Here is a 72089-nt window from a genome sequence, read left to right as displayed (position 1 = left end):
AAATTCCTTGGCCAAATTACTTGTGATTCAATAAGGAATTTTTGAGTGCTCAAATTGTTCAATCTATCTCTTTCAAGAGAGATTTCTTCTTTTCTTCTTCTTCATTCTGAAAAGGGATTAAGAGACCGAGGGTCTCTTGTTGTGAAAGAATTCTAAACACAAAGGAAAGGTTGTCCTTGTGTGTTTAGAACTTGTAAAAGGAATTTACAAGATAGTGGAACTCTCAAGCGGGTTGCTTGGGGACTGGACGTAGGCACAAGGGTGTGGCCGAACCAGTATAAATCTGAGTTTGCATTTTCTCTTCCCTTAAACTCCTTTACTTATTATTGTTTTATATTCATATTCAAATTGTTCTATTTGAATCAATATTTAAGAAATTCATTATTAAGGGAATTTATAACTTGAATAGAAAGTTAAATAAAATTTTTAATTGGGGAAATAAGTTGTAATATCTTAATTCAATCCCCCCTTCTTAAGATATCTGAGGCCACTTGTCCAACACTTGGTTGGCGAACATTGTCATGGTAAAGAAAAGTAAAAACAAATGATGCATGTGCATTGATTTATGACTTGAACAAATCTTGTCCTAAATATCCATACTTTTTACCTAGCATTGACTGACTAGTAGATGGAGCCTCTGGATATGGGTTTCTCAGCTTCATGGACATATACTCAGGATAAAACCAAATCTCAATGGATCCCAAGATGAGGAAAAAACTGCATTCACCATTGAGGTTGGAAACTTTTGTTACAAGGTCATGCCATTTTGGATTGAAGAATTCTGGGGCAACATATCAGCGACTAATGGATATGTAGAAGCAAGATATTTTGATTTTTTGATGATGCCAAAGGATCAAGTGCTTCTCAAGTTTTATTCAAGACAAGAATCCAAGAAAATCAAGATATATGATCAAGTTGATCTCTAGAATCTTAGGAAGAAGTTTCCAAATTGAAAAAGCAAAAGGTTTGGCCAAAGAATTTTATCTAAATCATTTTAAATTGAGATTTACTCTTTGGTAATCGATTACCAGAGGATGTAATCGATTACCAGTGGCCAATATGCTTTCTGAAAAGGTTTTAAAAGGTTTTAAATATTTTAGAAAGCATATAATCGATTACACATGGCTTGTAATCGATTACCAGAGGTTTGGAACGTTTTAAAATAGCCATAAGAAATTTGAATTTAAATTTCAAAGTTGTGTAATCGATTACAGTAAGTTGGTAATCGATTACCAGTGTTTAAATATTCAAATTTCAAATGAGAAGAGTCATAACTCTTCAGAAGTAACTGTGTAATCGATTACACCATTATTGTAATCGATTACCAGTGAGGATTTTCGAATATAACTCCCAACAGTCACATATTTTCAAATGTTTTTGAATGGCCATCAAAAGCCTATATATAAGTGACTTGGGATACAAAAATTCTAGAGAGTTTTTATTGCCCAAAAAGTTTTATCCTCTCAAAAGATTAAAAGAGTTTTTCTGAACTGAAATGTCTTATCCTCTCAAAAAGGATTCTTTGGTCAAACACTTTTATATTCAATAAGGAATCTTGATTGATCTTCAATTGTAATATCTTTCTCTTTCAAGAGAGATTTCTTCTTCTCTTCTTACTCTGAAAATGGATTAAGAGACCGAGGGTCTCTTGTTGTAAAGGATTCTTGAACATAAGGGAAGGGTTGTCCCTGTGTGGTTTAGACTTTGTAAAATGAGTTTTACAAAGAGAGTGGAAAATCTCAAGTGGGTTGCTTGAGGACTGGACGTAGGCACGGGAAGTGGCCGAACCAGTATAAATCAAGTTTGAATTTTTTTTTCCCTTAAACTTCTTTTATTTATTTCTATTTATCTTTTGCTTTAAAGAAGATTATTTTGAATTGTCTTTTGAGTAATTCATGTTAAGGGTGCATTGTCAATCCAAAAAGAGAGAGTGAAATTTTAATTGGGGAATAGTCTTTGTATCTTAATTCAACCCCCCCCCCCTTCTTAAGATAGCTGAGGCCATTTGTCTAACAGGATAGAGTCTTTGATGGAAAATTGGGTAAAAACATAGAAGTATATGTGGACAACATGGTGATCAAGTCAGAAAACTCTGAAGGGCACTATCGGAAGTTGCAGGATATGTTTGACACTCTATGAGAGCATAATGTTCGATTGAACTTGAAAGAATGTTCATTTGGTGTGCAGGAGGGGAAGATCTTAGGATTCATGCTGACAATTAGAGGAATTGAGGCTAACCCTGATAAGTGCAAGGCTATCATGGAAATGAAAAGTCCAAAGACAGTTAAGGACATGCAACAACTAACGGGAAAGATCATGCCATTATCTTGGTTCTTGTCAAAGTTGATAAAGAAAGAACTCCTCGTGTTCATGTGCTTTTGAAAAATGAGTGTTTCTAGTGGACAACAAACTACGAGGATGTCGTCAAATAGTTCAAGGAATCTCACTACCCCATAATCTTGATAAAGTTGGAACTAGGTGGGCCAATACTCGTGTACCTATCTATTGCCGACCAAGCAATCAATGCTATGCTGGTTCAAGAGTTTGGTCAAGAGCAAAAAACCTATTTATTTTGTGGGTAAGGCATTGTAGGGAGTTAAGTTAAGGTACCAAAAGATAGAGAATGCAACATTATCCAAAGTGGTCACAACCAGGAAACTTTGACCATATTTCTAGAGCCATTCCTATTGGATCAAGTGGCCTCGGAATAAATAAGAAGGGGGGGTTGAATTAATTATTACTAGACCTTTACTAATAAAAAATTTACCCTTCTTAGGATTTTACTATGTTGTTAAGTAAATGAAGAATAGAAAAGAAACATAACCAAAAGTAAAAGCGGGAATTAAAGTGCACAGCGAAAATTAAAAGAGTAGGGAAGAAGGAGACAAACACACAAGAGTTTTTATATTGTTTCGGCAACAACCTGTGCCTACATCTAGTCCCCAAGGGACCTGCGGTCCTTGAGATTTCTTTTCAATCTTGTAAAAATCCTTTTACAAGCAAAGATCCTCAAGGGATGTACCCTCCCTTGTTCTCTTTGAACAACCTAGTGGATGTACCCTCCACTAGAACTGATCCAGAAGAGATGTACCCTCTCTTGTTCTCAGTCAACAACCCAAGTAGATGTACCCTCTACTTGTACCACAAAGGATGTACCCTCCAATATGTTAAGACAAAGTTCTCAGGTGGTTAGTCCTTCGAAACTTTATGAAGGGGGAAACAAAAGAATTCTCAGGCGGTTAGTCCTTTGAAAAATTTTGTTTATGGGAAAGGGAAGAATCAAAAGAATTCTCAGACTGTGTCGTTTTGAATTCTTTGACAAGGGAAAAGGGAGACACAAAAGAATTCAAACGGTTAGTCCTTCGTTCTTTTGGAAAAGGGAGAAGAGAGACACAAAAATAATTCAGGCGGTTAGTCCTTGGCGAATTCTTTTTGGCAAAGGGAGAAGAGAATGGAAAAGATGAATAACACAAGTTTTTGAACAAAGAAATTTTCTTGGAAGAGAAAGTTTTTAACAAAAACTTTTAGAAAGATGAAAAGAAGATGAAACCAGAAAGTTCTGAAAGAAATGAAAGAAGATGTTGAAAGATAGATTGAAAGATAGAATGATTGAAAGAGATGATGGATATGAATGAGATTGTTGTAATGTTTCATGCCAAGGTCACATATTTATAGTTTCTTGATGACTCAAGTCAAAACTTGTAACTCTTGGCAATTCCTTTAAAACTAATCACTTAAAAAGATATGACTTTTGAAAGAATCTTCAGAAACAAGTCACTTGAAGAAATGTGAAGAAAAAGGGGATGAAGGCAATTGGATACTCTCAGTAGATGGATCATCCAATCTAGTTGGCAACAAGACATGCATTATTTTGGAAGGACCTGATGGACTCATGTTAGAAGAATCCTTAAAGTTTGACTTCAAAGCCGATAACAAACAAGCAAAGTATGGGACTCTGTTAGCTAGGATAAGACTTACATTGGATGTGGGAGCAAAAAACCTGAAGCCCATAAATGACTCCATCATAGTAACGGAGTAGATTAACAATGATTGACAAACCATGGATCTTCAACTATTGAAATACCAAAACATTGCTAATGAAAGAAAAGAAAAATTTGACTCCTTTGAGTTGGTCCATGTGTCGAGACAGCGAAATAGTCGAGTGGACTTGTTGGCAAAGCTAGTTATCACAAAGAAACCAGGGAACAACAAGTCGGTCATCCAGGAGAACATTAGTCACCCAAGCATCGATGACTCGGAGGTATGTACAAACATAGAGGTAAAATTCTGGATGACTCCCATAAAAGCTTATATGGAGGAAAATGTGTTGTCGAAAGAGCCTGGTGAAGCTAAAAAGATCCAAAATGATGTGAGTAGATACTCTATTCTCGATGGTCGATTATTTTAGAGGGGATTCTCGTACCCTTTACTCAAATGCCTAAAAACATAAGAGGCAGAATATGTCATCAGAGAAGTACATGAAGAAGTTTGTGGTACTCACATTAGAGAGAAAACCCTTAGGAACCAAAGTTGCCAGAACACAATATTACTGGCTGACACTAAAAGGGGACTACATGGAATTTGTGAAAAAATGTCACAAGTGTCAAAGATACATCAACCTACATAAGGTGCCACCAGTAAACCTACACTTGGTATCGAGCCCCTAGTCGTTCCATATGTGGGGAATGGATATTCTAGATCTTTTTCCTCTTGCTCCAGAACAAGTCAAGTTTTTTATAGTAGTCGTGGATTATTTTACCAAATGGGTAAAAGTGGAACCCGTCACAACTATCTCAACTGATAGGGTGAAAAAGTTCTACTGAAAAAACATCATATGCAGATTTGGGATCCCCACAACAATTGTCTCAGACAACTAAACATAGTTTGTGACAACTCAAATGTTGTACATTTGTTCTCAATTGAAGATAAAGAAAATATTCACATTGGTGGAGCATCCCCAGACCAACGAGCAAGCAGAAGCGGCTAACAAAGTCATGCTAAGAGGAATAAGGAGACACTTAAAGGAAGCTAAAGGGAGAAGGGTCGATGAGCTCCCTCAAGTTTTGTGGTCTTATCATATCACTCCATAATCTTCAACCAGAGAAACCCCACTCTGACTTTCATTTGGAACTAATGTCTTGATACTGGTAGAGATCAGGGAAACATCTCACAAGGTCAACTTGTTTCAACAAGAAAGGAATGAAGAAAGTTGTAAGATGCAACTTGACTTATTACAAAAAAGAAAGAGAAGTGGCCCATGTGCGTGAACAAGCCATTAAACAAAGGGTTGTCAAACATTACAATTGTTGAGTGGTCCTAAGAAGCTTCACGAAAGGCAACCTAGTACTTAGAAGGCTATTAAAAGATGCTTCCACAAACAAGTTGTCAACAGATTGGGAAGGCCCTTTCAGGGTGTGCTAGGAAGTCGACAAAGGAGTCTACAAGCTAGGGTAACTCAAAGGAAAACAAGCACCTGCAACTTGGAACTTGGCAAACCTTGATCAATACTATAGTTAGGAAGCATAACGAGATCCATCATGACTTTTATATTTCAATTGTTTTCAGGTTAATTTTTTGTTTTTTGGCCCAAAGAGATAGATGTATGGATCAAAAGAGTGTTACTTTCTTGTAGCACTGATTTTGCAGGGACATACTTAACTAATGAAGAAGCATTTCATATTGAAACAAGGGCCAACTAATGATAAAAAGATCCATGCAAAAGTTACAAAAAACTCTTGGGAACCCTTTAAAAAAGATCCATGAGTGTAGGTTGGCATTACGGCCTCCTTGTGTACCAACGATCAAAAGACTTGCACAAAAGGTATAGACAACTCCCAGGCACCCCTTTAAAAAAGATCCACGAGTGTAGGTCAGCATTATGGTCTCCCTAGACACCAACAATAAAAATACTCGTGTGAAAGTTATAAACAACTCCAGGCACCACCTTTAAAAAAGATTGGTGAGTGTAGGTTGACATTTCGGCCTCTTCGGGCACCAATGATAAAAAGACCCACGTGAAAGTTATAAACAACTCTTGGGCGCCCCTTTAAAAAAGACCTGGGTATAGGTCGGCATTATGGCCTCCCCAAGCACCAATGATAAAAAGACTCGCACATAGGTTATAAGCAACTCCCGTGCACCCCTTTAAAAAAAGGCTTGTGAGTGTAAGTCAGCATTATGGCCTCCTTAGGCACCAATAACAAGAAAACCCATATGACAGTTACAAACAACTCTCGAGCACCCCTTTAAAAAAAGACCTGCGAGTATAGGTCGGCCTCCCTGTGCGCCAATGACCAAAAGATCCACACGAAAATTATAAACAACTATCGGGCACCCTCTTTAAAAAATATCTATGAATGCAGGTCTGCATTTTGGCCTCCCTGGGCACCAACGATAAAAGTACCCGCAAGTGTAGGTCAACATTGCGGCCTCCCTAGGCATTAATTCATCTTCAAATTCTACAAAGTTGCACACGATTACAAAAGAGACTGATTTCATCTTGCAAGCAATAAATCATTTATGAATTGATTTCTACAAAGAGATAGACTTCATCTTATAAGTGACAATTAATCTACGAGTCAATTTTAGTGAAGGTCGACTTTATCTCTTAGCAAGAAAGACCGACTTCATCTTTTAAACAATAAGCCATTTTTAATTAGGTCTCATAATCACCTTCCAATATCATTCCTTATGAATATAAATGTCATAAATAGAAACACTACACTAGTGAAAATTCAAAGGGAAATACAACTTTATTTGAAAATACTAGACATAGATACATTACCCAACTAAATTAAAAATTGATCAAGCCTACAAGAGTTTAATGTTTAGGAACCATACAATAAGACAAAAAAGGATGAGCGAGATGGATAATCCTATTAAATCCGGGAGAGCTATAAGAACTACAACTGCTATCTTCGATCAAGCCTACAAGAGAAGGCGGGCACACGACAACAACGATGATGTGGTTGAACTTAGTCAGCCAATCTATAAGGCCAGTCGAACAAGTGAAGGAGCAAGAACAATGCATTGGAGGAGGAAAAGGAGATAGAGCCATATATGAAGTGTCCCCTCTTGACCTAACTTCCTATGTCTGCGTATGACATGCCCGAGTTTTGGCACCCCTACCTACTTTTTTTAGATGAAGACTTCCTCAAGACCTCAAAGTCACCTCTACTTTTTCCTCTCAACTCAGTTTGGATAACATTGTACCTTTCTATGCAAAGCTGCAAACCTCCATTACTACATTTCAGAACCATTCAGATTACCAGAGAGTTTGTAGAAAGAAGAATAACAATGTCATCTTGACCATACCACACTAGAAAGTACCAAGATGTCAATAGGCGGAGCCATTAAACGTGCCTATTAAGACAACACCAACATCAAGAAAATCCCTTAGCTCATGAAGAACCGCCAGCAACCCAAGGATTGAAATAAGGTTATGGACGCCCAACACCCGACATGACTGCCCTTAGCCTCTTAATGCAATTGTGTAGGGAGGTCGTCATTAGTATTAGCCACTCAACCGGTTAAAGGACGACGAAGTATGCCTAACCTTGAGAGGATAAAATTGGAAACCACCTCCGTTCTATCATATCACGCACAACAATTTGAGCAAAACTATTGAAGAGAAAAATTAAAGATGAGAAAAATGGCAATAAACAAAGCAGGCTTTAAACCATGCAACATTTGCCTATTTATAGGCCTCAACAATACCCACTTACCTGAATAAAGACGCGAACAACCACGCCTAATAACTGACGATCCACATTTATAGGAAATAAATACGCATTTATGATAACAGTTAATCCTCAAAAACACAAAAAAGAAGGGTGGCAAAAACATATCCCAAAAACTCAACAATTATGGAAAGCGATCACACGATGTATGACCACGTAAATGATATAGTGCTGACATATGATGGACAAGAAGCTCATAACAACAACCATAAAATGCGACACATACCAAATAGAATATAAATAGGAGAAGTAACTGACAAAGTCATATCAGCGATCTGTTTGAAGTACGGTAAAAGAGCAACCGAAAGGCATTTAAATATAAGGACTTAGATTAGCAATTTGGCGAAAAATAACACATAATTAACATTAATCATCCATATCTGACTATTATATATGTTGACACAATACAAAATGAACTAAAACATTACAAAATGGTTAAAACATCACAAACAAGGATAACAAGACAATGTTGATAAAATGAAAAGACAAGCAAAGGGAGTCAGAGTCTGAGGAGGAACCTTTTCTTCAATCATTATGAGGAGTTGGAAGGGGGAGTCTCTTCCTCGACCTTATGTTCGCCAATAAATTTGTTAAAAATCTTGACTCAAGAGACATCCAGGTTGGGATGAAGGACTTAGATTTGCGGCATGGCTCGCTCGAATCCCATTTCAAATTGCTCATAAGCCATCACATCAACGTCGGCTCCTCATTGCCTTAACATGGCTATCAATGACTCCACCTCTTTACTAGACTCTTTAGCTTGCAACTCGAAGCCAGTCAGATCCTTTACTTGAGTCTCCAACGTCTTTTCATCCTCAAGAAGAAGAAGCTAGGATTTGGCGTCCTCTAAGTCCTTCTTGATAATTGCCTTGGACACCAAAGCTTCCTCCAACTTCTTATTTAGGGCAATGATCATTCCTTCCTTCTTGATCAACTCAAACTTCATCAAACCTACATCTTTCTTGGCTTGATCCAAAAACCCAACCAATTCTCATTTATGATCCTCCTGAGACCCATACTCTTTCTCAATCCCATGCGACATGTGTGTTAACGTGGTGTTGAAGTACTCTAAACCTTTGCAGGCACCACCAGGACCTACCTTCTTCATCCATTCCTCGTCCCCAAGAGCGGTCAAATAATCATCTATGACTTGCTCTCAAGGAAATCTCTTACTAAACATTAACTTCATCTCTTGATCGAGTGACACTTGGTACAAAATGTCCAAGGCTTCAGTAAGAGGTGGTGCAGTTGGAACAATAGGTAGGGGTGTTCAAAACCAAACCAAATCGTTTGTAAACCGTCAAACTGATCCAAAAAAAATCACAAAAACAACAATATTAAAAAATCACATATTTTTTGTGGTTTGGCTTAATTTTTATACCTTGTTATAAAAAATTGAACCAAATAGAATAAACTGTATATTATAATTATATTGGTTTTTATTGTGTAAATTAATAATAAGTATTAAATAATTTATTACTTTCTCTTTTGCTTTATAACCAAGACGCATATTTTACTTTCATATATTAAAAATGATGTACTAATATTGTTAAAAAATAGTATTAAATATCAAGTGAAGCACACATTACTATTATGTTACAAAAAAGAACTGGTAATATCATTTTATATTAATGTTAAATAGAAGTTGACATTATAATTTTTAACTAAAATATGTTAAACAAAATTTAATTTAAAATAAAATTCATTTTTAAAATAATATAGCACAATAATTATGCAAGTTTAGTTGATAGATTTTAAATTATGTTAATAGGATAAAAAAATTGCCAAACCGAACCAAACCAAATCGCAAAATTTTGGTTTGGTTTGGTTTGGTTTGGATTTGATATTATATTTAAATCGAACCACACATCTTTATTTTATGTTTGGTTGATATGAATTTTTGTCTAAACATAAAACCAAACTGCACCGCAAATACTCCTAACAGCAAGGAAGGGAATCCGAGTTTGAAATAAGAGTTGAAGTCGGCTGGTCATTGTTGATAGTCAAATCAACATCCACAGAGCCTCTATTTGTATCTTTTTGAGACTTTTTGGATGGTTGGTTTTTGGAAAGAGTACTGGCTATTGCAAAAATAGGGTTTAGGGGGACCCTTAAAGGAGGGTCAGGAGCTCCTTCCATGAAAGATTTACCTGACTCCATTTGCAACTTCGTCTTCCACTTGTAACCTTGGCAGAGGTGATCCTTATTGATTGGAATGGGGTTTCTTATAGCAAAAACCTGTGAGTCATAAAGAAACGAGGGAACACGTAAACAAAATAGTTCAAATATACCAAAAACAACATATACATAAATAATTCCTTAGGCTGACTTCATCACTGCAAAGTTTCAGCAAGACACTACAAGGAAGTTTGAAAGGATGAAAAGTGTTAAGCAAAGAAATTAATTCCTTCTCTAAGGACTCCATAAAAATACTCTTGGACAGTAATCCTAACAAAGGGATTCTGATTCCAATACAAGGGGAAAGTTGGTATCCCAAAGTCATCAGTTAAAAGTCTAGGGCACCATTTCCCTCCTCGCACTCTAAAAAACCTATTCCTTAAATGATTCACACTATCTAAGTAGGCTACAAGGATTGCCTCACGAGATTGACTGCTTAAAGAAACCCATCCAACTATAGGATTTTTTTCGCAATACAAAATAATGAAAAAATGTATTGACAGTCGAAACCTTATTCAGTCCCTCACAAAGGAGTTCAAAAAGAATGAACAAATGCCCACCCATTAGGATGAAGCTGGGAAGGGGCACAATTGATTGTGCTCAATACGGAACATTGAAAATTAGAAAAAGGGAAGACAACACCAAACTTCCTAACAAACAATTTGTACATATATGTATACTCGCCTACCCCCAATGGCGAATAACATACCTTCTCTTCTTCGTTGCATGCCTCTACTACTACTAAGTCAATACCTCCTACCCTGTATACCATTGACCTTAGGACATCGACCATATTGGGATTAAGATATATGGATGGTGTAGACAATGCCTTTTAATCTGCCCAACCATAGTTTGTATTGGTAGAAACGTCTATACTAATGTCCTCGGCCCCGACATCGTCATTATCCTCATTCCCCACCTCATTATCAGATAAATCTTGACTATCTTCAAATTACACTATAGTCAGGTCACATTCCCTCTCAATACCAAGAGTGTCTTCGTCAGACTCTTTGATAACATCCTCCATGCTCACATTGTCAGCACTGTCCTCCTCCACGACATCAACGGAATCGACATCCAATTCACAAGAAGCATTCGTTGAATTCGTACTAAATGCCAAAAGTAAAGGGTCGATACATTCTGAGGAAGGCACCTGATTCACAAGAACCATCTCGTCTGGGTGAGTGCATTGGTCATCACCTTCATTTCCTAAAATAGACACCTTGGCTTAGGCGACAAATAACTATCGTATTCTCAACATGGGGAACAACAAGGAAGAAAAGAAAAATGGGGTAAACCAGAATGCTTAAAAAAAAACCCTAAAAAACTAAGCCCAAAGGAAAACTCAAAACACTATGCAAAAAGCTAAGAACCAAAATGACAATAAGAGTGAGAAAAGTAGTACCTGTTATAGATTTCTTCATTTTTTCTAAACTAAGTTTGCCGAAGTTGGGTGAAGTGCGGATTCTCAGTCTTCTTCAAGAAGTTTCTGAAAACGACCAAAACAAAGGTAATGGAAAGAGAAAATGACGACCATCATTTTATAGGAAAGGAGGGCCATGGGCCAAGCATCATAGGCCCATCAGGGAGTAAATCTAACGATTTTAACATATTTGGATGAACCAATCTAATGAGTGGGGAAGACACATTAAGATGAGTTAATGCTAATAATTTGTTTCTGTGCAAATGTCACATACAAAGCTCACGCATAACAAAAGGACACGCCTCGCCGCCAACATAAATCACGAGGAAGCCCAAACAAAATGACATGACGTATCTCGAGAAAGAGATATTAGTCCACTATGTGTCCTTGAAGGACGATTGACCCAGAATTAAGTGCCTATGTCGTTGGGCTCAATGTTTGAGGGATTGTACACCATTCAGGATGGATATCCCAATAAAACTGACAGGATAACATTAGACGACTCATCCTTAAGTATCTATGCCATTATGCTCGATGCTCGAGGGGATGTACACCATCTGAGACGGATATCCCGGTAAAACTGATAGGAGAACATTTGGACGACTCATCCTTAAGCATCTATGCCATTAGGCTCGATGCTTGAGGGGTTATACATTGTCCAAGACAAATATCCCGATAAAGTTGATAGGAGAGCATTGGAAGACTCATCCTTAAGCATCTACGTCATTAGGCTCAACGCTTGAGGTGTTGTACATCACCCGAGATAGATATTTCGAGATATTGATCATGATGGGAAGAGTGACTAGCTCTTTTATGCACTTATGCCATAAGACCCCATGAACAAGAAGCTAGGCACCATATGAGGCAAGGCTCGTAGTGACCGACTAGTCACAATATTGTCGGTTAAATGAGGTGATACCCGACCCTCGTTATTTTTGTATCTCTTTTCTCTAGTAATTCAAACAAAATTTATTATTTTTTTACATCATAAAATAGTTTTTATAAGTGTTAAAAAATTTATTATACATAAAAATATATGATTGAATAAGAGTGATTATATTTAAATTAACTCAATTAATATTATAAAAATATTATTAGTATTATTATTGTTGTTGTTGTTGTATATCATTATAATTATATACTCCTTCTCTTCCTACTATATTTATGATACTAATTACTTAATTCATCAAGATTGGCAATATTATAAAAAAGAGGATCTTATAAATAAGATCAGAAAGATGAAGACTAATATATTTTTTATCTATAAAAATAAAAAATAAGTACAACACACCCTTCTCAACCAATCAAGTTAGGTTCCAAGTTATATGATTAACAGGTTAAGCACATATAATTGCTACTATGATGAAGTAACTAAAATGCTTAATAGTAATAATAAATTTTAAAACAAAAAAGTTATACACTGACAGTGTAAAATAACTTTACAATGTTATTCAATTAGAAACCATCATTTATGATAAGTTTGTTGACTTTTACAAAAATATTTTAAAATAATTTTACATGGTTATCCAATTAGAAACCATCGTTTATTTTTGGACGAAAAGATATCTATAACATTTCATTCATCACCAATAGGTCAATACAAAATATCACATGATTGTAAAAATAAAGACTAGATAAGGATGGTGCCACCCTAGTGAGCTCATGAGATCACATATGGATGACAAAACGGTCCGGGTTACGCTATCAATTTGGTAGGGCGGGATGAAGAATCCAACCCGTCAACCCATTGTGGCCTACCCCACCTAACTTGCTAGCCCAATAGGCTGAGTGTGAGGCTGGGTGAGTTGGCCTACCAGCCCGTCATACATATTTTTCTTAAAATGTAAATACCAGTAAGTGTTTAGGGTTTGGGTTGTCACTTTGTATTTTTTTTTAATTTTATAGTGTTGCTCAAAAATCAAAATACATATTTGTTATTGTTTTTATATTATTTTATAAATTCAAGGAAATTTTATATTAAAATCAAATTTAGAAAAACAATTGATATGTTTTATGTTTTTTTAATTAAATTTGTTCCTTTTTAAGAAAAAAACTAAATTTGTTCATTTGGATTAATTTTATAAAATAAAATATATTTTTTTCATTTCTGACGGGCCGGCCAACCAACCCACCACCAAGCGGGACGGGACAAAATCTTTACATCTCAACTCTCATTTATCCAATTTTGCGCTTTTGATTTTGTCCACAACACCTTTGCAATCTATTTCAAAAATCACATTACTAAGCAATCATCGTTTATGTAGTAGTATAAAATTATTTTATATTATTAATAGATAATTATTAAACTCATAATTTTATATCACAAATAATTAATAATATAATGGAATTATTGACCTATTTAACTCAGGATTGGTACAATAGTGTAAAACTAATTGCGTTCATATGTGGAGAAACAATTTTCTCCCTATGCAGAATTAATTTTTTTCTTTGGACCAAGGATAATCCCATATGTAAGCGGGATTAGTCTCTCCTAGTGGGTTCTCTTGTGATTTCTCAACAAAAAAAAATTATTATTTAATATTAATTGACCGTGCTTTAAAAATAATTAAAATTAACCACATACTAATAATTAATAAAACAATAAATTTTAATAAATAATAAATAAAAATATACAATCACATTCACTGTTCATTAATTTTTAAGTACATGTTAGCTATGTTTAGACGTTTACTCCATGTGCATCATCCTCTGCAACCTTCATCTTCAACGCTAGAAAACAAAATTAAAAACTAAAAGAATAAAAAAGAAGAAGAGAGAAAGTGTCTCTCCAGTATCCACTCTTGGCGTTTACAAGAATCGTTTTATATTTGATCATCCTCTTTCCCTCTCTCTCTCTCTCTCAACCCCGATTCCAGAATATTCCGAACGCCATGTTTCATCGCCGTCCAGATCCAGGTATTTCCATCACCACTTCACTCTCAAACTCCACTCTTTTTCTTCATCAATGTCGTTTCGTTTCATTATATCAACGCTTTTCACAAATTTCAATTTACAAGTTACAACATATGGTTATTATTTTCGGATATTCCCGATTTAGTGTAAGGTTTTCGCAATCTATCGTTGTGGCCACTGAGCATGTTAATTGATATGCACGACGACTGCGAGAGTTCATGTAGAAATTGAATTGATATTTCAGGCAATTTTTTTTTTTAATTTCCTCTTTCCATTTATCGTTCAACGAGATTTTGTCGCGTTATTATTATTATTATTATTATTATTATTATTATTATTATTATTATTATTATTATTATTATTATTAGTGCATTCGGTGTGGAGCCAAACCGAGATGTCGTGTGTTGAATGTGTTTGAAGACACATGGCGGCGGCTACAGGGTTACTTAATAAGCCCCTGTTGGTGGATTTTTTTATGAATTGGTCCATATCTCTTAAATTGAGCATTTGCTGCGAAATTTGAAGATTCAATTATTCAACGTTCCAGAAGAGTTCTTTGTTTCCATTTATATATAGCACCTGGAATTGGCTTTGGAGTTCTTATACTTGGTTTTGAATTCTGGATTTTGGATTGTGTTCTGCTCAGTTTTGTTAAGGAGAAAGTGTGCTTAGGAATTTCTGGTATTATTTATTATTAGCGTGCTTGGTTCCACATTCCAGACGCCCCAGACGTGGTTTTTGGCGTCTAGTAAGAAGCTAATAGTTATAACTTTCACATCTCAGACGAGGTTGTTGACGTTTAATAAGAAGCTAATTAATTATAGCTTTCACGTCCCAGTCGTGATTTCTTGCTTCTCAACAGGTTTGCAAACACACTATATAGCATCTGGAATTGGATTTGGAGTTCTTGTTATTTGTTGTGCTTTTGATTTTGGATTGTTTTCTACTTGGTTTTGTTGAGGAGATAAGTGGGGTTGGGAGTTTTTGTTATTATTCATTGTTATTGTTTTGGTGTTTTAGAGAATTGAGTTGATGGGGGGTAACAATTCCAAGGAGGATAGCAATTGGAGGCAGAATTCACCTGTGCGTTCAAGTTCTTCTGCGTCTTCTTGGGGTTCATATCCTGACCCCAACTCGGGTTATGGTCAGGGGGGTTACACTTATGAGCAGCAACAGCCTTCTTATCCTACACAGCAACAATATTATGCCCAGCCGCCACCTCCACTGCCACAAAACTATGGCTATGAACCTCAGCCTCATGCTAGTGGCAGAGTGGCCAGCCATAGAAATGAAAAGCGGTTAGACAGGAAGTACTCGAGAATTGCAGATAACTACAATTCCATAGACGAGGTAAGATATGCTTTGCTTGTTGGTGATGTACATGTACTGTTGTGTTTAACTTTAGCTTGTCATGGGATTAAGTCATGGTTATTTTTATCTGGCTGGGCATTGAAATGTTTTTCTTCATTTGGCTTTGTTTTGTGTACTTTCATTTTTTTAATAAACATAATTTGGCAGCTAAGAATCCAAAATATTTACTTTTTATTTTTTAAAAAATATTTTGGCATTTGGTATTGGGAATCTTTCATTCTGAATTAAATTACTTTCCTGAGAATAAGATTGTTAGGAATAAGATTCTTGGGGAATTTTTTAACATATGTTTGGTTATTAATTTATTATTCAACTTTCTTTGGAATCATTTGTTTATGATTACGGCTAATTACCACAGAAAAGTTTAGTAACTTTACAAATAATTATCACAGGAAAGTTTTATTGTCACCTCTGAAAGTGGGAAAATTTTATTTCCACTTATTTATAACTTAACATTCCCAAGAATGCAACGTTAGGAGTTTAGAAGAAAATAATAGTCACAATGACAGTGCAATTGCAATTGAATGTTATATTGAATTTTAAGGTTGATGATCTTTTCTTCAGAAAGATTCATTACGATCTCAAGAATCAGGACAGGAAATTTTAAAGCAGCCCACCTTGTGCTAGCTCATAAAATTACCAGTGAATGGCGGCCAGCTCATCTTGCTTCCATATTCTGCCATTTAACTATGAAAAATTGAATTCACTGAAGTGAAAGAGAAAGACTTTGCATGCTTATATTTTTCTGATGAATTTAGAGCTATAAGTGAGTATAAAACTTTTTAAGTGTATTTTCATGTGATCAGGCATGACTTAGCTGATCATAATATTGTCTTGCAATTTTCATGTTTCTGTCACTGATGGTCCTTCTTATTCATCTTTTTATTTTAGGAAATTTGTTGATGCTTTGTCATCATTTGAATTCTTACATTCTCAAATTTGTCATTACAGGTGACTGAGGCTCTTGCTCATGCGGGCCTTGAGTCTTCAAATCTTATTCTTGGTATTGATTTCACTAAGAGCAATGAGTGGACAGGTTAGGCCTTAAAAATATACATTTAGTTCTTTAGATAAAAAGTACAATTTATGCAGTGTTGCTGTGAAATATATGCTGAACTTGATGCTGCTTTCAGGAAAGCATTCCTTTAACAGAAAAAGTTTGCATCACATTGGGAATGGTCCAAACCCCTATGAACAAGCAATATCAATTATTGGGAAAACCTTGGCTGCATTTGATGAGGATAACTTGATTCCTTGTTTTGGATTCGGGGATGGTATCTTTCTCAAAGTTCTCAACTTATTTTTTATAGAAGTTTTATTGTTGTTTAAATGTGGTAATGGGAATTACTGTGATATCATGGCAGCATCAACACATGATCAAGATGTCTTCAGTTTCTATCCAGATGAACGATTTTGCAATGGATTTGAAGAAGTGTTGAGTCAGTATAGGGAAATTGTTCCTAATATTCGACTTGCAGGTTATATTTCTACTACTTGTCTGGTTCTTCTTTTGCAAATTCTACTTATTTCTGTTGTAGATATTGTAATACTGAGCTAATTTGGACTGATGGTTTTATGCCAGGTCCTACTTCATTTGCACCAATTGTTGAAATGGCCATGACAATAGTTGAGCAGAGTGGAGGCCAGTACCATGTTTTGGTGATAGTTGCAGACGGCCAGGTACTCTATTTATATCCAGAATGTATCGAGTTGTCTTAAATTGAGCAATTTTCAGATCTTTGTGATGATGTCTCCATTTACCTTTCATCTTTTCAATTTTCTGGATTTAGCTCAGGAAATGACTTGGTTTGCAAAACTAAATTGTATTGTGCTTTCCCCTTCGTTCTTGTTTCTATTATTTCAGAGACAAAAGTAGTTGGGACTAAGAATCCAAAATCAACCAAAAGATCTTTTCTTGACTCAATTTGCCTTCAAAACATCAGGATTTTAACGGACAGGAAATATATATTTGTCATACATAAAGCTCCACTCTTCCTGTAATTTCATGTAGTTAAAGTCACGTTTGCTACAATGCAATTTGAAGTAGATTGTCCAACTTACTTTTGCTATAATGATACTTTGCTTAGTATAAGCCAACCTGCATTGATATGCTGCAGGTAACAAGAAGCATTGACACTGAGCGTGGGAGGCTAAGTCCACAGGAGCAGAGGACTGTGGATGCCATTGTTGAGGCCAGGTGATTATCCTGTAGGTTTTGTTCAACAATGTTTTTTCTATTCAAATATCTTTTCTTATATACCTGCTTTGTCACAGTAAATTTCCTCTTTCAATCATATTGGTTGGTGTTGGGGATGGTCCTTGGGACATGATGAAGGAGTTTGATGACAATATTCCAGCTCGGGCCTTTGATAATTTTCAGGTAATCGATGAGGAGAAAACATAATGTTGATTAACAACTGTTCAAATGTTTCAATTAGTGGGAATTGATTGACTGTATTAATGTGGGTTTCTTTGTGCTTCTTTAGTTTGTGAATTTCACGGAAATTATGTCAAAGAATATTCCTCCTTCTCGAAAAGAAGCAGCATTTGCACTTGCAGCACTGATGGAAATTCCTTCTCAGTATAAGGCAGCAATAGAGCTTAATCTCTTGGGGTAAACTTTTGGTTTGTTACCATTTTTTTACCTAAAAAAAGACTTCAGTTCAATTTCTGACAATTTTGGTTGCTCCTTGCATTTATTACTATTTAATAGTAGTCGAAACGCCAATGCTCCTCAGAGAGTTGCCCTCCCAACACCATCATATGGTTCAGCATCTATGGGCACTTCAAAACCATATGGTTCAGCATCTTTCGGCGCTTCAAAACCTTATGGTTCAGCATCTTTTGATGCCCCAAAACCTTTTGGCAGTTCAAAACCTTCTCATCCTGCTAACTTTGAGCAGAGTGCCCCTTCTTATTATGACAACAGGGACCTAGTTGGCACAGCTCCTCCTGCCCCAAGTTCCACATATGACAATCAGGTACTATCCCTACAAAAAGTACAAAGTACTTCCGAATTCTGATAGAAATATGTGATGTTCCTTATCAGGTCTTTTTTGGAGCAAATACAAATGGAATAGCCTAATAGGGCATCGCTCGAAATTACATGAATATACATTAATGTTTCTTTTTCCTTATTCCAGTCTAGCTTTTCTTTGGCGTTATCTTTTCATGGCTTAGTTAAGAAATTAGATTACTCAAAGCATCTACCTGGTCTAATGGGGAGAGATTAATGGCATCAATTACCTGCTTAATTTTGTTGCATTTTTTCATCATGAATCTAGGTTGTAGTTGCACAAATGTCTAGTGACTGAAATGGTACTTGTCATGAATCCAGGTTGTAGTTGTATATTTTTATTGTCTTGTTGCCGCGTTGCATTTTATGTCCCACGTAGGGATTGGATATGCAATGGTTTTGTTATGAATTTATTAATCAAATTTGTCATACTATACAATTAACAAATTGAATTGGTCTTTTGCAGCTTTGCCCCATATGTCTGACCAATTCAAAAGACATGGCCTTCGGATGTGGACATCAGGTAAAACAATATTTCAATTTCGTCCCATATTTTTTAAGTAAAATAAGGGAATGCTTATGACATCTTTGTATATGTTACATGACAGACATGTTGTGAATGTGGACAAGATCTTCAGTCGTGTCCCATCTGTAGAAGCCCCATTAACACCAGAATTAAGCTTTACTAGGAGGCATCTTCCGTTGTGAATTAACTATTTTGTGGTGTAAGCTAAATTCTTTGATTTTTTTTAATTTTTATCTTCTCTGGTTGTATACAACGTTAGATCAGCTCTGTTTCTATTGATGAAAAATGGTGCAATAAAAAAAATCCAAACCAATTAAATTATTTGGTTTTATTTGGTTTGGACTTGTAGAAAAAGAAATCTTCAAACCCCAACCTAACTAAAGTGAACAAGAATTTGTTTGGTTTGTTTCTTGGGTTGTGCAAACGAAAAGAAATTGTAAATTCAATCATTTTAGTATCCAGAGTAAATTGGAGAAAGAAAAGCTGTATTTCAGCACATGTAATCAACTAATTCTTATGATAAAATCACAAATCCTAAGTTATACGAACACAGCAGGGAGAACCACAAGTCAAACAATCTTTCTTAGACCTACTTGTTCCTACCATGAAGTCCGACACTTGAACCAGTGGTTTGGATCGAGTCGAAACTATTGACATAAATTAAACTGATCAATTTGGATTAAACTTTTCACGTTGATCACGTTTATCTGGACTAACAAACACTTTCAGATCAAACCAAGCTTACTCTTTCCCTACAATTACAATCACATGAATTTTCACCACAAGAATAACTTTGTTGGCTTGGTAAACTTCATTTTGGTTTAACAACTAAAATTATTAACCACAACACGTGTACAATGCTTTAAATACTTTCACTCTAATCAACCAAGCTTTACAAAAATAACAAATTTTGTATTGTGAGATATCAAAACCAGCTAACAAGTATACATCCGAATCCGAAGTGAATCTGATCATATTAATTAGGGATGTCTTATTTTTATTTTATCAATTAGGATCAATTAGAATAATAGTTAGTCATGATCTTATCAATTAGGATTCCCTTTATCTTTATTTTATCAATTATGATAATTATTAGGGATGTCTTTGTAGCCTATTTAAAGGGCAAATTTGATTAGAATTTAATCAAGAAGAAATATTTAAAAAAACTTGTGTTAGTTTAGGATGGACTTTGTCAAGGACAAATTTGCTTTTCACTCTCACTAAAACATTTGTTAGTTTAGGAGAAGTTCTATGAAGGATGAGTTTGCTTCTTGCTTTCACTTAGGTCGAAAGAAGTCTTCCGTGTCTAGATCCATGGCCTGATCCTATACGAAAGTTCATAACAACTAAGTATTAAGAGCCAACATGAGTAACATGGATTTAGTAGCAAAACTTAATAACTTCAAGGAACAAATGGTTGCCAGGCAAAGCTAGAGGAGCAAATGGCCAAGCTTTCGGTTGCAATTATTAATAATGGATATTTAGTTTCGACAACAAGGTAATTTGAGTGTTGCTATGAATATGACTCAAACATCAGAACGCAAGCAAAAGGTCTCTCAAGGGGGGCTGCAACCAACTTTCAAAAGTGGGTCGACTACTTCCACCGATACAAATAAGCCAACTGGAATCAGCATGCCCACTTTTGAAAGTTGGTACAATCTCCCTTGTGAAACCTTTTGCTTGTGTTCATAGCAAAACCTAAATTATCTTGTTGTTGGAACTGAATATCTACTCTTAATTCTTCTGATGGCTTGAGATTGACAAACTCACCCAATATATTATTATCTCCTAAACCTTTATTTTTCCTTCTATTTCTTGTTTCTCCCGAGTTCTCTCGTGTTGAGGCTTTAGTGACCACAATAGAAAGCTTAGCCATTTTCTCCTTTAGAGTGCTCTTCCTAGCAACCATTTGTTCCATAAAGTCATTTAGTTTTGTTGCTAAATCTGTGGTACCCAAATCTAGCTCTAAATACCCATTTTTTTTATGAACTTTCGCGTAGGATCAAGTCACAGGTCTAGCCATGGAAGTAGACTCATCTTTGATAGTGTTCCTCTTAAACTAAAAGAAGACTCTAGGCACCGTGCTCTTGCATATGTCACTCGCCGTGGGTGGCATATACTGGAGTCATGATATTGATACATTCTTGCATGCATGCCACTGGCCGTGGGTGGTATACACTGGAGTCATGATGGTGATATGCTCTTGCATGTATGTCACTCGCCATGGGTGACATACATTGGAGTCATGATATTGATACGCTCTTGCATGCATGTCACTTGCCGTGGGTGGTATACACTGGAGTCATGATGGTAATATGCTCTTACATGTATGTCACTCGTCGTGGGTGACATACACTAGAGACTTAGTAGGGTGCTCGTGCGCACATGCCGTGAGTGGCATGTACTAGAGGCTTTGTAGTATGCTCTTGCATATATGTTACTCTCCGCGGGTGGCATATACTAGAGTCATAGTGGTATGCTCTTGCATACATGCCTCTTAAAAGTGACATGTACTGGAGACGTGGTATTGTGCTCGTGCACACATGTCACTCGTCGTGGGTGGCATGCACTAGAGGCTTAGTAGGATGCTCGTGCGCACATGCCATGGGTGGCATGTATTAGAGGCTTAGTAGGGTGCTCGTGCGCACATGTCACTTGCCATGGGTTGCATGTACTAAAGTCACAGTGATATGCTCTTGCATACATGTCTCTTACAAAGTGCCACGTACTAGAGACTTAGTGCTAGAAGAGGGGCTCACCAAGGGTGGACCTTGGTTTTTAAGAGCCACGGAGCTACGACTATGGATGCTCTTGTCTTGATTAAGTACAAATTCACTTCATTATCCCAGACATGCCTCGTTAAAACCCCTAAAGCCAAAACCCTGATTTTTCTATTTTTAGGATAAAAGACCTGTGTAGGAAAAAGAGTAAAACATTGGCTTTGGAGTGTAGGTCAGCTAAAAGAGAACTTTAGGTGAGTGACATTCCATGTTCTTGGAATTGCTTTGCCATCCAACTGTTGTAGTCACTCCATTGTCAAGGTTGGTTGTAACCTTGAGGGACCTTCCCAGTCGGGGCCAAGCTTTCCCACTCGGGGATCTTTTTTGGCTTCACCTTGGACTCGCAATACGAGGTCACCGAGTTAAAAGGCTCGTGATTGAACCTTTGTATTGTATCTCCTGACTGGTCGTAGTTTGGGAGCTTCTCCCCTAATCCTTGCCATTTCTTGGACTTCTTCGGTGGTTTCAAGTTCCATCCTCATATTCTCTTCATTTTGCTATTGCTGGAACAGTAGTCTCCTTGTCGACGGTTCCCTGACTTCAATGGGGATCATGACATTTGTGCCATATGTGAGTCAGTAAGGAGTTTCGTTGGTTGTAGAGTTCTTCTTTCCATAGGCCTTTAGACTTGTCAAGTCTAGTATGCAAGGCCTTGAGGATGACTTTGTTAGTTGCCTCTGCTTGTCCGTTAGTCTAAGGATGTTTGATAGAGGTGACTAGGTTCTTGATGCCTAACCTTGTCAGGAAGTCTTCACAAGTCTAAGATTTGAATTGAGTGTCATTGTCGGTGACAATGGCGAATGGGAGGCCATACCTGCAGATGAGCTGTTTCCAGGTGAATTTCTCCATGTCATTGGTCGTAATTTTCCATAGTGGTGTTGCTTCTATCCACTTGGTGAAGTAGTCGATGACGACTAGTAAGTATTTGAATGCTTCTAGGGCCTTTGGTAGTGGTCCCAGTATGTCCATTCTCTACATGGCAAACAGACAAGGGGAGCTTAGACTATGAAGGTTGTCAGGAGGAGTGCATGACACGTCTGCAAACTCTTGGCATCGTTCGCACCTCTGTTCGAACCCGACAAGTGCACTGGATCACGCAAGTAGTCTAAAATGGTAAGAATCGAGTATTGGACTCTCGGGGAACTTGTGTTACTTGGTAAAGCTATATTGAGTGAATAGGTGTCTTGTATGAAAAGATATGTGTGGACTATGAACAAGTATGTAAACTAACTATTAAAATGGAAAATCACATGAGTAATGATGTGTAAAGACAAGTAGACAACGTGTTGGTCTTCCTATTAGGTGCCTGATGTTATAAGGATATTCTCTACTTAACAATGCTCATGTGTTCTATGGTGTCTCCTGAAATGCTAAACCCCGATCCCTCGTGATAGTCTAGCCTAATCCTGATCAAGCATCATCCTCAGATCCCTCTTGTTGGACTAAACTTGACCAGGACCGCATTAAGACAAACATACAAATACCTAGGTTACCGTACCTCGATCTCTCGTGATAATACGATAAACTAGCCCTGTCCTATCAAGTTCTAAGAATCAGACCAATTCCCACTGTTGAATGATCCTAACAAAGCATGCATCTACGTGATCAAGGAAAAAGCATACTAAAATTATGTACTGATAGCACAGAGAACACATAAAACATCATTAAATAGATATAAAGGTATTTACATCAAGTACCTACAAGGAAGAACCAACAAAGGATTTAGCTCTCCATATCTGGGAAGCTTCCTTTACAACAAAGAGAAGAGAAAAATGAAGGATTGAAGAAATACAAGTAGTGGGGATGTCGCCTCCACCTCTAGAACCTCACAATCACTCACAAACTCATTTCATGCTCTCAGGATGACTTCCTCTTCAAGCTCATTTCTCTGCCAGTCTTTGCACAACAAAAGCTCTCAAAACTCTCTGGAACTTGGACCTTTCTCTCTCTAGAAATCTCTAAACATGCAGAAGCTTCGAGAAATGCCCAAACTCTCTCTCCATTTCTGATTTCAGGCTTAAATAGGTGGCCTCGTTGGTGCTTGTGTGCTTAGCGCAACAATAGCTCGCTTAGCGCACATAAGTGAATTTCAGCTTAGCGCGCGTTTTCTAGCTTAGTGGATGCATGCAAGCGGCACGCTTAGCGGGATGAGCCCTCACTTAGCACGTGTGTCCAACTCATCCTTCTTCCAGATTCTTCCTCGCGCTCAGCCGCAGGAGTGGTGCGCTCAGCGGATGGCTAAGCCGACAGATTGGCTTAGCGAGAAGCTAAAAATCAACACTTCATAACTTTGCCTAATTAACCTGAAATTGAAAGGAAATGATTATTAAATACACAAAATGGGAGTGCTAAGTACTTATTACCTATATTTAACCAAAAAGTAATTACAACACTACAAAATAACCATAAATGGGAGGAGTTAGATACAATTTTCACAGATTTCTTACACAAAAGTTAGTTGTGTTCATCGACTAACAACCTCCTGGTAAAGTCGAGGGTGTTGGCCAGTAGTTGCTGGCTTGCACCACTTTGGTGGCTAGGGAATGTCCTCCAGTATGAAGATCGCATATCCCTTCATGAAGTTCTCTCATAACGTAGTCTACTTGTTGACTATTTAGGCATTTGAGTAGGGGTGTTGTCAACCCTTTTTTGAATAGCTCACCATCAAGGATGATGTAGTAGCAAGCCTTTCGTTTAAGGCATCGGGCTTCGTCCTCGTTTGGTGGTAGTACCCCCTGAATTAGGAAGTTCATATAGGGGGTCATCCAATTTGGTTCCTCCTCTTCTCTGGCCACAATTTCCTCAGGATCTATGGTAGGAGTTTGAAGCGTCACTTGAATGATGGTCTTGAGGTGCCCAACCTTCTTGGTGCTGGCCAACTTGGAGAGTAGGTCTGCTCGAGTATTGCTTTCCCTGGGGATGTAGTACATTTCGAAACATTCAAAATTGTCGATCAGAGACTTCACTATGTGATAGTACTTGAGCAATACTGTTTCCTTGGTCTGATATATGTTGGCAACTTGTCCTTGGACAAGCTATGAGTTTGTGTAGCATTGCAGCTTCTTGGCTCCGACTTCTCTTGCTAGGTTCAGATCTACAATAAACGCCTCATATTCTACCTAGTTGTTTGAGGTCTAAAGTTGACTTTGAGGGCTTACTCTAGGGTGATATTATTGAGGACTTCAAGGATAATTCCTACCCCGCTTCCTTTTGCGTTGGATGCACTATCAACATAAAAGTTCTACTGATCTGGGGTGGTTGTGTCATTTCCAGCAAATTATGCCAGAAAGTCAACCATGAATTGTCTCTTCATGGGGCCGTCTAGTTTGTACTGGATGTCGAACTCTAAAAGTTCGACGGACCAGGCAATCATCTTTCCTACGAGTTCAGGCTTTCTCAAAACCTGCTTGATGGGGTAGTTCGTCTTGACTACCACTTGATGACTTTGGAAGTAAGGCCTAAGTCGTTGGGCCGAGGTGATAAGTGCTAGCACCACCTTTTCGATCATTTGGTAGTGCTTCTCGGCGTGATGGAGTATGCGGCTGGTGAAATAGATAGGGAGCTGGTGCTTCCCTTCCTCTTGTACGAGGGCTGAGCTAACAGTTTTGTCAACTACTGAGAGATACAGGAGTATTGGTGCTCTTGGCCTGGGTCGACTCAAAACTAGAAGTGTGGCTACGGTCTTCTTGAAAGCTAGGAAGGCTTGTTCACAATTCTCGTCCCATAGGAAGGGTTGAGTTTTCTAAAGCAGTTTGTAAAATGGCTTTGCCTTTCCGGCGAGCTTTGGGAGGAATCTGGACAAGGATGCTAGCCTACCGTTGAGTTTATGAACTTCTTGAATGTTGGTTAGGCTGTGCATCTCCAGTATGGTAGTGTATTTGTTAAGGTTGGCTTCAATCCCCTAGTGTGAGACCATCAAGTCGAGGAACTTGCCTCTGCCTACCCCAAAAGTATATTTTTCAGGGTTGAGGTGCATGTCGTATTTGCGGAGTTCCCCGAAAACTTATTACAGGTCCACCACATGTTGGAGTATGCTTTGAGACTTGACAACCATGTTTTCCAATCTGTTGTTTGAAGACTCGGTCCATCATTCGTTGGTATGTCTCGCCTGCATTTTTTAGGCCAAAAGGCATGACGCTGTAGAAAAAGTTGACATCTTTAGTGATAAATGCCATATTCTCCTCATATGAAGTATGCATTATGATTTGGTTATATCTAGAGTAGGCGTCCAGGAAGCTTAGCACTTGGAACTAGGACGTTCTATCGACTAGCCTGTTGATGTTGGGTAGAGGGTATGCATCTTTGGGGCATGCCCTGTTCAGATCAGTGTAGTGGGTACACATTCGCCATTTTTCGTTGGCCTTTTTGACCATGAATATGTTAGCAAGCTAGGTAGAAAACCTAACTTCTCTAATGAAGTTTGCCTTAACGAGTTTGTCAACTTCTTCTTTGATGGCTTTACATCATTCTTCTCCCATCTTTCTTTTCTTTTGTGATAATGGTTTGGCCTGAGAGCAGATAGAAAATTTGTGGCAGATTATACTGGGATGAATTCTTGTCATGTCAGATGGCTGCCAGGCAAATAAATTTGTGTTTCTACGTAGCTCGTCGGCGATGCACCATTGCTCATGACTGGTGAGGTCCCTACTGAGCTGTGTGCACTGCCCAGGTTTCAGTCCGAGTTGTAGCTGGACAAGCTCTTTGATGGGTTTTAGGCCATTGTCGGAAGTGTCATCTCACGGATCTATTTCAAATCCATTGCCCAAGCTAGGTTGGTAGACAGTCAGGGATCAAATTTGAGACCCTTTGTCTGATGTCATGACTTTAGTGCCTTCAACCAGTGCAAGGTGAGGCATGGCAGACTCTCGGATGGGAGGATATAGTGCTACCTTCAGGCTCTCTGCATAGCACTGTGGTACTTGCTTTTGGTCAGCCTTTACAGTTACAATCTCCCCTGTCAATGTAAGGAATTTCATTTTCAAATGAGGCGTGGAGAGAATGGTTTCAAGCTCGTCAAGTGTCTTTCTGCCAATTAAGGAAAAGTATAATGTGTCTATGTTAACCGGCAGATATCTGATGGTGAAGCTCCTAGAGATCTTGCCCTGATCGAAGGTGGTCATCAAGTTCATGTTGCCTCTAGTCTCGACTCTCTCGCTTGCAAAGCTGAGGAGTAGACTAATGTGAGGGTGGATAGTGTCGGGTGAGACCTCAAGTTTTTGGAAGGTTTTCTAGGACAAGATATTAGTGGAACTGTCCTGGTCGATAAGGACCTTGGACACCATAAAATTTGCAATGATGATAGAGACAACCACATGGCCTTCTTGGTTGATTGAGTTGATGCCCTTGAAGTCCCTCTCCGTGAAGGTGATGGGAGGGAGACTTCATTGTAGGGGTGTGTCGACAAAATTAATGTCAATGTCTTGGATGGCGTGCAAATGACATTTTTGGGACTGGCTAGACTGTCCTCCATAGGAAAAGCCGCCAGCGATGGTGTTCATTACACCTCTGATGTGTTGGGTGGGTTCTTGTTCTTGTGGAGGTTATCGTTCATGCCATTGTTGCTAGTGTCTTTGTTTGCCTTGGTCTTTCGCTCTTCTTCGGTTTACTTCCTGGTTCCTATGTTGCTCCTCCTGATGTTCTTCAGGTCTTGCTCCTGCTTGGTGGTTGTATGACCTCTTAACAAACTAGGCTAAGTACCTAGCCTGTATAAGTTCTTCTATCTTATCCTTTATGGCCCAACAGACTTCGGTGTTATGACCAATACCGCGGTGATATCTACAATATTTGGTTGCGTCTAACCTTGGCCTGGAGGTTTTGTCTGGGGTAGTCGAATAGGTACATCCAGGTTGAATGCTTCCTCCAGAATCGTGGTGCGATTAGTCGTCAGGGGTGTGTAATGCTTGTACCTTGGCCCTCTGGGGAAAGGCTGACACTTGTCTAGCTTGTGCCTTTTATTCTTCCTGTGCAAATTGGCCTTGGTGTTTCCTTTACGCTTGCCACGCTTCTGTTCGGCTTGGCGGACTTCATTTCGGAATCTTGACATTTCTTCCATTTGGATGTAGCCCTTAGCTCACTCGCGCAACTCATCCCTGCTACTGAGTGGTTTTTTGCACAGACTGTCTGCGAACTTGCCAAGGCGTAAAACAAGGAGAATGGAATGCAACGCTACCTTGGGGTTAAGATTTCGGATCTAGACGATCGTGCACCCAAATCTGTCCATGAATTTTCTGAGGGACTCGTCGTTTGCTTGTCCCAGACTGGCCAAGGCGGCTGAGGTCATGCGGTGAGACCTGCTGATGGCGTACTGCGCACTGAATTGTTCGACGAGGGTGTCGAAACTTTCTATGGACCTAGGTGGAAGTCCACCGTACCAGGGAAGACACGACATAGAATCGCGTCATCGTTGGTGTAGAGGTTCGCTTGTGTCAGGAAGGCATCCAGATGCTCATCTGGATCTGTTGTCCCATCGTACCGCTCGAGGTTGAGTGGTTTCCACCCCAATGGTATGTCTGCCTCCATAATACGATTGACAAAAGGATGCCGACGAGCGATCCACCCTGCTGGACGATGTATGTGGGAGAGACTTACACTATTAGAAAATATATTTTTTTACATCGGTTATTAAGGATTTTTAACGTCGATTATTAACTGATGTTGTTTTCTTCTCACCAACATCGAAAAACCGATGTTGTCAGTAAATAACAACATCAATTTTTCTAAAAACTGATGTTGTTTTTTGGATATTTTAATATCCTATCTGTTTTTTTAATTACCATCATGTAATCATTCATATCACAAGTTATCATTCAAAGTTGTAAAAAAACTCATAAAATAAGTCATGCACCAAAAGTTATAAACAAAGTATATCATGCACCAAAAGTAGTTATAAACATTTATACACAAAATATACCACAAATGTGTTCATGATGTTCCAATATTTCTCACAAAATATATCACCAAGACTTATAAAGAAAAATTCACAGATTAATAACAGTAGAGTAGTAATATACTTTAATTACAAACAAATCCAAAATAAAACAGTTAAAAGTTGCATCTGGGAACTCAAATATAATTTGAGTTCCAGCTTGCAAATTTTGTGATTGTGAAAAATTTCTCCATTCATTTCCAATTTTTTCAGTCTTCCTCCAATGTTAAAAATAAAATTCTAATTAATGAAGGGTGTAACACCTTGAACGAATCACACTGGAATGAGGGAGATCCAAAGGCTGTGCATGTACTTGACTATATGATTGAGTGTATCATACCATAATTGCTCTATGTTAAGTATGTTTAATTATGAGGTTCTTAAGTGATCGACTACCAAAAAATAGATGCATCTTGTTGGTATAGGTAGTATTAATTAATTCCTTTAAGCTATCCTTAAATATACAATCTCATACCAGCACAATCTTTAGATTCCTCTCATTTCGATGTGTATTCACCTAGGGTGTTCCGTGCCCACCAACTTTAACATAATTATATGAATTATATGATGTCAACTTATAATCAACTTTAACATAATTGAAAAAATCTATAACATTATTTTATATGCACTTGGAAATGGTTTCAAAACACTGGAAATGGTTTGGAAACTCTCAAGAAAGTATTAAGAGTAAATAAAACATTCTGCCTAAATTTAGTTTAGCCAAAAATTTAGCTTGAGTTAAAAATTCTAACTTAGCATAAGCTCTTGGAATTTTGGGAGTTGAATGAGAGTGTCTTTAACCATAAGGTTATTGATAAAGAGAAAGATAAAGGTAATGGGACCTTCTCACCAAAGCCCGACCCAATCAAAACTCCACACTCTTAACCCATTCCTCAAAAATCAACATAAGGCCTTTCAATGTACTTTGTCCCCACTCGCATGTTTCTTGGGGAACTTCCTAGAAGGTCACTCGTTCCTAAATTACTCCAAGTAAAACACGCTTAATTGTGAAATTCTTAAGTGATAGGCTACCGAAAAGTAGATGCATCTTATTGGTATAGGTAATATTAATTAATTCATTTATCTTTAACTGTACAATGTCATACCTGCACAACCTTTAGATCCCCCTTATTTTGGTGTGTATTGGCATGAGATTTTACATTTGTGGATGCAATATAGCATGATCTTCCATGTTAAAAAGGATTATTCTCGATTTTAGTAATTAATTTGGTTTATGGGAAAGTATAAGTATACTTTGCGATTGCAGCTTGGTCTAATCTTTCACATTAGAAAAGAATTATTCTCAATAATAATAATTAACTTAGTTTGAAAATTTGATATTTTGTACCAAATATGGTTATTTTAGAAGAAATTGAGTACCTTTATTTCTAATTTTAAGATCCAATTACCTAATTCATTAGTTGATAGCAATAAATTTATCTTAAATTTAATATTTTTCCATAATATTTAGACCCAATTACCATTGTTATTGATGCTTCGTTTTATCTCTTCTAAATGTTTGTTAATACATCTTTTTTTTTTGAATTAGGGGTATTGTAGTCTAAAAATAATTAATACAAGAAACATTATGAATTAAAAGGAATAAGCATATCTTCTTATTTGAGAGGCGTTTGTACTTTTGTTTCCTCTATTATGTAAAATTTGTTTAAGTTAAGAAACTTGTGTGTAGTTTTGATGAACTTATCTTGAGAGAAACAAAAGAGTGCATTCAAAAGTGATGAAAGTGTGAAGTAAAATTCGATAAGTTGAATGTGTCATCGAAGGAATTTATTTCAATCAAAATTGATGGTTTCGATGATTTCATTAAGGCATGTGGGATTTGAAAGCGTTCAGAAGTAGGATCTTTTCGAGAATCGAAATATCAGTTGACGCAATTACAAACAAGTTACACAAAGACATCAAATAATATTAGATTTATGTATTTAGAAATATTGTTGTACACGTGTCAAAATCAAAGAATTCCACCATTGGTATTAAAAGTTTATAAATAAGCCCTCTCTGGCTGCCAATTTTCAGTGAATTGAATCGTATCTCTTAACTCCTCAAACATCGACAATGCCTCACATCAAAATTGACTATTGGTTCAGAAAGTCATTGTGTATGCATTCATTCTCATCTTTTATGAATTCATGTCTTTTTACTTTATTGCATATTTCTAAATCCTTTACTTTTTTCAATCTCCATTTCTTCTTGAAGCTTTTACTTTTTCAATCTCTATTTTTAGTGACTATTGAAATTAATATAGGAGTATAATAATTATTGAAATTATCTTTTTAATCGAAAACACTATCATAAAATCTACTTACAAATGATCTTACAAACCGTTATACGACACTACTATAATTATCTATGGATATCTTTATCAAAATTACTATTATTAGACAATTCTATGATAAGTTGAAAACTATGAACTTGGTTAGTTGATTAAAAATAACTTACAACCAAGAATGAATTATATGTCTCATCTTTAAACATTTCTTTGTTAATAGAGTCATTTAGTGAAAATTACTCAGTTTGTTATAAAAATATATCTCTTTCAAGAAGTAAGCGCAATTTTCATGATTAACAAATTGGGACGCCTGGTGGGACTAGTTTTCCAAAAAAAAAAACTTGATCTTTAGAACAAGTCTTAATGACAATAAATGCTGCAAATACTTTTACTATTAACAGTGACAACAATGAAAAAAATCAAACAAATCTAGTGGTTATGGTTGTTAGTCATGCAAAAAACAACCCCATAAATATAAGTGGTGAAGACACGATGTGTTCACAAGTCCAGACAACTGTCGTCGAAATTTCTTTGCCACAAAATAATGTAGTGTCAACTACAAATACTCCACCATTTTCTACTACAAGACCATGGGGTATGCCACCAATGTCTAACGAAATGCACATGCCACAATTGAGTCTACCCGTGCCTCAAAGTCAAAATACAATACCACCTATTGTAGTTAGTAGGCAAACCAATAGGCTTCTAGAACTTTGGGGCAAAAACCATTCTTATGATGCTAACTAGTTAAGAAATATGAGAGTTCCTATCAAAGATAGGATAACAGAAGATATCAACATGGTCTTCACAGGTGTTTCTAAGGAAATATTAGCAGTTTTTAGACAACAAATAGACCATAGTAATCATGAGATGGTTAATACTTTGACAAATCACATGGCCTTGATTTTAAATTTTTTGTTGAGAACTACCAATGAAAGTTATCAAGAAATGAATGGTATCCTAACTCGAGTAGGAGATGCTTTGGCCATTCCTAGAAACCAACCTGGGGATAGACATATAATTCAAGAAATACCACTGCAAGAATGACCTATTAGTAATAATAATAATGTTGAAAATGAAGTTATAAGGTCCCAACATGGTTAGTGAATGATAGAGAACAACCAAACCTTGTTTTGATGAATAGAAATTAGAATGCAAATGACGTTCTGGATAACATGTAGCAAAATCAGATACTTCGAGGATAAAATGTCCCAAACAGAGATTTAGGCCTTGAAGCAATTCAAAATCCTTAGTAATCTAATGATTGAACATGCCTTGAGTAGACATGGTTTCAAATAGAAAATGCACAATCATCATATTTCATTTCTTCCTCCCTTAATTATATTTTACAATTTGAGTTGCCCGGGGGTTATAAGGTGCCCAAATTTTTAAAATTTGCTGGCGAATTAGAAGGGTCTACTATATAACATGTAGCCTATTTTCAAATAGAATGTGGTGATTTAGCCATTGAAAAATTTCTTAAAATGAGATATTTCCTATTTCTTTAACAAACAATGCTTTTACTTGGTTCACCACATCACCACCAAATTCGATATATACTTGGGCACAACTTGAAAGGGTGTTCAATGAACATTTCTTTAGAGGAGAGACTAAAGTTAGTCTCATAGATTTGGAAATTACTAAATGTTTCAATAGTGAAACAATTGAAGATTATTTAAATAGATTTCGACAAATGAAGTCTCGATGTTTTACTCAAATTCTTGAACATGAATTAGTTAGAATGGCTATTGCAGGTTTAGATTTTTCAATTTGAAAGAAATTGGTAAATCAATAAGTTAGAAATATGACACAACTAGCAAATAGAGAAAGAAAGGAACAAAAGATTTTATAAAAGTATAAGGGAGAAAATAACATATGTGAAAGCATATAGAGATAATGATAATTCTACAAATTATCAAGACTTAGATGTTAATCAAGAAGACAAAATATGGGTGGCAAAACTACAACTTGTACCTCCTTATACTTGTCAAATGTTAAAATTGGAGGAAAAGTAGAAATTTCCTAATTCAAAATATAGTTTTGATGTTACTAAGGCAAATAAAACATTTGATGTATTATTGAAAGATAAACAAATTGCCCATAGTGATGATCATAAAATTCCTTCTTTTGAACAAAGAAAAGAAAAAATATATTGCGAATTCCATAATGTTTCTGGACATTGGACTAATAGTTGTTTATGTTTTAGAGATATGGTGCAAAAAAAATTGACGTAGGAAGATTATTCGAAGAGAAACCAGTGAAGATGGATACTGATCCATTTCACATCCAGACTAATTATATCGAACCCATGCAGATCATGATGATGGGAGCTTTAATAGGAACGACAAGGGTGGGCACTCCTTTATCTGAAGAAGAGGTCAATCCCCTCGGTGTGATATTACCCATATCATTTCCTACTACACTTACTTTGGTTTGTGCGGCTGGACATCCTGCTACGATTCTTGCAACAACTTTTCTGGCATAATGCCAATGAGAGGCCTACTAGATCTACCTTCCGCTAGGACAAGACTATTGAAGTCCACGAGGATGTGGGAGATTTCAACGATGATGAGGATCTTACACCGTTCGAGAACGCCTTCTACCGAGATGTCATCGGTGAAGAGATATTTGAGGGAGAGATGATTCATTGGTCTAAGAATGGAATTCCTTGAGAGACAAGAACGACTATTCTGAGGATATGACTTCACCTTTGGTAGCTTGGGGGTCTTGGGTAGTGACTGCTCTGAGTGTAGGATTGTTTTCCCTTTTTAATGTATATTTGGGGTGGGAAGATTTTTATATTGAGTGTCGTAATATTTTGTTATATTAAACATTTTGGTGATATAGTGCGATATTTGGAGGGGCGATGAGTATTTTATTTTCTTGTTAATAGGTGTAATGATTTTGGTACGCTTATGTTTAAATCTTAAGGGTCATTGAGACTCAATACGTATATTTACATATTTCTTCTAGTTCATCATCATTTAATTTTATGAAAGTTATTTCTTTATAATCTGTACTTTATTATAGCATTGTGTAAGAACAGAAGAAAATGGTAAGAACTTTCAAAATATTTTTTTAAGAGAACACAATTTGACAATACCTTTTATTCACGGGCATTTTAATTATATGTACACATTTTAATCAACTGCAATATATATATATATATATATATATATATATATATATATATATATATATTTGTGTGTGTATGCATGTTCTTTCTTTTCCCTAAAAAAATAAAAATATATTGAGATATTTTATGAATTTAGAAATATAAACTATATTTAATGATGCGTTTTCCACAACATATTTTATTTAAACAATTTTATAGCTATATTTTAGAAAAAGAATTTAAGGTGTTACATTATATAGGAATTAAACCTTGGGTATTGTATTTTGATGGATCGAACCATGTAAATGGTGTTGGGATTGGTGTCATTTTAATTTCTCCAAGTAATACACCTGCGAAGATCCTTCTCGAAATTCAACCTTGGGTATTTAATGAAGTAGAATATGAGGCTTTAATAATGGGTTTAGAAACATTATTGAATCTTGGTGCAAAAGACGTATTGATTAGAGGAGATTCTGAATTAGTCATCAATGAATTAACTCATAAATATAAGTGCAGCAAAAGTAATTTGTTGAAATACTTTTCATATTTATCCAAGATGTTACTAGATTTGACAAAGTCGAATTTGAACATGCGTTTTGAGAGAAAAATAAAGAAGCTAATGATTTGGCTCAAATTGCATCTGGTTATAAATCGAGTAAACAAAATTTCAAAACTTTGATAACTATCAAAGAAAAATCAATGGAAGAAGTATAAATTTTGAATATAGATGTGTTGACAACTCATGACTAGAGAAAACCTTTAGTCCATTATCTTCAAAAATCCTAATTTATTTGTGGATCGAAAGATAAAGTATAAAGATGTAAATTATGTTATTATTGGAGATGAGTTGTATAAAAAAGGGTATAGATGGATTCCGATTAAAATGTTTGGGAGAATCAGAAGCTTATATAGCTTTGGCTGAAACTCATGAAAGTATTTATGGTTCTCACCAAACTGGTGAAAAAGTGAAGTGAATGTTATTTCGACAAGGCTATTGTTGGCCAACTATTTTGAAGGATTGCATTAACTATGCAAAATCATGTGAAGAATGCCCAAAACATGGTCCCATATGATAGGTCCCAACAAGTGAGTTACATTCAGTAACAAAACCTTGGCCTTTTAGAGGATGTGCATTAGATTTGATAGGACAAATTCATCCACCTACTTTGAAAGACCATAGGTATATATTGGTTGCAATGGATTATTTTTACCAAGTGGGTAGAAGCAATTCCTTTGAGAAATGTTGATCAAGGGGACATAATAAATTTCATTGAACAAAATATTGTTTTTCGATTTGGTAATCTTGAAACACTTACAGCAGATCAAGGCACGAATTGGTAGAAAAGTGAATATGCTCATTCTTGAAATATTAAGTTATTAACTTCTACTCCTGATTATGCATAAGAAAATGGCCAAGTCAAGGCCATAAATAAGATCTTGATAAGCTTAATTAAGAAACACATTGGCCAAAAACCTAGAAGTTGGCATGAAAGTTTAGATCAAGTTCTCTGGCTTATTGAAATTCACTAAAAAGGGCTACTAGTGTTACTCCTTTTAAGTTGGTTTATGGGCATGAAGTGGTTTTGCCTTTCGAAATAAATCTAAATTCAATTGAAATTCAAAAACAAAATGAAATCCCTGTTGAAGATTATTGTGATATGATGTATGATGAGTTGAATACCTAGATGAAGAAAGTTTAATTACTCTAGAAAACATTATTCGTGAAAAAGAAAAAGTTGCTAAACACTACAATAAAAAAAGTCAGAAAAAATATTTTTGAATTGGAGATTTGGTTTTGAAAGTTATATTACCTATGGATAAAAAATTGAAAATGCTTGGTAAATGGTCACCAAATTGGGATGGATCATATGTTATTGAAAAGGTTTTTCGAGAAATGCTTATGCGATTTGAGAAATAAATACAAACAATTATATTGGTTCGATAAATGAAAAGTACTTAAAGACATATATACCAACGATAACTAAAATAAATAGTCCATAAGGTAGAAATTTAAAGTGCAATTTGTTCGAGAGGAGATTACATGAATTGGAAAAATATCAAAGGAAAACTATGAAATGTTGTTTAGGAATCCACAACAAATGAAGATTTAGTAGATCAAATAAAGTGACTCTGCTTTGCTGCGCTTCTAGAGAGGACCCTTTAGTTCTTGCACTATTTCTTTGGCAGATGCATACAAAAAATATTTATTCTTCTCCTTAGTTTCTTTATCAGATCAAAGTTCTGCAAGGTTGAAACGTGTAGAATGAGGTTCATCTTGAATAGGATTGAGGTTCGCCAAGAGATCTTCTTTCTTGACCAATTCTGCTTCATATCTCTCTGTTTTCTCGATTAGCCCTTCTATTAGCATAAGATTCTCTTTGGCCTTCTCAAAACCCTCCTTAGCTTGAATTAATTTATTTCGATCCAGCTCTATAGAAGATTCTATTTCAGCAATATCAGTAGTGTGTTGACTTTGTAATTAACGAGCTTCGAAAGCATTGTTGAAGATATTAAGGAAATAGAATTTCATTAACTACCAAGTTTTTAAACTTGAAGACCTCATTAATTGATTGCTAAAGTTGAGGCTTGTAATCTAGATTAGAAAGGAAGCCTTCAAGAGATTGATCGAAAGTTAGCCTTTGAAACCTTGCTACAACTTTGTCAAAATGTGTAAATGGCCTGTTATGGCTGGATTCAGAGGCTTCGGATGGCATCGAATTAGAAGACAAAACGTCGATAAATGCAAATGGATCAACATCTATTGGACTGTCTCTCCTTAGAGATTTCCTGCATTTGTAATTGGGGATTCTTCAACGATTGCTACAACAAAATCAAGATAGAGTTAACTCTAATCATCAAAATACATAGAATTGATTACTGATGCCACCTATTGTTACATACTTTGGTAAATTATTGGCTCATTAGTTTTGACAATTGGAATGGAGACAAAGGCAACAACAGGGTTTATGTATGGAAGTTCCTCTTTTGCAGTTGGAGGGTGTTGCTTAGTTTCATAATTCATAAAATGGTCAAGATTCGAATCCACCTCAACGGTGTTTTCTTCGAGCATTGGTTCCGGGAGTGACATTTGTTTCAATGGGGAGGATTCACTATGGCTTTGTGTATCCTCTTGTTCCTCTAGATTTTCTGCCGCTCCAGCATTACTTGCATTCGTTGTTGAAACTGGCATATCTAAATCTTTTTGGGAAGAAAACATATCTATTAATACTGATTTTTGATATTGAAATGAACGTATTGGAAAATAATTAGGGATCAAAACATTTACCAATTGTTTCCTTGTTTACACTTTTCGCAATAGAGCTAACAGTTAGGGTATCTTGAACTTCTTTTTCCTATCGAAAGTTAATAAGTTAGTTCTATAGTTCTTAATAGAATTTGGTAGCAAAAAAAAAAGAATTCATAAATGCTTAGAAATTTATATTGACATCTTGCAATGTAGAAAGCCAGGATTTATCCTTTAGTATTCCATTCAAAAGATCCATCTCAAGAAATTCTCTAGATCGAGATCGTTTGAAATAAATTTCCCTCAAAGTTTCTTGGAAAATAATGTCTTTGGATTTTTGAAAGGGACTTACATCGTTTAAAATCCAATATTCAACAAACAAAAGGTAAAAGAAATAAAACCTATTGCTTGGTCTTAGAAAAAGAGGGTTGTTTAAAGGAAGAACTGATGGGCATGTCTTCATTAGAATCATCAAATCCCTTTGAAACTTTGATCTTGGTGGATTGAGATGCAATGGACCGCCACCGCACCGCATTGCCACCGCCATCGCACCGCCACCTCCACTGTCACCATTCCACCACCACCACACCCCGTTGTTCTCGTTTGCACCACCACCACTATTGCCTCCACCATTCCACCACCACCATCATTGCTATCGTACCTCGCCTTTGCTGCCTCTACCACCACACCACTACCACTACCATCACCACCACCATTATCGTTGCCACTTTTCCACCACCTCCATCGTCGTTGTCAGTGCCTTTACCATTATTTCACCCTACCACTGTTTTCGTTACCACCACCATTGCTATTACCACCACCATCGCCAGCATCGCTGCCACCACTACTACCACACTGTCGTTGCTGTCAACACCATCCCACCGTTACTACCGCCACCTCCATTGTCATTTTTGCCGCCATTGAGCTATTCCACCCAACCACCACCTATAATTTTAAAAATCAAACTGGTGATTGACCCAATCAAGACATTGGATCACTGGGTCAATGATCGAACCAATAGGTCACTAATTGACTTGCATTAACCAATCTTTATTTTAAAAAATTAAAACTTTTTACTTAGCCTTAATTGACCTGAATGACCCAGTGTGTTTCCTGTTAGGCGTGACCCGACCCAGGTCAATAGGTCATCAATTTAAAGGCAAGCCCGACTGGTCATACTGGGTTGCACTAGGTTCAATGCATGGTTGATCCAATAGGCAACTCGACTCGGCCAAACCTCTAGGTCATGGTCAAACTGGTCCGACTAGTCGAGTCAGTTAGGGTTTTAAAACACAATCATCACTATTCCACCATAAGTATTGTCACCATCGTCATTCCTCCATACCGCCACCATCGTCGCTGTCACTATTCCACCTCTATCACTGTCATCACCACCACTATTGCTACCATAGTCACTCCCACCCTACTACTTCAGTCACTTCTATTATTTCATTGTAGAGTTAGATAAGAGAAAATGGGGGACTCATTTGATTTATCTTCAATTTGTAACATCTCTTTAAAAACTTAAAACAAAGAATAAACCGAAACTCAAAACTCAAATTTAAATCTAATTTTGATTCTTAAAAATTTCAAAACTAAAAACGAGTAATCACCCTAAACGGGGCCTAAGATTATTTTCTAGCTTCCAACTAACTTTCAGCTACCAGTTAACTTTTCAACTTTCAATTAACTTTTGAACTAATTTTGTAAAGCATATCCTAAATTAAAACAACTCCAACCTGTACTCTCGGGAGTACAAGTATATTTTAATAAATTAAATTATTATTTTCCTTTTGGTTTTTCACTATAATATTTCTCTTTCTTCCAAAGTTGTAAAGAGACGTATAGGTGACCCGGTGTGAAAAATCTTTTTTCGTTCATATAGAAATGTGTACGTAATGTACCAATAAATGCTCCCAAAATACAATAAATACAATGCTACTTCAACAACCACTACTAGCTTCCTCATGTAATAACAAATCAACAGCTCCTAAAAATTGTAGTTACCAACACCACCTCAAAACTAATTCAGGAAATCCTCACAATTACAAATTACTTCAATTTGTCTTCAATTGATTTTTCACTCTCACCACCATGTCTTCCATAGAGATGGTTTCTGCTAGTGCCATCAAGCTTCCTTACCAAATTCTAAGGCATGAGCCATGTTCTGATGACGAAAGAGATCAAAGGGTGATCCTTAGGTCAAGGAAGTGGTGCAGGCCTAGAGGGGTGCCATTGAGGAGAAGGTTTAGGGTGAAAGTGCCTAGTTGGAGAAGAGTGTGGATGATAAAAAAAGTGATGCTTGTTTGTGCTAAGGTGAAGAGAAGGTTCAACGAGGGGCAGGGTCATTTTGGTGATCTCTTTGCTGGGAACTATGTGTTCACTCAAATCAATCCTACATCTCTCAAGTATCTTGAAAAGAAGTTGACTCAAGCAAAACTTGCTTGATGTTTGTAGTTATAGACTTGATTGGGGATGAACTCATTCAATGAAGGGTTCTGATTCCAGCTAAGTCTTGTTTTCTCTTTGCATTCTTAATGTTCTTTGTTTTCTTTCGATTTATATAGAGATGCAAGGTGTTTCTTGTTGCTCCCTTGCAAACTCTTTTTTAACCTGGGAAATCCCCTAGCTGAGAGCTAGATACAAATCACTTGAGGTACCGAGATCTATTTAAAAGATAGATAAAAAGATGATCTACCATATATACAGAAAGTCGAATCTATGATCACATGTTTAAGACAAAATTATCCGTCAATCATGTTATAAAATAGATAAAATTTAGTTTTGGTATACCATTTATTGTAAGCATTTGTATTTTACTAACCAATTAAAAATCTCTTTAAATACGTATTTAATATAATTATTATAATTGTATAAAAATTTGGATGACGATACATTCTAATTAAATTCAAATACATATTTACCAAGCTAGAAATGAAATTGTATTTTAAAGCTACTTTCGTTCCCCATTGGCTCATTGCAGTTTGATAATTTTTCAAACAAAAAGAAAGAAAGACCAGTTCTGTCATGTGGAATAGTTTTTATTTATTTTGCAGGAATTACAATTTTTTTTGTTTAGTTAAAATGATGTACTCTTTTAACTTTAATGAACAAATGTGTAAATATAATAAGTACAAAAATTGTTACATTTTTTTGTCAGGGAATAAGATATGTCACCATTTTGCCTACACCAAGGTAATTGCGTAGAACCAGACTAATCTGTCAGCACTGTAGGTTGCTATTGATGTTACATGTCATAAATTAAAATATTTTTCTCTTCCATCATAATATGTTGGCTTTTTGAGGCAAAAGAGAAAAAGGAAGGTGGACTTCTAACTTCTACTCACAATACAAAAAGTAGGCATGTTATATTCTATATAGCCAACAAGCAATGAACAATTAATATCACCACCACTACTACCACAACAAATATAACTTCAAGTAGGTTATGGCATCATATATTAACAAACATGTTGCAAATTCTACCTTTATTGGAATCTCAAATTTAGCATTAGGCAATTCCTTGATTAATATGTCTAAAACTTGATCTGATATGTATATTCTGCTGAGCTTCTCCAACATGATGCCTGATTTTTAAGTGCTTGGTCTCACCAAGAGAAATTGGACTTTGTGGTGAATAATTTACCGAAGCGGAAGTTCCTACAAGCTCACCAACAATCACTAATCACTATCAATAAACCCTCCTAGCTTTATTTCATTTATCTTCTAGAATGTAAATCCAAGATCAGTAGTGTGTATAATTTATCTGAGAATTCTCTTTGTAGCCTGAAATGCATCTCACATTGCAACAAGAATCATGCAAGAATCTGGATAGCAAATGGCAGAATACACAATTAAGGCTGTCAAATTAATACATCCAATTTGGCCTCTGCAAACTCTCTTACTAGTTTTTCAAACTATATCCTTGCTCACATTCTCATTTAACACTAGAGGTGTTGACTGATTTACAGTTTTTCATTTCAAACTTTCTAAAAATTGTTAAATTAATCACTTTATTGGTTCATTAAATTAATCATTTGATTCCTATAAGTGCTACTCACTTAAGAATCAGTCCCTCTATTGAAAAAAAAAAAGATTTAGTCCATATACATCCTTATTAGTATACATCGATTTCTGGTATTACTATGTTCCTTAAGTTTTATCCTTATGTCAATTTATAAGGACAAAAGTAAATCTTAACTTTTCTTTCTATCCAATGACTAATTCTTAAATGAATATCACCTATAAGGACTAACTGATTAATTTAAACTTCTGATCTGTAAACTCCTTCATGTTCTTATAGGGAATTTCTTGAATTTGTCTTCTCAAAATTCTTTTGCATCTCATCTTTGGAAAATACTTCTAAAGGAATGAAGCTATTATCAGTTTTTAAAAAATCATCAGCATATGAAGTTTTAATCAACAAATGTGTCTGAATATTTAGAGTAGGCTCGCTTTAGCCCCCCTTTTAAGACCCAACTAACTGTAACTATTGACCAATTCAGGTATACCAATCTCTTGAAGCATGTTTTAGATCATATAAGACCATCTTGAAAATATAAATCTTCCCTTCTTGATTCTGCACCAAAAACCTTAATGTTATTATGCATAGATCTCTCCAGTGTTGTGACTAAAGCAACACAGAAGAGTCCACCCTAAAGATTAAATCATTATGTAGCAGAACTTCATGACCTGAGTACTAAATTAAGCTTCTTATTTTAATATTCAATGTGAGACTCATAACATTGTCACTTTTAAAAGTTGACATCCACATGGCTTTGCTCTATGGATAGACAACAATGAGCTAATGGTAACCTTTTTCATTACTTCTAGACAGCATTTATGATCAAGTTGAAACATCCTCCAACCTTTGTGTGAAAAAAGATAACGTATATATAATGTCCGGAAGACAGACACCTCTATAGTCTGTACACAACTTTTGACTTCTTGGAAGCTCTCCAAGCTGAGTTGACTAAAAGGAAATTTTTACTGCTCACACTCCTGAATTTTTCCTGAATGACGAGCATGTTTTAGTATAAGTTTCTTGGTGAGATGCGTTTTGAAGACAAATAATGTCCTTTCTTTTGTTTCATAGTGATGAACAGAATTATATGCACCAATTTGTAAACTGTACGCACTTCACTTATTATTAGTATATGAATTTTAGAAATTAGTATTAAATTTTTACACACTAGTGGCTAATAATCTTATGATCTTTGTCATGAAACCCTGTTTATATAATCTATATTTAAAATATATAAAAAAAAATATTCATAAGCTTCCAGAATATAAATATTTTCTTGTCTTACAATCAATTATCTCCATTCCTATTTCAGAGCTTCCCCTTCAGCATATCCTACTATCAAACAAACTTATCCTCATGCCTTTAGTAACTCAGCAATTAATATAACATAAATACCATGCCTGTCATTAACTCATATACAATTGACATTAGTCCATTAATTGATACACAGAAATTCCATACAAACCTTCCTCAAGGCATTGTTAACATTAACTAAAAGCAAACAAATTGGATTGGCCGGATATATAGCTCACATTAGGTACTAGTAATCATCTTTAATTATTGACAGTTATATTCTGCATCCTATGTATATGATAATCTGAAATCACTACGTATACAAAGTGCACACTCTCAAGGCTCTCCCAACCAACTAGTAATATGAGAATCTATCTAGTCAAATTTTGAATTAAATTCATTGCCAAAAGAATGGTATCAAAATATTTGCAGATAACTCTATAGTGAAATTCTATTCTCATAATTTTTATCATATAGTATAAAAAATTCTGAATTAACATTGTTGCTACATTTTGTTATTCAAGAGAATAGTAAGGCCATCCGCCTTCCCTTGGCGTCAAGTTACTTGTGAGCTCCTCAGAATGAAGGGCTGCTTAGAGAACATGGCTGGTATCACCAAAAGCTATTGAGTCAAACCTTCCATATGCACCTTCCCTTCCCTTGGATTCAATGTTGTTTTGCAATGCCTTCTCGTTCTGTTTCAGTGTCACTCCATTTGATGTATTCAACAACTGATGTCTATATTTCTGCCAATCACAAGGGCAATATTATTAGTTTCTGTTATGAACCTGAATAGAAGCAGAAACGCAGAATGCAGAAGCAGAGAGAAGAGGGTAGAAAAACTTAAGACATAGAGAGAAAACCTTGCTATTGGCAGGGAGGTGAGGAGCAGGCATGGGTGCTTGGCTCTGTTACATCAGCGTGGGGCATGGAAGCCGAATTGGCATGGGCGGCGGCGGCGGCATGGGTGCGTGTGCAGGGGGTGCCTGCGCAGAAGAAGAAGATGGAGGGTGTTGGCTGATTAACAGGTTATCCATTTTCAGGAGAAGGACATCTAGTTTGGCAGCCATGGAGGCTTGGGTGGCGGAAAAGTGGGCAATGGCGGCCTCAAGTCGGCCAAGGATGGGGTTCCATCGGTCAGGTTCCGCCATGGGAGCTCAATGAAAGCCCCAAATGTTAAGAACCTGAATAGAAGCAGAAATGCAGAATGCAGAAGCAGAGAGAAGAGAGTAGAAAAGCTTAAGACATAGAGAGAAAACTTTGCTTATATTCTTCTTATTTCCCTTCTGTCAATACACTGCATATATATAGTTATATGTGCTCACTATAGGACAACAGCCACCAACAGAATCCTCTAGGCAAGCAGAGGGAACACTAACAGAATTATCCTAATGCACTACTGCGCTACCAAATAAATGAACTTGTGCCAAAATCCCTTAAACATAATCCTTCAAGTGCTGAGGTGTTTTCTCTCTCCTAACAGTTTCGATACATAAAAGAACCAACATTAATTACTGTTTAGAATCACAAAATGCAAGTGCCTGAGTTTGGATAGAAAACAAGCTTGGCACCTGTATTTCATGTATGCTTAAAGCTTCTACATACCACTATACCAGCTACATTCAAATTTCAATTAATTGACCATAGCAATTGGCAATTTATCCTGAATTATTCTAAATTACAAATGTGCATAAGAAACAAACCTGCAAATGACTAGCTACTTGCTCTCTTGTCAAACCAGGGATATTCATAGCTTCAACAATCCTCTTTGGCTTTGCCTCTGAAGAATAATCAAGAGAGAAGATTAATTACAAGTATCATTGAATTATGTCATATACATGTTTTTAAATACCAACTAAGAGAAAAACAAATGGTGAAGAATTAATCATACTGTCAAGTCCAATTTGCATAAAAGCGTTGACAAAATGCTGATGCAATTCTTTTGACCACATAACACGGGGTTTCTTTGCTGGGGGTGCAAAAGAATCAGCCGGTTCATCAGAATCAGAATCTTTGAAATTTGAACCAATCTTTTCTGGGTCCGTCACTGTTGAATCAAGAACATAAGAAGGAACAGATTCAGAATCTTCTTTTTTTGGTAGCTGATTTTAATCCATAGTTTCCTAGCAACATGCTTCCACATAATCTTGAATTGGTTCTCATGCAAAGGCTTAATCCTATAATCACAAGCTCCATCTATATGTTTGAAAATTTCACGCCAGGTCGTAAATGATCATGGATGTGATTATTGATTAGGGACCAGCTAAAAAAATAAGAAAAGAATCATTTTTTTCTTTTGTTTTCAGTTTCCATTATTTTCTTTTTAGTCTCTTATTTTAGTACTTTTGTTATTTCCATTTAAGCATTTGCTTCTATTTTGTATTTATTTTAAATGTATTGAGGGCACTATATTGTATAAGTGTGGGGAGGGATGCCATTTGCTTCCCCAACTTGAGACTATATGACATGACTCTGTGCAATGTTTTGATATTTTTAAGAAGTATGATTTGTGAAAATGTCTCTTTGTTGAATTACTGTGCTTTCAGAAATACCCTGTTTGTATAAAAAAAGAAATTGAGTTGTATGGAGGTAATATGAATTTTCTCAAGAGGAGGAACATTAGCAAAAAGTTTGTAGATTTCTCTTTGAGCTTCCCTCATATATGTGAGTTTTGAGCTGCAATTCTCTTGATGTGTGTGATTAGTCTTTTTAGTAGCATCTCTTCTATATTCTGTTTTGACATGCATATCCTTGAATCATACTTGAACTTTTCTGAAAAGAGGAGACATACATAAGCATTCTTGAGAACTCATACTTTTGAGACAATTCCCCCTTAGTTGTCCAAATTGAGCCCAACAATGCAGGTTGTATTAGTTAAAGACAAAAAGAAAATTACAAACTCCTACTCTCACAAATGAAATAAAAAGGGTGAAAAAGAACAAGAAAAAAATATGCAAAGCAAAAAAAAAAAAAAGAAATTGGCCCGGCCAGCTACAATAATAAAAGAAAAAAAAAAGAAGAGAAGAGAAGTAAATGTTGTGTATCTTGATTGGAGCCTTTGTTGCCTATTCCAATTTTAGCATCTACCTTACATTACAAACCTGATCCCATTACAATCTGAATTGGGATTTGAGTGTTTCTTGATATACAACTTTACCACTTAGAGATTGTGAGAACAGTGAACATGTATGCTCATTGAGATTATTTTACAAGAACAATTAAACCTAATAATTGTCATAAATCTTCGTCCTTTGGTTTAAATTAATACGTCAATTGTTAATTGAATACTGTTTAAGACAAAAAACATTATTAGACAATCATCGATGGCTAATAATTGACCTTGGGTAATCCACAGTTAACAATCATAAGAGTCTATTAGAATTAGGATTAAGATACGCATGAAATCATAATTCTTGGATATTCACTTTTTCTTATTTTTACACTTATCTTGCTTGTTTGATTTCTATCTCGCAATAGATAATTTATTTCAATCACATTTTAATTTTAATTCAGTCCTCAATTACTTCGTGAGCAAAAAAATATTTATTTGTGAGTTCAATATCTGGACTTTTAGTCCTTCATACACTTATTCTTGGGCATTATTATTTTAGGCATCAATAGGCTGGATGACCGTGCTTTCATTTTATTATTATACTAAACATTAGGCATATATGCATCACCAAGTTTGCTTTTTTGTTGTTCTGTTAAGGTAGTTTTTTTCCCACTCTGGATCATCATGTTTGCATGACGAGTTACTAAATATTATGTTAAAATTAAAAAACATTGAAAAAATTGTTCTAATAATTTCTTAGTACAAAATTTACTTCCATTTTAAATTTTCTTTTTTTAATAATTATTTTCTCATCATGCATCTAACTATTTTAAAATTATTTTAGTTATAATTGACTGTGATTTGAATTGATAAGAAAATTTACTTTATTATCCATTTTTTGTCATACTGATATCGTTAATGAAAAAGGTCACTTTTTTATAACTGAAAACTACCAAAATTTAATGAAAAAAATATAATTGAAGCATTTTTAAAAAATTAGACGATCTAATTATAACGTTTAAAAATTTAGGGACCATATTGAGTTATTTTAAATAATTTAAGAATCAAATTATTAATTTAGCCTTTATTTTTACATGTGAGATTTTATTGTGATTTAAAATATTTTACTTTAAAAATTAATTTCAATTAGTATCACATTAATTCTTTATATTTAAAATATAACTACAGAAAATGTTCTCGACACAACACGGGACAAGAACATCAATTTTGATGCTGGTAAATATATATAGATTTCTTCTATCATGTGTTCTATTATTTTATTAGTACATGAAATAATTATGTAATAAATTATTTTATAACATGTATAAAACATGCACGACCCGTATAGAAGATTCAATGAACAAGTAACATTAAAAAAAGTTGAATTTATAAGGAATGGGGCACAACATGCTGACTGTTAAGAAGAAAAAAAGCGGATCAGCCAGTTTTGAGCTCTTGTTGCTAACCCGCTCGAATTAAATTTGTCCGTTGTTCAAAGATCACAAGAAATCTTTGATTAATTGAGACAAAGGTGTATTACGAAACGGTTATAAATACTAATCCAATTATCCTAATTCGTAACTACACCAGTCACCACATAGCAAAATAAAACTTTCTCACTTTGGTTTTTCGATTCTAATTAAGGTCACAACCTGTAAGCAATGGGCACGTACCCCACTGAGAAGGTTTTCTTTCAATTCCCAGCAGGTCTTAGGGTCCTTGCAGTTGATCATGACACCACTATTCTTGATGTCATTAAGAAAATGTGTTTTCGATGCCACTACCGCGGTTAATTACTTATACCATATTCAATTTTTACAATTTCTTGTAGAAAGATTTGATCTTTTTTGTTGATGATTGTTTTTATGTTGCAGCTGTCACATACTCCGATGCCTCACTTGCTTTGAATTATGTTCGGGAGAAGAAAGATTGCATTGATGTGATACTCATTGAAGTTCACATGCCATATGGGGATAGCTATGAATTCCTTCAGCATGTGACTGTGGAAACTAATATTCCAGTTATCAGTATCTAACTCATTAATTAAACTAGTTCTATAAATTAATTCTTATATAAGTTTTGGACTTTGTTTTACTAATTATCATAGTGCAATATATATGCAGTGATGTCTCTCGATGATGCTAAGAGTACTGTGATGAAGGCTATTATAGATGGAGCTTGTGATTATAGGATTAAGCCTTTGCATGAGAACCAATTCAAGATTATGTGGAAGCATGTTGCTAGGAAACTCTGGAGTAAAAATCAGCTACCAAAAAAAGAAGATTCTGAATATGTTGCTTCTTATGTTCTTGATTCAACAGTTATGGACCCAGAAAAGATTGGTTCAAATTTCAAAGATTCTGACTCTTATGAACCGGGTGATTCTTTTGCACCCCCAGCAAAGAAACCACGTGTTAGGTGGTAAAAAGAATTGCATCAGCATTTTGTCAACGCTTTTATGCAAATTGGACTTGACAGTATGATTAATTCTTCACCATTTGTTTTCCTCTTAGTTGGTATTTAAAAACATGTATATGGCTTAATTCTATGATAATTGTAATTAATCTTCTCCCTTGATTATTCTTCAGAAGCAAAGCCAAAGAGGATTGTTGAAGCTATGAATATCCCTGCTTTGATAAGAGAGCAAGTAGCTAGTCATTTGCAGGTTTGTTTCTTATAAACATTTGTAATTTAGAATAATTCAGTATAAATTGCCAATTGCTATGGTCAATTAATTGAAATTTGAATGTAGCTGGTATAGTGGTATGTAGAAGCTTTAAGCTTACATGAAATACAGGTGCCAAGCTTGTTTTCTATCCAAACTCAGGCACTTGCATTTTGTGGTTCTAAACAGTAATTAATGTTGCTTCTTTTATGTATGGAAACTAATATTATTGCCCTTGTGATTGGCAGAAATATAGACATCATAGAATCCAAGGGAAGGGCAGGTGCATATGGAGTGACACTGAAACAGAACGAGAAGGCATTGCAAAACTACATAGAATCCAAGGGAAGGGAAGGTGCATATGGAAGGTTTGATTCAATAGCTTTTGGTGATACCAGCCATGTTCTCTATGCAGCCCTTCATCCCGAGGGGCTGACAAGTAACGTGACGCCAAGAGAAGAAGACGAATCATTCCCAAGCATAACAAAATGTAGCAACAATGTTAAATCAGAATTTTTGATACTGTGACATCCTCTATCCCTCACATATATACTAATAAAGGAATAAAAATTTAAATATTAATTAAAAGTATTTTTTTTAAATATTTTTAAATACAAGTCTTTCAAAGAGATAAAAGGCTCATATTCACTTTCTTCTACATCATATTCAAACTTGTCCAAATAAATAATAAAGTCATCTGGGCTCAAATAAGGTATTCTAAGACTTCATACAATTAATATAAAACTCTATACCCCAATGTCACATCCTATCAGAGCGTTGTATCTCGACGTCCTTCAGCACAAGGTTCCTTAAAGCAATTCACCTAGTCATCTGCTCCCCCGAACACAAAGTTCAAGATCATCACATGATCCAAACACAAACAACACATTGGGAATGAGTTATCACATTATTAACTAATAGAGAAGCAAGACAACTTGATATACATATCATATAAACCAAATAAAATAAAACTTACTTACACGGAACTCATGTAATTCCGCCACTTTTTCATTCAAAGTTCACTTTTCAATCATCAATCACATTACACAAGAATCACACACTCTGATCAAGACATAATAACACATCAATTTCATAATAAACAATTAACAAACGCATGAGACAATTATGCTAAGACTCAAGTCAATATACAATGTGGTACTATTAGTTAACAAGACGCACCACACAATGGGTATATCAGGTCACTCTCACTAAGTAAAATCATAGGGAGACCAGTCAGGGTCACATTGTTTTGCAAGAATGCTCCAATCATATGGGATCAACATAGGCTTAAAGGAGCACTCAAACCAGGTAACTCCTAAGGGCTACACTCCGAAGAGTCCGTCAGGGCCTCTCCCTCCTGATTCAGGTCCAACCCCTAAAATCATTTTAGCACACAGACATTGCTCGTGAATTATACAATATCCACAACCTCACACTCGTGTTTTAAACATGTACAACATATTGCGCTACAATTTAACACTGGTTCCTAAATAGGAAACCTGCACTTTCTCTTTAACATTGCGCATTAACACTTTTCTCAAGATAACACTGGTCGAGTTATTGTACAATTCCCAGCTTACAACACAAATAATGTCACATCAAGAGTTAATCACACACTTATTCACAACCAAAACTCATTCACAATTTCACATCTCATAATGTTACAATCCACTATCACATGTTTTCACGTATCTCACAATTCAACACATGTTCTACTTTACACTTTTACTTAATCTCAATAACAATATTGTGATCTCAAAACAACATGTCATTCCACAATTCATCACATATTTCATTCATAGACATTGCTCATGAATTATATAATACCCACGACCTCACACTTGTGTTTTAAACCATACAACATATTGCGCTACAATTTAACACTGGTTCCTAACTAGGAACCTACACTTTTTCTTTAACACTGCGCATAAACATTTTTCTCAATATAAACACTGGTTGGGTTATTGTATAATTCACAACACACAACACAATTAATGCCACAATCAACCATCTTATATTTACGTGTATCTCAAAATTTAACACATTCAACTTTGCACTTATATTCAATCTCCATAACAATATTATAATATCAAAGTAATATGTTATTCTACAATTCATCACATATTCGATTTATCACTTATATACAATTTCAATCATAATTTCATAATTCTAATATAACTATTTATTACACTAATATTATTCAAAGCACAAACAAATTATACAATAATATTTCTCAATCCACGGGGAGTAAAAATCCCTCACATAATTTCACATAACCATACAAGAAGAATTTCAATATAATAAAACATCCCAAAAATAAATCTCAATTTGACCCTCTAAGGATCCCTACGCATATTCTCATTAATCCCCAATTGTGAATAACTTATCCCTTACCTCTAAGCGGGCTCACGTGTCTTTCGATAGTGATAGCGGCATCTCTAGTGATTCCCTGATATTCCTCTAGTTTTTCCTTTGGCTGTTCCAATAGAATTCCCAAACGTCAGCGAGACGGAGAAGGGATTGAAGCCTCCATTTGTATTGTCTTCGTGCGTTTCCTTTATCTCCCTCCATGAATATTATCTCGCAAATCCCCATGGTGAAGGTGTGCGGAATTGAATCTCGAACAACATATCAAAATTTCACAAAACTCTAACGATTAACGAAATCGGGATCATAGTTTTACTGGACTATTTTTGGATTTCTGTGGGAAAGGAAAAGGTTACGATTAGAAAGGAATTTCTCTCAGCTCAGACATGATTTCGAAATTCCCAACGGTGATAATGCTTAGAAATGAGTGCTGAACCATGTGCTTAAATTTCACGACGATTCAACGGTGAATGAATTCGAGATCGTTGTTTTTCTGAGACAGGTTTGGTGGGCTGCAGAAAAAAGAAAGGGTTTTTGGGGAGGAGGAGAGGAAAAACGAATTGAGAGGATGAACAGTCATAAAAGCTACCGTCTGACCTAACATATCGCTATTTATACCTAGGGTACTCACAACCTATTATTTACTTTATTTTTTTATTTTATAAAAACAAACTATATTTTATTCCCTATCAAATGAATAAATAAAATACCTTCTTTATTTTCTCTAAAATCATTTTTAATCTAGTCTACGGAAAATGGGATGTTACAGATACCCCTATGTTGTAACAGAAAATTTATGAGTTGAGAATTTGAATTATCATATTTTAATACCATTTTTTGGAAATGATTTTAATTTTGAATTTAACTCTGAGAGAATCTCATATACTTGCTGGTTGGGAGAGACTTGAGAGTAATGTGCACTTTGTGGTGATTTTAGATTATCATATACTATGTATTATGCAGAATATAAGTGTCATAATTGAAGATGATTACCAATCCTAGATGTGAGCTATCTGAGCAATCTAATTTTTTTTGTTTTAGTTAATGTTAACAATGTCTCGAGGAAGGTTTGTATGGAATTGTTGGAAAACACCAGCACTATTTTCCTCTATATAGACTCAAAATAAGACACCTAACTGAAACGAAAAAAAAAAGAATAGAGAATAGAAAAATGACACTAAGAATTTTAATGTGAAAAACCCTTCCAATGTGAAAGGTAAAAACTATGGGACCAAATCAATAAATATCTCCACTATTAAAAATAGGATTACAATGACTCTTTAAATATAAAAGAATATCTCTCAACCTCACCTGTCACATCTCATTTTTTGTAAATAAATTAAAAAGACTTTTTAGTAAGTAAATAAATAAATAAATAAAAATAGTTGTAATAAAATAATGCTTTGAATATATATATATATATATATATATATATATATATATATATATATATATATATATATATATATATATATTTGATTTATTCATTTGATAGGAAATAAAATAGAGTTCCTTTTTATAAAATAATAAAAATAAATAAATAGAGTAAATAATAAGTTGTGAGTATCCTAGGTATAAATAGCGATATGTTAGACCGACGATGCCTCTTTTTCCCCTCATTTTCGTTTTTCTCTCTTCTCCTCCCAAAACCCCTCTCTTTTTACCGCAAACCACCAAACTTGTCTTCGAAAAACGACGATCTCAGACTCTTTCACCGTTGGATCGTCATGAAATTTAAGCACCAGGTTTTCAACTCAATTATGAGCCTTTTTACGGTTGTGAATTTTGAAATCATGTCAAAGCTAGGATAAAAACACTTCACATCGTAGCCTTTTCTTTTCCCGCAGAATCCCAAAACTGTCTCAGTAAAACTATGAACTGGGATTCGTTAACCGTTGGATTGTTGTAAAATTTTAATATGTGGTTTATTATTCAATTTCGAACACCCTCACCGTTGGGATTTATGAAATAATATTCATGGAGAGAGAAAAAAGAATCGCACGAAGACAGTATAAAATGGAGGCTTCAATCCCTTCTTCTCTTTGACATTTGGGAACCCTATCAGAGCAATCAGAGGAACAAATTGAGGAATCTCAGGAACTTGCTAGAGATGTCACTATCACTGTCAGAAGACACGTGAGCCCGCTTAAAGGTAAGGGATGACTTTATTGCAATTGGGGTTAGAATGAACATATGTAGAGATCCTTAGAAAATTAAATTGGGTTTATTTTGGGATGTTTATTAAATTATAATTTTTCCTTTATTATTATAAATACATTATTGATGTCCTGATGCAAATTGGTTGATAAAATAGAGTGATCTTGGTGTTTTATTTTTTTTTATATCTATGATTTTGATTAATTGATTTTGATATAATTGTGTGAAATTATTTTAGGGGTTTTACTCCCCATGTTGTGATAAATTTTTTGTATAAATTGTTATATTGAGATTATGAAATGGTGATTCAAATTGTGAGTATGTGATAATTTGAACCTGTTATTAATGGTGAAATAGATGTGTATTGAGATGTGTGTATTGAGGTGTGAGCTATGAACTGTGCAATCACACAATTGTAAGACCCTTTAAGGGCGACGAGTATTATGATAGGATCCACTTTGAGAACCTGACGAGTTAAAATAATTTTGAAAACAATTGAGTAGTTGTGTGTATTGCAGAGTTCATAGGTAAAGTGTATATGATTCATGAGGTGTGATAACGTGTTAATTGAGATTATACCATTGTGATTGAGATCGAATGTATGTGATAAATTGTGTATGTATGTGATTGAGATGTTGTGTGCATTGAGTTGTGAATTATGAATTGTACAATCACACGACTATAAGTCCCTTTAAGGGCGACGAGTTAATGTTAAATCCCTTTAAGGGGGACGAGTTAATGTTAAGTCCCTTTAAGGGCGACGAGTTAATGCTAAGACCCTTTAAGGGCGACGAGTTAATGCTAAGTCCCTTTAAGGGTGATGAGTTAATGCTAAGACCCTTTAAGGGCAACGAGATAAACTATTTGAGAATAATTGAGGAGTCGTGTGTTTTGTACAGTTCATAGATAGAGTCTGTGTGCTAAAATGTTTTCTAGGTTGGACCTGAATCAGGAGAGAGAGGCCCTGACGGACTCTTCGGAGTGTAGGCCTTGGGGGTCACCCAGTTTGACTGCACCTTTAAGTCTATGTTGATCCCATATGGTTGGAGCATTCTCGCAAAACACCGTGACCCTGACTGGTCTTCCTATGATCTTACCTAGTGAGAGTGACCTGACTTGCTAGTGTGTGGTTTGTCTTGTCATGTACTCCTAGGCGCTCGACGTGGTTTTTCACTTACATGGTACCACATTGCATATAAGATTGAGTCTTAGTGTATATGTTGCATAACGCTTGTGTATTGATCAATATTGATTGCCTTGATGATATTTTGTTTTGATCCTTGAGTACGTGAATATTGTGAAAATGAATGAAATGTGTTGTGTGATGATGTGATGTTGGATGACAAAGTGGTGAAATGATGTGAGCTATGTTTAAGTAAGTTTTATTTTGTTTTTATGATATTTATACCTACATGTTGTATCATTACTCTTCATTAGTTAGGAGTGTGATAACTCACTCCCAGTGTGCTATTTGTGTTTGGATCCTGTGATGATCTCGAACCTTGTGTTCGTGGGAGTAGATGAATAGGGAGATGACTATGAAGAAACTCATGCTAGAGGACATGGGAACACAATGCTCTGATAGGATGTGACATTAGGGTATTTGTTCTATATTAATTGTATGAAGTTTTGGAAGGCCTTGTTTTGAGTCAAAGTGAATTTATTATTTATTTAGACAAGTTTTATTATGATGTTAGAAAGGTGAATGTGAGCCTTTTACCCTTTTGAAAGACTTGTATTTAAAAAAATGTTTTAAATAACTTTAATTAATATTTGAATTTTGATTCCTTTTATTATTAATACATATATGTATGGGTAGAGGGTGTCACATCACCCAATAAGGATTGTTTACAATTTCTCTCAACTCTTATCAAGTGTGGTGGAAACTAGAACTCTTTTTCTCACTATCACTCTTGTTTTGCTTCTCTTTGGATGGGATAAAATGGGATGTTCCAACTCTTCATAAGCCTCCCTATTTATAAGAGAGGGGTATGGCTTCCTTCAAGAGTGAGTGGTGGATGCCGATAAATGAGTTGCATTCACAAAGCTCCTTGTAACTCCAATCTTCAGTTTCCTAAGTGGAGTGTGTAAGTCTTAAGGTCAAATAAACCAATTCCAAGCCCTTGGAAAGTGCTTCACAACTTCTTATGCATGCCTTGGAATGTGCTCCTCAATTTTCTATGTATTTGAATTTGCATGTTTACTTGAATGTGAACCAATCTTAATTATGGAGGAATTTTCAAAAAATCTCCCTCTTCCGACATAATTGGTGTGCACCACTATACCAACAGCTTGACAGCAGTCTTCAACCTTCTTGGTTTGTATTGTCTTGGTCATCATATCAGACCAATTAAAGTGTGTATGGATTTTCTCTAACTTCAGTTTCTTCTCATCTGACACCTCGTATCCAATGACAATGAAAGTCAATGAGTTTGGAGTGTGAATGGAACATGTGGTTCTTGGCTAAGTGGATGACAATTTGATTATCACAGTTTACCACATAATCGTCTAGATCATGTGCCAACTCATTTAAGAATTTATTCATCCATAACCTTTATTTAAATGCTTCAACTGCTCCAATATATTATGCATCAATGGTTGATAATTCAACACACTTTCGAAGTTTTGATTGCTAAGACACAACTCCTTCTAAAAAAGTAATCAGATATCCAGATGTAGACTTTCTAGAATCCATATCTCCTGCCATATTTGCATCTGCATATCCATGAAACATTAAATCTCCATTGCAAAAGCACAAGCACCTTTTGGCAGTTCCTTTGAGGTACCTTAGTATCCACTTCATAGTGTTCCAATGCTTCTTTCCTAGATTTGAAAGGAATTTTCTCACAACTCCTACAACATAGGCAATGTCTGGTCTAGTGCAGATCATTGCATACATAAGGGTACCCACAACAGATGAATAGGGCACCTTGCCCATATCTTCTTTTTCTTCTTCATTCTTTGGACATTGCATCTTGCTTAAGTTGAAATGTCCAAAAATAGGAACATGCACTGGTTTGGCATTATGCATGTTGAACCTTTCAAGAACCTTTTCAATGTATTTATCTTGAGATATCCAGAGTATTCTTCTAGATCAATCACTAGTTATCTTTATTTCAAGAATCTTCTTTATTGGACCTAGATCTTTCATGGCAAAAGATTTGCTTAATGCCTTCTAGAGAGCATCAATCTTCATTTTATTTTTGCCAACAATCAGCATATCATTAACATACAACAAGAGTATGATGGAATTACCATTCTTGTAGTTTTTCATAAACACACAATGGTATGCAGAGGTCTTTATGAAATTATGATGTGCCATAAAGAGATCAAACTTCTTATACCACAGTCTTGGAGCTTGTTTTAAACCATAGTGACTTTTCTTCAAGCGTCACACTAAGGGTTCTTTTCCTGGTTCTACAAAACCTTCTGGTTGCTCCATATAAATTTCTTCCTCTAAGTCTCCATGTAAGAATACTGTTTTGACATTAAGATGCTCAACCTCTAAGTCTTGTTCTACAGTTAGATAAAAAATTGCTCTAATGGATGTCATATTCACCACCAGTGAAAAGATTTCTTCAAAATCTATGTCTTTCTTCTGATTACATCCTTTCACCAAAATATGAGCTTTGTACCCTTGGGCTTGGGTTGTTCTCTTCATTCTTGAGTTTGAACACCCACTTGTTTCTTAATGTTTTCCTTCCTTCTGGTAACTCCACTATATCATATGTTTTATTTTAAATTAGGGACTATATTTCTTCTTTCATGGCTTGCATCCATTTGCCCTTAACATCTATCTCAATGGCTTCTTGGAAACTTTGAGGTTCCCCATCATCAGTGAGATTGACATATTCATCAAAGAAATACCTCCTTTATGGTTGTCTAACTCTTGTTAATCGCCTCACTTGGGATTCTTCTTTCGTCTGGACAATCTCTATTGTTGATTCTTCCATTGTCTACATTAGATGCTCCGTCTAAGTCTGCTCCATCTAGTCAGGTTGTTCTATCTAAGGAGGTTGCTCTGTCTGATTGGTTTCTATTATCTGAGTGGGTTCTGCCTCTTTTAGAAGAGTCTTTCCCCTTGATTTTCTCACTATGGGCTTTGGCTTCTTAGATCGCTGGATATCATGTATTGTTTTATCTTCAAAGAACACCACATCTCTACTTCGAACAATCTTCTTGTTTGTAGGATCCCGTAGTCTGAATCCAAGTTCATCTCTTGGTTAACCAAGGTATATGCACTCCTTTGCCTTAGAATTAAGCTTTGCTCTTTTATCTTTTGAAATATGGACAAAAGCCTTTCACCCAAAGACTCTCAAGTGACCGTAGAAAGCTTTCTTTCTAGACCAAACTTCTTCTAGTATCTCTCTATTTAAAGGTCTTGAAGGAGACAAATTGATCAAATCAATTGCAGTCTTCATTGCCTCACCCCATAATGTCTTGGGGAGTTTTGAATGTGAAAGCATACATCTGACTTTCTCTGCAATTGTCCTGTTCATTATTTCAGCTAATCCATTCAACTGAGGAGTTATAGGAGGTACCTTCTTATGTCATATCCCATAAAGCTTGCAGTATGCCTCGAATAGGCCTCTACACTCTCCACCATTGTCTAATCTCAAGCATTTCAGCTTTCTTCCAATCTCTTGTTCTACTAAGGCATAAAACTCCTTGAAAGCTCAAAGAACTTGATATTTCATCTTCAACGGGTACACCCACACTTTTTTAGAGTGATCATCAATGAAGGAAACAAAGTATCGAGCACCACCAAGAGACTTTTTGGACGTCGAGCAAACATCTGAGTGGATAAGATCCAGGATTTGCTTTCTCCTTCTGGCCTCATCCAATCTTTGGAAAGACACCCTGCATCGTTTACCTGGAAGACAATCTTTGTAGGATTCAAGTGGCTGCTCCTTTATGTTTGGAAAGTGATCATTTGCTAGAAACTCCAAACCTTTCATACTCATGTGACCCAATCTCTTGTGTCACAATTCTTTGGTTGCATCTTGAGCAAAATTCGTCTCCCCTTTGCATATCTTTCCCTACATGATGTATAAGGAGCCTTCCTTCTTACCTCAATCAACGATCATGCTTCCTCTACTAAGCTTCCATCTGTCGACATCGAACTAGTTTATCATCCTAGCTTCATCTAGCTTTCCTGTTGAGATAAGGTTTAAACCCATCTCATGAACATGTCTTACTTCCTTTAGCACAAGCTTGCTTCCATTTTAAGTCATCAGAGTCACCTCCCCTATGCCAACAATCTTGCTTGTGACAAGGTTGCCCGTCTTCACTGTACCAAAATCCCCTTTTTGATATGACGAGAAAAATCCTTCATAAGTAGTAACATGGAAGGATGCTCTAGATTCAATTATCCATGTAAAATAATTAGATGCAATATTTAAATAATATTCATTACCAATAAGAAAAACATTCTCATCGCCTGATGTCACAACAGTAGTGGTTCTACCTTCATTCTTCTTCTTTTGGTCAATTTGATTAGCATGGACAGTTCTAGTCTTCTAACCTCTCTTCAAGAATCTGCACTCAAACTTTTTATGGCTTGAATTTCCACAGTAGTAGCAACTCAAGCCTTTGGGGTGAGACTTGGATCTTTCTCGTGATTTCCCATGGCCTCCTTCACCACGGTGTTCGCTTCTTCCTCTATTTTCAACAACATTTGCTATGTAGTGACTGTAGACAAAGGATCAAGCTGAATGTTTTGATGATGCCAAAGTTTCACATACGTCTCAAAGCTTTATTCAAGACAAAGAAATTAAAAATATTCAAGATGGATGATCAAGACAGTCTTTAGAGTCTTAGAAAGGGTATATTAAATAGGAAGGGAATTCCAATTGAAGTAGCAAAAGGTTTGGCCAAGAAATTTAAGTTAAAAAGTCTTTTTCAACAAATTTACTCTCTGGCAATCGATTACCAGAGGATGTAATCGATTACCAGTGGCCAAAACTGATTTACAACAACTATTAAAATTTGAATTCAAAATTTGCACTGTGTAATCGATTACACATATATGGTAATCGATTACCAGTAGTTTCTGAACGTTTTAATTCAAATTTTAAAGTGTGTAATCGATTACACATATATTGTAATCGATTACCAGAGGAGATTTTCAGAAAATATTCTCAACAGTCACATCTTTTTGTGTGGTTCTTGAATGGTCATCAAAGGCTTATATATATGTGACTTGAGACACGAATTTGCTAAGAGTTTTTCAGAACAAAAAAGGTCTTATCCTCTTAAAAAGCAAAATCGTTTTATCCTCTTACAAATTCCTTGGCCAAATTACTTGTGATTCAATAAGGAATTATTTGAGTGCTCAAATTGTTCAATCTATCTCTTTCAAGAGAGATTTCTTCTTTTCTTCTTCTTCATTCTGAAAAGAGATTAAGAGACCGAGGGTCTCTTGTTGTGAAAGAATTCTAAACACAAAGGAAGGGTTGTCCTTGTGTGTTTAGAACTTGTAAAAGGAATTTACAAGATAGTGGAACTCTCAAGCGGGTTGCTTGAGGACTGGACGTAGGCACAAGGGTGTGGCCGAACCAGTATAAATCTGAGTTTGCATTTTCTCTTCCCTTAAACTCCTTTATTCATTATTGTTTTATATTCATATTCAAATTGTTTTATTTGAATCAATATTTAAGAAATTCATTATTAAGGGAATTTATAACTTGAATAGAAAGTGAAATAGAATTTAAATTGGGGAAATAAGTTGTAATATCTTAATTCAACCCCCCCCCCTTCTTAAGATATCTGAGGCCACTTGTCCAACAAGTGGTATCAGAGCTTCATTCTTGTATAAAGTTTAGAAGCTTCAAGAATTATGGCCTCATCAAACTACTTGTTTCCCGAGGGAAATTCTATAAATAAACCTCCCATCTTTAATTGAGTGGGTTACCACTACTGGAAAACCCACATGCAAATCTTTATAGAGGCAATAGATTTAAATATTTGGGAAGCCGTAGAACAAGGACCTTATGTTCTCTCTATAATAGCCGGAAGTGCAACAATAGAAAAACCTAGAGCAGATTGGACTGAGGAAGAAAGAAGACAAGTACAATATAATTTAAAGGCCAAAAATATTATTACATCTGCCTTAGGAATAGATGAATACTTTAGGGTTTCAAATTGTAAAAGTGCTAAGGATATGTGGGATACACTACAAGTAACACATGAAGGCACAACATATGTTAAAAGATCTAGGATAAACACTTTAACTCGTGAATATGAACTTTTTAGGATGAATGTATACAAGATATGCAAAAGAGGTTCACACACATAGTTAATCATCTTGCATCTCTAGGAAAAACTTTTCAAAATGAAGATCTAGTAAATAAAGTCTTAAGATGTCTTAATAGAGAATGGCAACCAAAGGTAACAGCCATCACAGAATCTCAAGACTTATCTAGTATGTCTCTTGCTACATTATTTGGAAAATTGCAGGAGCATGAAATGGAATTACTAAGATTAAATCAGCATGAAGAAACTGATAAGAAGAAGAAGGGAATCGCTCTTAAAGTCTCATCTGCAATCCAAGAAGACAGTGATAAAGAAGATTCTATTGTCTTGGATAATGATGAAGATATTAGTCTGTTTGTAAAAAGATTCAACAAGTTCCTGAGAGTCAGAGGAAATCAAAAGCGACCCAATTTTAAACCTAAAAGAAGGACAGAAACTTCATCCTCTACTTTAAAATGCTTTGAGTGCAATCAACCTGGACATCTGAGGGTTGACTGTCCCATCTTCAAGAAAAAGATGGAGAAGTCTGAAAAGAAAAATATTAATGAAAAGAAATTGAAGAAAGCATACATTACATGGGATGAAAACGATATGGAATCTTTTGAAGATTCAGAAAATGAAGAAATAAACCTCTGCCTTATGGCAAAAAGTTATGAAAGTGATGAAGAGGTAACATCTTCAAACAACTTATCTATTTCTTTTGATGAATTACAAGATGCATTTGCTGATCTGCATAAAGAGTCAATTAAACTTGCAAAGTTAGTCTCATCTTCAAAGAAAACAATTTCACATTTAGAAAATGAAATTTCAAAATTAAACAAAGAATTAGATCATCTTAGAAATGAAGTCTCAATTTCTAAACCAAATGAAAAAGTTCATATTTCTACTATTTCTGACAACAGAATGTCAGATTCTTGTAGCTGTTGTGAAAAGTATGAAAAAGAAATCAAAGAGTTGAAAAACTCACTTGCAAAATTCTGTTATAGTAAAAATAATTTAGATGTCATATTTGGAAAACAAAGACATGTCTCCAATAAGGCTGGATTAGGATATAAATCTGAAAAACAACAAAAATTTCATAAAAACTTCTCTACTTCCACACAAAAATATAATTCTAGTTCTATCACATGTTTTTACTGTGGAAGAAAAGGGCATGGCACATCTACATGCTATTTTAGAAGAAATTGTAACAATATTAAAATGATTTGGGTCCCAAAAGGATCCTTTATTCATACTAACACACAAGGACCCAATAAAGTTTGGGTACCTAAGTTACAACCTTGATTTTGTAGGAACCCTTGAGGAAAAAGTGGTACATAGATAGCGGATGCTCAAAACATATGACGGGAGACAAATCAAAATTCACACATATCTCTCCCAAGAAAAGCGGACATGTAACTTATGGTGACAACAACAAAGGTAGAATTCTTGGAGTTGGAAAAATAGGTACAAATGCTTCAACCTCCATTGAAAATGTTCTACTTGTTGAAGGTCTTAAACATAGTCTGCTTAGTGTGACTCAATTATGTGACAAAGGCTATCTGGTATCATTTGATTCTCAAAAGTGTGTCATTGAACATATACATGATACGAATATAAAGCATATAGGGTTTAGAGTCAACAATGTTTACATGATAGACTTAAGTCAAAAACTAGATAATAATCAATGTTTTCTTAGTAAAGATGATGATCCATGGTTGTGGCATAAACGGATTGCACATATAAACATGGAACACTTAAATAGATTAATATCAAAAGATTTAGTTGTTGGTTTGCCAAAACTAAGATTTGAAAAAGATAGGCTATGTGATGCATGCCAAAAAGGAAAACAAACTAGAGTTTCTTTCAAATCTAAAAACATTGTTTCAACTACTCAACCCTTACAATTACTTCATATGGATTTGTTTGGTCCTTCCAGAATCATGAGTTTTGGAGGAAGTTACTATGCTCTTGTTATAGTTGATGATTATTCTAGATACACAGGGAATCTTTTTATCACTCATAAGAATGATGCATTTCAAGCATTTAGAAAACTTGCAAAAATCATTCAAAATAAGAAAAATCTAAAGATTATATCTATTAGGAGTGATTATGGGGGTGAGTTTGAAAATAAAGAATTTGAATTATTTTGTGATAAGCATGGGATTGAGTATAACTTTTCTGCACCAAGAACCCCTCAACAAAATGGTGTTGTTGAAAGGAAAAATAGATCTTTGGAAGAGATTGCTAGAACTTTATTAAATGATACTCCTCTTCCAAAATACTTTTGGGCTGAAGCCGTTAACACTACATGCTACATTTTAAATAGGGCTTTAATAAGACCCATTTTAAAGAAAACTCCATATGAATTGTTCAATGGCAGAAAACCAAACATCTCACATCTTCATATCTTTGGTTGTAAATGTTTTGTATTGAATAATGGAAAAGATAACTTAGGAAAATTTGATGCTAAGTCAGATGAAGGTATTTTCCTTGGATATTCTCTGCATAGTAAAGCTTATAGAATATATAATAAAAGAACAATGACAATTGAAAAGTCTATACATGTTTCCTTTGATGAGTCTAATGTCATTCTTTCAAGGAAGGATTTTTTAGATAATATTTCAAATTCCTTAGAAGATACACATATTTATGGAAATGACTCTAAAGAAAAAGATGAAGGAAGCAATGAGGATTCTCAAGATAATGGGGCTAGAGGAAATAATGAACTTCCAAGAGAATGGAAAGCCTCAAGAGATCATCCCCTCGACAACATTATTGGTGATATATCAAAAGGGGTAACAACTAGACATTCTCTTAAAGATTTATGCAATAATATGACTTTTGTATCTATGATTGAACCTAAAAATATAAAAGAAGCCATAGTAGATGATAACTGGATAATTGCCATGCAAGAAGAACTGAATCAATTTGAAAGAAATAATGTGTGGAAACTAGTAGAAAAACCTGAAAATTATCCTGTCATAGGAACAAAATGGGTTTTTAGAAATAAATTAGATGAACATGGCATAATTATTAGAAATAAGGCTAGGTTAGTAGCAAAAGGGTATAATCAAGAAGAGGGAATAGACTATGAAGAAACATATGCTCCAGTTGCAAGATTAGAAGCCATTAGAATGCTCTTAGCATATGCATCCATAATGAATTTTAAACTCTATCAAATGGATGTTAAAAGTGCTTTTCTAAATGGTTTAATTCAAGAAAAAGTATATGTTGAACAACCCCCAGGCTTTGAAATCCCGGATAAACCAAATCATGTTTATAAATTGCAAAAGGCTCTTTATGGTTTGAAATAAGCCCCTAGGGCGTGGTATGAACGTTTAAGTAATTTTCTCCTAGAAAAAGAATTTTCTAGAGGAAAAGTGGATACCACATTATTCATAAAGAGAAAGCATAATGATATTTTGTTGGTTCAAATATATGTTGATGATATAATTTTTGGATCCACTAATGATTCATTGTGCAAGGAGTTTTTCCTTGATATGCAAAGTGAATTTGAAATGTCAATGATGGGAGAACTAAAGTACTTCCTCGGATTACAAATCAAGCAAACTCAAGAAGGTATATTCATCAATCAATCCAAGTACTGCAAGGAATTTATCAAAAGATTTGGGATGGAAAGTGCAAAACACATGGCTACACCAATGAGCACTAGTTGTTACTTAGATAAAGATGAATCTGGTCAATCTATAGACATGAAATAGTATCGAGGTATGATCGGATCTCTTCTCTATTTATCTGCTAGTAGACCTGATATTATGTTTAGTGTATGCATGTGTGCTAGGTTTCAATCCAACCCCAAACAATCACATTTGAGTACAGTTAAGAGAATCATGAGATATCTATTAGGTACAATAAATTTAGGATTATGGTATCCTAAGAACTCAACATGTAACTTAATAGGATATTCTGATTCTGACTTTGCCGGATCTAAAACTGATAGAAAAAGTACAAGTGGAACTTGTCAATTCATTGGATCCGCTCATGTCTCATGGCATAGTAAGAAACAAAACAGTGTTGCTTTATCCACTGCTGAAGCAGAATATATTTCTGCCGGCAGTTGTTGTGCACAGATTTTATGGATGAAGCAGCAATTATCTGACTATGGTATCCTTCTTGATCGTATACCTATTAGGTGTGATAATACTAGTGCCATAAATCTATCCAAAAACCCTGTTCAACACTCTAGAACCAAACATATAGAAATTAGGCACCATTTTCTTAGAGATCATGTCCTAAAGGGAGATTGTATATTAGAGTTTGTTGATACAAAGAATCAGCTTGCTGATATCTTTACAAAACCTCTCCCAAAAGAAATATTCTTTTCAATAATAAGAGAATTAGGCCTTTTAGACCTTAGTGATTTGGATAAGTAATTTTTATAAATGATTGTTTGTGTTTTGATTAAGTATGATGCTTGTTTTGTTTAATTTAGTTTAATTTTCTTGTTAGTATAATTAACTCTTAAGACAGTATAAGTTTTTAGACTTAGAAATAAGTTTTTCTTTTAGGAAAAGGCTATTTTTTGTTCTGGTAATCGATTACACTAGAACAGATGGCCTGTAATCGATTACAGTATTAATGTAATTGATTACCAGTAGGCTGCCTCCTCCTGTAATCGATTACCATTACTTGTAATCGATTACCACGAGTCCTGCTCTATAAATATCACATTTTCCAGAAACTCCTGCGCAGCCCCTTCTCCTTGCGACGTTCCTCCATTCCCAAACCTCCAAACCTTCCTATCTCACTCATTTCTTCATCAAATCAACTCCCGTAAATTGCAATCTTCTTCTTTTTCATTTTTCTTTTGATTTCACCGATTGAAATCTGCAAAAACTCCTTCAAATGGCAGAATCGTCAAAGAAACGTAAGGGTTCATCCGCCTCCGTTTCGGCTTCAAGAGCTCATCGTTCCGGAGCCACTAGCGCATCCACAGTACCAATTCCACCTTCATTATCCTCTTCCACATTGTTTTCTTCCGAAGAACACCAGAAACGGTATTCAAATCTTTTCTCATCTTGTTCCATTATCGACCCTAAGTTCATTGATATGGAATTCTTTTCTGATGAAACCTTTGATTGCATTCAAGCATTTCAGAATTTAGGTCTCATACCTTTCATGTCATTACAGTTGCCTATTTATCCTGAATTAGTTAAAGCCTTTTATTGTAATCTTGAAATTCAGGACAGCACCTTAATTTCTGAGGTTTTTCGGATAAAAATGGTCATTGACCAATCCCTTTTTCATGACTTAACCCAATTGTCCAGTGACGGTGTACCATTTGAAGGTACACTGAATGACGATTGGAAGTTTGATTTTTCTGCACATGATGCCCGCCAGTTAGTTTGCACCAACAATGCGGATATGACCAGACGCCTTCTTGCTGGCTCATTGGCTTTTGAAAACCGCATCCTTCATTATCTGATTGTGCGGATTTTGCTTCCACGATCTTCCAATCTTGCCCAGGTTTCTGAGGAAGATCTTGTTATCATGTGGGCCTTTCATACCGGCCGTCAACTTGACTGGGCACATCTTGTCAGATATCGCATGCATAAGGCATTGCGATTAAATGCACCTTTGCCGTATCCACATCTTGTCACTCTCTTTTTCCGCCATTTTCAAATTCCTCTTGATTCTAAACCTTATGTTCCAATCAAGAGATCTTTTTTAATTGGTGCTGCTGCGATTGCTTCTTTTGGTTACCACAAAGAGCGTGATGGCTCTTGGGTCAAAAAGGGCACTCAACCCGCTGATGAAGAAGGCAACCTACCAGTTGAAGATAATTCCACTCTTCTTCGAAGGCTTATGGACAAGTTTGATGGACTTCAGACTTTTGTTGGTGATAATTTTGATGCCATGGAATTGCAAGTCGACATGCGGTTCGATGCCATGGAATCAAGGATCACCAAAGTTGAAGAAGATGTCTCCTTCATCCGTACTTGCTTTGATCCACCACCACCGCCACCATCCTCATCTTAGCTTAAGTATTATGACTAAGTATTATTAGTAATTAAGTATTATTAGTACTTTGATTTATCGCTGTGTATTTGGCTTTTTTATTGCTTAGATTATCATACTCTTGCACTTATATTATATTTCTTGACTTTGCTTTGGTTGGTTATGACAATGTATGGATTTATTTTGGTTTACTATTTGGCTCTGTTTGGATATTGATTATGTTGCTTAGTTCTTTTTGATGTTGCCAAAGGGGGAGAGAACTTGGGTTAGAAATCAATTATCAAGTAAAGTTAGGCATACATGCCAAAAGATAGGGGGAGTAAGGGTTGTGTGAACGTACTATCATCTTGTATATAGCTTGTCCTGATTTCAGGGATTGTCATCATCAAAAAGGGGGAAATTGTAGACAAAGGATCAAGCTTAATGTTTTGATGATGCCAAAGTTTCACATACGTCTCAAAGCTTTATTCAAGACAAAGAAATTAAAAATATTCAAGATGGATGATCAAGACAGTCTTTAGAGTCTTAGAAAGGGTATATTAAATAGGAAGGAAATTCCAATTGAAGTAGCAAAAGGTTTGGCCAAGAAATTTAAGTTAAAAAGTCTTTTTCAACAAATTTACTCTCTGGCAATCGATTACCAGAGGATGTAATCGATTACCAGTGGCCAAAACTGATTTACAACAACTATTAAAATTTGAATTCAAAATTTGCACTGTGTAATCGATTACACATATATGGTAATCGATTACCAGTAGTTTCTGAACGTTTTAATTCAAATTTTAAAGTGTGTAATCGATTACACATATATTGTAATCGATTACCAGAGGAGATTTTCAGAAAATATTCTCAACAGTCACATCTTTTTGTGTGGTTCTTGAATGGTCATCAAAGGCTTATATATATGTGACTTGAGACACGAATTTGCTAAGAGTTTTTCAGAACAAAAAAGGTCTTATCCTCTTAAAAAGCAAAATCGTTTTATCCTCTTACAAATTCCTTGGCCAAATTACTTGTGATTCAATAAGGAATTATTTGAGTGCTCAAATTGTTTAATCTATCTCTTTCAAGAGAGATTTCTTCTTTTCTTCTTCTTCATTCTGAAAAGAGATTAAGAGACCGAGGGTCTCTTGTTGTGAAAGAATTCTAAACACAAAGGAAGGGTTGTCCCTGTGTGTTTAGAACTTGTAAAAGGAATTTACAAGATAGTGGAACTCTCAAGCGGGTTGCTTGAGGACTGGACGTAGGCACAAGGGTGTGGCCGAACCAGTATAAATCTGAGTTTGCATTTTCTCTTCCCTTAAACTCCTTTATTTATTATTGTTTTATATTCATATTCAAATTGTTCTATTTGAATCAATATTTAAGAAATTCATTATTAAGGGAATTTATAACTTGAATAGAAAGTGAAATAGAATTTGAATTGGGGAAATAAGTTGTAATATCTTAATTCAACCCCCCCCCCCCTCTTAAGATATCTGAGGCCACTTGTCCAACAATGACTACTCAAGCCTCTCTCCTTTCATCTAGACTTTTCATTTAGCAAATTATCTATGACATTATCCATGCTAAGCTTTTCATCTGGTAAATAGTTGCTGAGAGTGACAACCAGTGTGTCCCAACTCTCAGGCAGAGAATTAAGGAGTAGAAGAGTTTGTAATTCATCATCTATATTAATATCAACCTTCTTCAATTGATTAAAAATACCTTTAAAGGTGTTTAGATGTTCAATCATGTTATGACCGTCCATATACTCAAGCTTGACCAAGCGTCTAACAAGATGAGCTTTATTCCTCGGCTTCTTCTTTTAAACCAAAGATTCAAGCTCTGTCCATAACTCATACACATTGATATAAGTTGATACATGCTCGAACTTTCTTCGATCATTATACTTACAAATCATAGTTATAGCATTCCAATTAAGGAGCTCTCATTCATTGTCCTTCTTCCCCTCCAGCTTATTCTCGTGGGTGATTGACTCATGCAAATTCCTGCAGTACAAATGGTTTTCCATCATCGACTTCTAATAGGAATAATTTTATGCGCTTAGCTTGAACATATCTCTATCATGAATCGCACAAGATAATAGCTCCCCCCAAACCAGGCGAGCTATGATACCACTGTTGGGAAACAATTTCCCTCTCCATAAACTCAAAATAGGAACTTAGCGGAAACGGAAAAAAAAACAAGAATAGAGAGTAGAAAAATGACACTAAGAAGTTTCATTTAAGACCAAGTTTCAATCTTGCTTCGATCATGTTCTAAGGCAACAGTACATTTCCCAATGCTAAAGTTACCTAACTATGCACACAAATGGTTTATCAGACCAAGTGCATACAAAATTTAAGCACTGAAAGAAGCATTGAACACAAGAAACACAATCAATTAGATATTAAAGTAATTACATCAGTTGTTCTTTAGAAATCCCCAACAAGGGTGTTTAGCCAGCCATTACAAAAAAATCCTAACAATAATGAGATTAAGAGAAGAGAATAACTACTCCTTACACAAGAAGGGGGATCCCTCCTCCTCTTCTCAGCATTTCACAATGACTCTACAACTCACTAATCTCTCTCTAATTACAAAACCTAGGTATCTTTGCAAAAGCTGCTCCTCTTTGCTGCCTCCAGAGCTCTTTTCCTGAAATAAGCACTGTGGTGTGCTCTGGAATTTTGTGCAAATCCTTTGTAAAAGTGTGTCCAGGGTCTACCCTAATTCTACACTATACAGGCTTTAAATAGGATCTGAATCAGTGACGTTGCGCTTAGCGCCACCCTCGGGCTTAGCGCGAGTAAGTGGATTTGAGCTTAGGGCCAGTTGTACGCTGAGCCTGGCTGAAGACAACTGCTGCGCTTAGCGCACTGATCTTGCGCTTAGCGTGCAGCCTTGATATTGATGCTCTGCCAGATTCTTCTATCGCGCTGAAGCTGCGCTTAGCGGTGGATGCGCACTTAGCCCAATTGATGAGCTAAGCTCAACTGTCACTTTTAGCACTTCATGACTTAGCCTCTTTTTCACCTGAAATTGTACAGATTTCATCATTAAATCCAATGGAAATATTCTAGAGACAGCTTTAATAATAAAACAAGATTTATTTACAAAATTACTACAAAATAACCATAAATTGGGGAACTATTCAAGTTTTGGAAAATATTTTCTATACAAAAGTTAGTCATATAAGAAGACTAACAAACTCCTTAGCTTCTCCAGCTAAAGAAAATGAGAACAGACTCAACCTGATTGCATCCGCAGGCACACCTGCCAACCTGATAGTATTGCATATCTCTATATAGGTGGCCAAGTGAGCATAGGGGTCTTCATTGGGTAGACCATGAAACAAATTATTTTGAATCAACTGTATCAAAGAAGGAGGATACGTAATTGTCTGAGCTTGAACTTATGGTTGTGTAATACTGGTGAAAAATTATGGCATAGTAGAACTTGAATAATCCTCCAGGGTTACTCTTCTTGGCTCTTCAGCCACGATTGGGTCTTCAACAGGTTCTATATGAGAATGCCCTGCAATAGGAAAACTAGAAGATGCCTTGAAAGATCGAGGTTCTTCTTCTGGAGTTTCTACTGCTTCTAAATCCTGCAAAAAAATTCTGATTCTCTCTGAATTACGCCTTCTACAAGTGGTATTAATCTCCAAATCAATAGGAATCAAATCACCTGCAGTAGATCTTCTTTGCATACAAGAAAATAGAACAATAATTATCCAGTTCAAAAGAACAATGAATGTACAGTAACTAAAATATGAACAAAAGAATCAATGAATTAAAGAGAAAAATATAAAGCAATGTCATAAAACTGAACTAAACTCTTCTTAAATCTAGTTCCCCGGCAACGGCGCCATAAATACTTTGTTGGATTTTCCCTGCAGTTACTTTTTGGTCCACTTTTTCTTTATACAAATATGTTCAAGGGAAATCCGGTTTGCCGGAAAGCGCACCGGGTTGTCAAGTATTTAAAATTAAAACGGATGAATTCGAGTATTGAACTCAGGGAACTAGTATTAGACAGGGTTAAATTCAAAAATAAGGCATTGTTGAAAGAAACATTGAATATTGATGATTTAGAACATAATTAAAATAAGTCTAAGCTAAAAAAAGTAAAAATGCAAGTAAGTAAGATTGACAACAGTAGGTAAAGGTGTTGGGTCTTTCTAACAAGCCAGCTGATGTATATAAAGAAGTTTCTCTAATCAATCATACTTTTATGTGCTATGTTGTAGCCTAAATTACTAAACCTCGATCCCTAATTAGACTAAATCAATCCAAGCTTCGTCCTCAAATCCCTCTTGTTGGACTAGGCTTAATTTAAACAACCCTCCTAGGTTTAGACTAACTTAAAATAAGCTTTGTCCTCAAATCCCTCTTGTTGGACTAGACTCAGCTTAAACAGCTTACGAAAGTTTAGACTAATTTAGCCTAAGCTTTGTCCTCAGATCCCTCTTGTTGGATTAGACTTAGACCAAACAGCATTATTGTAACTGCATATTTAAAACCAAAACTTAATTCGCAAATCCCTCATTTAAGACTAAGTTTCAATCCTGCTTCAATCATGTTCTAAGGCAACAGTACATTTCCCAATGCTAAAGTCACCTAACTATGCACACAAATGGTTGATCAAACCAAGAGCATATAGAATTTAAGCACTAAAAGAAGCATTGAACACAAGAAACACAATAAATTAGATATTAAAGTAATTACATCAGCTGTTCTTTAGAAATCCCCAACAAGGGTGTTTAGCTAGCCATTACAGAAAAACCCTAACAATAATGAGATTAAGAGTAGAGAATAACTGCTCCTTACACAAGAAGGGGGATCCCTCCTCCTCTTCTCAGCATTTCACAATCACTCTGCAACTCACTAATCTCTCTCTAATCACAAAACCTAGGTATCTCTGCAAAAGCTGCTCCTCTTTGCTGCCTCCAGAGCTCTTTCCCGAAATAGGCACTGTGGTGTGCTCTGGAATTCTGTGCAAATCCTCTATAAAAGTGTGTGTCTAGGGTCTACCCCAATTCTGCATAAGACAGACTTTAAATAGGCTTTGAATCCGTGACTTTGTGCTTAGCACGAGTAAGTGGATTTGAGCTTAGCGCTAGTTGTGCGCTGAGCCTGACTGAAGACAACTGTTGCGCTTAGCGCACTAATCCCGCGCTTAGCACGCAGCCTTGATATTGATGCTCTACCAGATTCTTTTGTCACGCTGAAACTGCGCTTAGCGGTGGATGCGCGCTTAGCCCAACTGATGAGCTAAGCTCAACTGTCACTTTTAGCACTTCATGACTTAGCCTCTTTTTCACCTGAAATTGCACAGATTTCATCATTAAATCCAATGGAAATATTCTAGAGACAGCTTTAACAATAAAACAAGATTTATTTACAAAATTACTACAAAATAACCATAAATTGGGGAACTATACAAGTTTTGGAAAATATTTTCTATACAAAAGTTAGTCATATAAGACGACTAACGACAGGTATGGTATTTATGTTATATTAATTTCTTGGTTACGAAAGGCACAAGGATAAGTTTGTTTGATATTAGGATGTGCAAAAAGGGAAGCTCTGAAATAGGAATTACATGAAAGGTTTTCAATGTTATCATTAGCATAGAATTTAGAGTTTCTAGCCAAAGTATAAGCCACCACATTGGTTTGGCTTCTAAAACATTGAATAGCATAGATTATTAATATATATCTATCTGATCTAGTTTAGTATCATCCCACATTCTGAAAAATCTTCCTCTTTGAGGCAAATCTTGTTTACAATTTGCTTGCAATTTGTTTCA

General features: G+C 35.6%; 2 protein-coding genes across 3 annotated transcripts; both read left to right on the top strand.

The window, feature by feature from the left end:
* The first annotated feature begins 14035 nt into the window (after nucleotides 1–14035).
* Nucleotides 14036–19514, top strand: LOC114412554 (E3 ubiquitin-protein ligase RGLG2-like). 2 transcript variants are annotated; one of them, XM_028376484.1, is made up of 12 exons: nucleotides 14036–14256; nucleotides 15274–15603; nucleotides 16576–16660; nucleotides 16758–16898; nucleotides 16989–17102; nucleotides 17207–17304; nucleotides 17742–17821; nucleotides 17899–18004; nucleotides 18111–18238; nucleotides 18338–18605; nucleotides 19107–19163; nucleotides 19249–19514. In XM_028376484.1, exons 2-12 carry the CDS (start codon nucleotides 15286–15288, stop codon nucleotides 19327–19329), a joined length of 1476 nt encoding a protein of 491 aa, XP_028232285.1. In that variant the 5' UTR covers nucleotides 14036–14256; nucleotides 15274–15285; the 3' UTR covers nucleotides 19330–19514. The 2 variants fall into 2 exon arrangements, with proteins under 2 accessions (XP_028232285.1, XP_028232286.1); XM_028376485.1 differs by lacking the exon at nucleotides 14036–14256 and adding an exon at nucleotides 14399–15115.
* A 28036-nt stretch (nucleotides 19515–47550) lies between these two features.
* LOC114411303 (two-component response regulator ORR21-like) lies at nucleotides 47551–49082 on the top strand. The gene is made up of 4 exons (XM_028375024.1): nucleotides 47551–47677; nucleotides 47764–47916; nucleotides 48013–48307; nucleotides 48803–49082. Exons 1-4 carry the CDS (start codon nucleotides 47551–47553, stop codon nucleotides 49080–49082), a joined length of 855 nt encoding a protein of 284 aa, XP_028230825.1.
* The last annotated feature ends 23007 nt before the right edge of the window (nucleotides 49083–72089 follow it).

The sequence above is a fragment of the Glycine soja genome, chromosome 5 (genome assembly GCF_004193775.1).
Source record: "Glycine soja cultivar W05 chromosome 5, ASM419377v2, whole genome shotgun sequence".
NCBI classification, from domain to species: Eukaryota; Viridiplantae; Streptophyta; class Magnoliopsida; order Fabales; family Fabaceae; genus Glycine; species Glycine soja.
Note: the sequence above shows the minus strand (reverse complement) of the source record. Positions and strands in the feature narration are given on the sequence as shown.

Bases quoted from the DNA above. Each gene is read 5' to 3' on its own strand.
- LOC114412554 (XM_028376484.1), top strand. From the start codon at position 15,286: ATGGGGGGTAACAATTCCAAGGAGGATAGCAATTGGAGGCAGAATTCA. The intron at 17,103-17,206 runs GTTATATTTCTA...GTTTTATGCCAG, and splicing joins TCCTAATATTCGACTTGCAG to GTCCTACTTCATTTGCACCA. The intron at 18,606-19,106 runs GTACTATCCCTA...GGTCTTTTGCAG, and splicing joins GTTCCACATATGACAATCAG to CTTTGCCCCATATGTCTGAC.
- LOC114411303 (XM_028375024.1), top strand. From the start codon at position 47,551: ATGGGCACGTACCCCACTGAGAAGGTTTTCTTTCAATTCCCAGCAGGT. The intron at 47,678-47,763 runs GTTAATTACTTA...TTTATGTTGCAG, and splicing joins TTTTCGATGCCACTACCGCG to CTGTCACATACTCCGATGCC. The intron at 47,917-48,012 runs GTATCTAACTCA...ATATATATGCAG, and splicing joins AACTAATATTCCAGTTATCA to TGATGTCTCTCGATGATGCT.